This window comes from Mesocricetus auratus, unplaced genomic scaffold (assembly GCF_017639785.1).
Source record: "Mesocricetus auratus isolate SY011 unplaced genomic scaffold, BCM_Maur_2.0 Super-Scaffold_100024, whole genome shotgun sequence".
NCBI lineage: Eukaryota > Metazoa > Chordata > Mammalia > Rodentia > Cricetidae > Mesocricetus > Mesocricetus auratus.
In genome coordinates this window covers 11,246,643-11,318,731 of record NW_024429205.1, presented here as the reverse complement: position 1 = coordinate 11,318,731, position 72,089 = coordinate 11,246,643, and the positions used below count along the sequence as shown (strand labels likewise).

The window sequence follows — 72,089 nt, the reverse complement described above, 5'->3', positions numbered from 1 at the left end:
AGAAGGAGGATGTTGAAGGCAATAAAGCCAAGATGAAGGGTGGGCAGCAGAGACGACCCACAAGGTTATCTGTTATACCTATTTCACCAAAACTGGTACCCAAGCCTGAAAGGGCCCCTGCAAAGAGGGGAAAGACAGTATCCAAAGGGCAAATGATGCTGGCAAGCGTGGGACCAAGCCTGCAGAAAATGCAAATGCAGAAACAGACCGGGCACAGAGCGCTGACGAGGCAGAAGCCGACATGTGAAGCATGCATTTTTGATAAGTGCGTGCCCAGGGAGTGTGCAGTATGGAATACTATTTTTATCAAGTTTTGTAAAAAAAAAATGCAGACTTTTGTTTTCCATTTATTTATTTATTTTAAAAGGAGCTATGTTGTTAACACAGATGATTGCAGTGTTTGGGAGGAAGGAGTGTGTGCCACTAACAGAATGTCTCCCAAGCTGAATTGCTATAGGGGTGGGGGACATCCTTTCCCTGTTAGCTTTGAAGAGTCCTCAGGCTGATGCGATGACTCTGCCAGTAAAGGCACTTGCCCCTAAGCCTGGAGCCTGAGCTCAACCCCCTGAATCCTCGTGGTGAATTGAGAGCTAATCCCAGCAAATTATCCCAGACTTCCATATACAAGCACTGGCACCTACCTTCATGTACACAGTAATGTTAAGAGGAAGAGGATGAAGAAAAAGACTTGACTCAGGAAGGATTTTCTGATGTCACATGTAGTCACCTTACTATGAAATGCCTTGTCTTGTGAGAAAACTCAAAATGCACATTTATGTCCCCCTCTCCACCTTCAGAACAGACTTAACTCCCTTAAAACCAGAGACTTATTGGACCTGACCCCTTTAAGCTGGGATTTTCTAGTATACTGGGTGACCTGGACTTTGCAATGACATCACAAAACTGTAATCCTGAAAAGAGCAGGTGTAGACAGTTTCTTTTCTACCTGGTCCCACAGCCATTTAGTCCCAAATAAACACACAGAGTCTTATATTAATTATAAACTGTTTGGCCAATGACTTAGGCTTCTTAGTGGCTATCACTCTCTCTCTTATTAACCTATAACTATGAATCTATATATTTCTACATGGCCTTTTCTTACCAGAGAATCTTATCTTCCCAGTAGCTACATGGTGTCTCTCTGGAGAATCACTCTCTGTTCCTCTTCCCAGAATTCTCCTGGTCTGATAGCCTCACCTACACTTCCTGTCTGGCTACTGGCCAATCAGCATTTATGCATCAACCAATAAGAGAAACATATATTTACACCATATATAAGGGCCTCCCCCATCAAGCAGGGGCTTCTTTTCTAAAAGATTGTGGATCTTCCCATCAATAATTCCACCATTTTCATTTCATTTTTCTGAAGGTCAATATCGGCTGTGAAAAGCTGTCAAACGAAATACTAAATGCAAAACGTGAGCCCCACTCTAAACTTTGCCTGTTTGGAAGAATCAAATGAAGACTTACTTGGACTTCGTTTTGTCGTTCTGATCTGGGTACTCCATATAAGAAAACAGTTTGAAGCTGGTCAGTGGCATAGCAGCACATGCCTTTAGTCCCAGCACTCAGGAGGCAGAGGCAAGAAGGTCTCTGAGTTCAAGGCCTGCCTGGTCTACAGAGTGAGTTCCAGGACAATCTGAGCTAAAAGGGGAAACCCTGTCTTGAAAAACTAAAAACAAACAAACAAACAAAACAAAAAAAGAAAATATTTTAAAAGTTATTGTGTCAATTATTTTCTGTCCATACCCTACATGAAGTAGCAGCATCCATGTTTACAAAACGAATCCTGAATAAAAAAGCCAGGTACAGCTTGGTTTGGAAAATTAAAGGTGGGGAGTGACTAAGGAAGGTACCCAACACCAACCTCTGCCTCATATGCATGCACAAACACATGCAGGCAAGTCCAGATGTACACATAAGCACATATACAACATACACACAGGGAGAATAATAAAATATGTTAGTTTTTCAAATTAGGCTGTGTTAAGAGAAGCTTTTTCTTTGCTAGCCGCTTTGGTTTATCCCCCCGCCAGCCGCCTGGGCTCTGCCTCATTGTAGCCCCCAAATAAACACACAGGAGGCTATATTAATTATGAAGCTGTTGGCCTTGCTTATTTCTTACTGGCTAGCTCTGACTTAAGTAGTTACCTCATAATTGTTAATCTAAGTATGTCTCTTACCGGAGAAGTTTCCGGGCTCCTACCCGGCGTTACATGTCGACTCTCCTGTGTTTCTCCTACCCAGCATCCTCCTGGACTCCTAGCCCCACCTATCTAGATTCCTATTGGCCAGCAGTAATTTATTGACATATACACAGGACTTCCCCAACAAGGCTGGAGGCCACAGCCAAGTCAATACATTGACTTGATCACAGGCAAAGAGAGACGTAAGCAGACATCACGATAGAAAGGACTGACAAGACTAGAAGCCACCTATGGCAAGAAGAGACGGAAGGGTCCGGTTGGAGAAGGTGACCCTGAGGTGAGTCTCAAAGCACCGGGCAAGAGTGGGTAGAGACAGATGCAGCCACGTGAGAATTTAGAAAGAGAGAGTTCAGCAGTTGAGATCAGTTGCTGCTTTTGCAGAGGACCTGAGCTAGGTTCTCAGCACCCACATGGTGACGCACAACCACCGATAACTCTAGCTTCTAGGAAACCAGACAGCTCTTTCAGCCTCTGTGGGCAATAACATGAACATGGTACATATACATATGTGTAGACAAATACTTGCCCACACAAAATAATAAACAAATATTTTTTAAAAAAGAATATAGGAAAGGATGGAAAGGTCGTGAAAGGAATATGCCATATTGGACTAGAAAAATCCATCGCTGTGTATGACATGTAGTGACTTTTTTCACTGTTGACTTGAGCATAAGGGAAGCCACTTTTGGCAGCAAAAAGAAGCAGAGTGGGAAAAGGAGGAGAAATAAACTGCTAAAGACCTTTAGACATCCAGAACCTCAGTTTAAAATATTAACATTGTAGGGAGAGATCTGCAGGGCTGACGGGACAGAATGAATTCTGAAACCTCATGAGGAATCTAAACATTATCCATTTTTCCTTTCCTGGTGAAGTTTGAGAGAGTTTGTCTTCCCTGACAAAGGTAAAAACCCGTCTTGACATATAGAGGTTAACTAAAAATTATATATCAAGTGAATTAATGAATTAATAGCAATCTCATAAAGCCCCAAGTCTATCTATCCTCATAAGATTTTTTGCAACAGTGACTTGAATAAAAATGTATAGACTTAATTCTTTCCAAAAAAATCTGGTGTCACTGTGAGTTTCACATAGTTGAACATCTTTCCAAGAGGAAAGAGCTGGGTGGTGGTAGCTCATGCCTTTAATCCCAGCACTCAGAAGACAAAGGCAGGCAGATCTCTGTGAGTTCAAAGCCAGCCTGATCTGAAGAGTGAGTTTCAGGACAGCCAGGGTTGTTACACAGAGAAACCCTATGTCGAAACCACACACACACACACACACAAAAGTGGTTTAAATTGCCCTATGCAGATTTTCTTAAGAGAAACAATGTTTGTTAAAATAACAACAGTCACTGCAGAAACCTCTACATCTACAGTGACCAACTTGGCTTGTCTGAATTTTTTGTTGAGCATGTGTGCCTTAATGTATCCAACCAAGAATGGATCTCTCCTTCCACTCCTGCAGTCAGAAGTTTCAATCCAGCCCAGATTCAGCAGGTAAAAGGGAACCCTACCTTTCCACCCGTGCCTTGTTCCAACATATCTACATTAAGACAGAGAAAGGGAGAAGGCTAAGTGATTGCTATTCAGAACCAAATAGTGCTTCTCCAACAATCTAGAACTTCAGACTGTTTTCCCTCCAATCAGAAGTGATTAGCTCTAAGCAGCTCTGACATTTATCGGACATTCATGAAAAGCAAGCAAAACTGGTCATGGCCAAAAGGCCCATTTCTGCAGAAGTTCACGTGCAGTGCACCCAGTTGGCAGCCCCCCACCGCCCCCACCCTGGGAGGAGAGGAGAAAAGAGGAGGTCTGTGATGCAGCTGCCGCACGGTGCTCAGACCCATCACAGGACTGCTGGGGCTGATCTGGTGTCCAGATAAGCATGGCATTCATGCTAGCCATCTGTCCACAGGTCAGTGGGGACAGAGACTCAAAATCATTATCTCTAATGAATGAATATACAATGACAGTCTTGTTGTGTGGCAAAGGATCATCACATAGGAATATGGTTGCGGGGAAATCGGGCAACTCTAATCTTGCGAGGGGAAACAGTTGACTGTGTCTCTATGCATGGTTTTGCCTTTAACCCTCTAATATCTGGGATTGGCTTGGACAAGACATTTTTTTTCATTTGGTGCCACGGCCCTTTCTTTGCCCAAAGAAGCACTGATATTTTGTAGACAGAGATTGAACTACGAGTTTCAGGATCCTATCTAGTTTTCTTCCAATATTCCTGTCCATTTTGGTTTTTGTGGGTTTCTTTTTTAACTCTCCTGTGGTAAGAAGCTGTTCAAATTCCTCCCTGTTCTCTACACAGCACCGTATACACAAACCTTCAAATACTGCTATTCTTGATATGTCGTGCCCTAAACTAAAATAGCAAGACCTGTTATGTCTTCATTTTCCCTGCTTTCCAAAGTGAATGCATAAATTATGTATACGCATATATAAACTATAACAAAGATTCCAGTTCTGTTCATCAGAAATTCAAACAACCACCTACTTCAAGCACAGAAGAGTGATTCCCCTGGCCATAAAGAAAATTAAGTAGAGACCTAGGCAGAAGTAAAATCAACACGGTGAAGAAAAGCAGGAAAAGCAGGCGGCATGAAAACCACAGTTGCTTTTACTTTGACAACTTCCTTCCAAGGCAGGAACGTCTGCTCCTGTTTCAAAGCTGGGAAGGCTAAACCCCAGACGGGCTGAGTGGAAATGAAACAAGGCAAGGTTCATCCAAGGCAGAGCTGGAATTTGAACTTCAGACTGTCTCATGCTGGAACCTGTGCTGGTGGGGATCGTAGAGAACACATACAGAACAAGTCACCAGGGCCAGGGAAGCCTGAAAAGGCTCCTGGTGCTGCAGAAAGAGACCTGGTGAGTCTGTGAGGCGAAGTCTGGAGACGGGCTAGCACTTGACACCCTCAAAAACAATCAGGGCCAGCGAGGGGGTGTTGCGGAGGATCAGTGAAGGAGACCAGGAGAGATACCCATTGTGGAAGACCATAAATGATTCACTGAGGAGACTTGGCTCCGTTCTGTAAGGACAGAGGACACAAAGCTGTGGACATCCCAGAATCTAGGACTAGGTAGGTCCTCACTGTAAACGTGGTCAAGTTCAAGCGTAGGTGGGCAGTGAAAGTAAGAGTTCACAAAGGCGCGCGCGCGCGAGCGCGCGAGTGTGTGTGTGTGTGTGTGTGTGAGAGAGAGAGAGAGAGAGAGAGAGAGAGAGAGAGAGAGAGAGAGAGAGAGAGAGAGAGCAGTAAAAGACCACACCCCCTGACCTGAATGGCCTGACAGTGAAACGCTGGCAGTTACTTCCTGAGTCGTGACCTTCTAAAGCAGTGCTCCTCAACCTGTGGGTCAAGACCACTTCAGGGGGTCCCTGTCATATATCCTGCTAGCAGATGTTTACATTACAACTCATGACAGTAGCAAAGTTAACAGTTCTGAAGTAGCAACAAAATAATTCTATGGCTGGGGGCCACCACAACATGAGGAACTATGTTCAAGGTTTCCAGCCGTAGGGAGGTTGTGAGCCACTGGTCTCGAGAAAAGTGACACTCTCTGGCACCCAACAGGATCCCTAGCTATAGGCAGATGGGGCAGACACACAACTCGCATGCAAAAACACCCAAGATTGAAAGGAGACCCTCGTGGGCATCACAGAGTGCTGGCCCAGATTTCTGGACCAACTCAATTTTCGGGGTGCTGTGATGTGTGCCCGTTAGTGATCTTTCTACCATCATACCAGTCTGTTTGAGGGCAGAAGTGATGTCAGGCTGTGACAGCGCCATGGATACTTCTCATCATGCAGTCACAGGTGGGCCAGTGGACGTGGGGGCGGTAATGACATGTCACCTGAGTGAAAGGCATGCACAGGACATCGAAGTGGAGTCGGAGAATTTGGAAACATTCACCACACAGAGACTACAGGCCACACGCACAGCTTTTGGCTACTACCCTGAGCAAGCTGGACTTCATTCTGCGAGCAGGAGGAACCCACTGTGAGAGGTCACAAATGATGCCCATGACAAGCACTGGCAGCTGGCAGAAGTGGGACGGCCCAAGTACTCCACACTGGACCTCTAGAATGCCATATGGGAAGGGTGCAGCTCCCAGACACCCAGGGCTTCTCAAGTGTGGTCCCCAGATCCCAGGAGGTTCCCAGTGGTTGCACAGGTGCCTGCAGGTGGTGGAATGGTTCCAGACCAAAAAAAAAAAAAGGCGAAACAGCAATGTTCACACGCATCTCATAAATTTAAAATGAAGGTCTGTTTCTGATTTGTCAAAGACGTTTTTCTCTGTAATCACTATATGCTAAACAATTGTGTGGCTTGCTTAAGATATTCTGTTACTAGGATATGTTGGCAAAGTTTGCTTCATCCCATTGCAAGTTTTTAAATAGTTAGTAAAATCTATAAATATTCCTGTTGTTTGGTTGTGCAAGTTTCCAAATCCTAAAGTGATCCATTATTGGCTCAAAGGTAGAACACAGAAGTAGCAAGGGTGGGAGCTGCCATGAAAGTAGTAAATAATTATGTCACGGTAAAATTGGTGTGTTATTATCAGGCATATAGCTGATCTTCCTCTTCATTTTCTTACACACAGCTCCTAAAATGTTTGGACCGCCGATATAAAAAATGTCTTTTGTGTGCTATGAGGTGACTCATAGGTAGCATTCCTTGAAAGTAGCTCAGAATGGCAGCTGGAACTGAGAAAGAACAAGGCAGGACAATAGGGTTGCCCAAGCCCAGCCTCTGAGAGGGGACAAAGCCTGGAAGTCAAGTGGAATTACCGATGTATGCCTACATAGAGAAGCTTATACCAAAAAGACAGCCCAGGGGGCTGATGGATTGACCTCCAAAGCACCACAGACTGACACTTTCTAGAATTCACTCTTTGCTACCTCTTCCTTTGGCTATTCAGATGGTTATCTCATTATGCCTTCTGTTAATAAACTAGTCCATGTGTTTTCCCAAGTTCTATGAACCATTCTAGTAAATCAGTTGACTCCAGGGAAGGGATCACGTGAGACCAGTTGGTAGATCAGACATTCATAGGCCTTGCAAACTGGCATCTCAGTGTGGGACTATGTCCTCAACCTGGGGGACTCTGGGGCTAAACCCAGTAGATGGTGTCAGAGCTGCATTGAATGCAGGACACTTAGCTAGTGCCCACTCGACTGCTACAGATCAATATTTCTTATTTGTATGCTGAAAGACAACCCCACACCTTTTGTCACAGGAGCATTCTGAACGATGAGAGTATACCAGGAGACATGGAGTGTTTGTGTTTTCTTCCATTGTTATTCTCTTAAATGAAATGAGCTAGGACAGGTGGTACAAGTCTACAGTCTTGGCTACTTGGGAGGGTGAGGCCAGCCTGAACTACATGGAAAGAGCTTGTCTCAAGAACAAAGCAAAACAAAGACTAAACAAATAAACATGACTCAGAATAGGATCCCACACACTCTGGAGCAGGGACACTTGCACTAATAATGGATAATTCAAGCAGACAAAGAAAAGGACACAGCTAGTAAAGATAAAGACTGATAGCAAAAATAACAGATTTTTTTTGAATGGAGGACCTATTCATCCTTAGTTCTTAGCACAATGTAATGGAACTTTGTCATAGCATGACATGAAGGAACATTTTAGTAAAGTCTATTGACATTTCTGTAAGCCAATAGAGCATCTCAGAACAAACTAGATAAAATACCTCTCTATGGGAAATTAAAAAGTTGTATTATCAAATGTAGAAGAGAAAGAAACCTAAGAAGTGTTACTTGAAGTGAAATTTTCATAGCTCAAAAACAGGTACAATTACACTGTTGCCAAGGAGCTTGTAAGCCACCCACAAAGTTAATGACAAATATTGTGCAATGAAAGAGGATGGGGAATCAGCCTACTTCCTGCAAGAGCTGATAAAGATGGGTGAACAGTCCCAGCAGCAGAAGTGATGAGAAGTAATAATTGTTACAGCAGTTTTCTTGCTAGCCTGGTCCCAGCCTCCTGGAGCCCCAAAATGAACACACAGATGCTATATTAATTATGAAACTGTTGGCTGCTAGCTATGGCTATTTATTGGCTTGCTTTGTTTAAATTATTAACCCATAACTACTAATCTATGAATTTCCACATGGTCTTCTCTTACTAGAGAAAGGGTCCAGAGCTGATACTCCTCTCATGTCCTCCATGGTGACTTACTCTGTCTACCTTTCCCAGAATGTCCCACCTATCTTGCTTCCCTATTGGTCAACAGTGCTTTATACATTAACCTATAAGAGAAACATATTTACAAAATGACATCCCCATCAAATAATGGTCACCATTGATCAGAAGGTATATGTGTAGCACAGCCATGTGGGCAAAGTATCCTGCATGTATTTGTCACTGAGAACCATGCTACAGTGAGGCTGGAGAGATGGCTCAGTTGTTAAAAGCACTGGTTACATTTTTCAGGACCTAGGTTCAATTCCCAACACCCACACTATCTGTTAACTCCAGTTCCAAGAGATCTGATGCCCCCTTCTGGCCTCTGTGGGCACATAGCACACAAACATGCAGGCAAAACACACAGAATTAAAAATATATTTTAAAAAAAGTATGCTATAGGTCACCGTATTTCATGCTGGTGATGATTGCCTAGTGGGCTGTGATAAAGATCTCAAACAGGCAGACATCTTACCCCGAATTCCATGTGAATCTCACAGAAAGGGTTGCACCCTGGCGTCAACTCAGCCCTTGCTTCCACAGCTGAACCTTACCTGCATGTCTCCTGACCTTGAAGGAGGGTTTAAAGAAATCTTGAAAACAGTGGTCATTCTGTTCATCCAACATCAACTTGATCCTGGGGTGGTGGAACCGACATAAGTGCAGGCTTTGGGAGCGGTGATCTGCTGGAAAATGTTTCTTCAAGGGGGAGTATGAAAGAAGAGATCACTTCCATTCTCTGGAGGAGCTTCCTCCAGTTCAGCAATATCCTGAGACTGTGACTCTGTCACTTCCGGATGTGTGTGTTTGTGTGTGTGTGTGTGTGTGTGTGTGTGTGTGTGTGTGTGTCTGTCTGTCTGTCTGTCTGTCTGTCTGTCTGTCTGTCTGTGTGCATTCACTCTGAGAGTGGGATGCCAAGATTGAATTTTGGTGCATCAACTTCTGATGATAGTTATTGGGGATTTTTTTTCTTTTTACTGCTCTAACAAAGGAACCCATCTTGAGATATCTGAAAACAACATCCTAATGAGGTAACGATGGAGGAAGTACCTTTCCAAACTAAATACCATCAAAGAGCTGGAGAGAAATCCCTCTGCAAGCTGTGACACCAAGCCTACAAGGAGCATCACTCCAACAGGTACGAAAAGAGGCCAGGCAAAAAATTACTGTTTATCATTATTTCTTGTTCTACTTTGAGACCCGTTGCCAGGGAAACACCTGTTAGAGAAGGCTGCCCTGTACCCTCTCTGCTTCTCACAGAGTTGGTGCACAAATAGTCACCCAGAAATGCATCATTAAAAACACAAGTGAGTGGGCCATCAAGAGCTCCAGCTCTAATGTTCTATGAAAACATGGTACTTCTCCTAATATTATTAATCTATTGATCCTATTTATACTCCCTCTGTAGCATTATACTCCCTTTGGAGTTCTCCCCTCCCTCTGAGTCATTCCAAAGCAAAGGTTTCCAGTACCTTTCAAGCATCCAAGTGAGACAAACCAAGGACTTGTCCCTAACTATTCTGCTGGGTGTGACACCAGAGAACCCCTCTCGGCCTCTCTCAGAATTAGCCCTACTCTTTATCTCCACGACAGGCCCAGAAGAAGCATTCATTGGTCCCTTTCTGACATTGCAAGTCACTGTGATGATGTGTTGTAAAATGATAAAAAAAAAAGACCCAGAGACAGATATTGAGGTTCAAGTATCAAGCTGAAGATCAGAAAAGCAAAGCATCCAGCTACTAGCTCTTACCTCTACCTCAGTTCAGACCAAAGGGGTGATTCTCAAACTGTTCCTGACTTCACTACTCCTCAAATTCACTCAGATTGCTATGCTCTCCTCAAAGTGGCTAGAGACTCTCACACTGAATGCCTCTACCTTTATACCTCTCAAATTCTGGTATTAAAGCTATGAGCTCTCATTCACTCTTGGGTAGCCCAGGGTAGTATTGAACTTAGAGATCCATCTGCCTTTCTCCTGAGTCCTGGGATTAAAGGTGTGTATCACCACCACACAGCCTGATCTCTATTCTATAGCTTGAGGCTGGCTTTGCTTTCTGAATCCTCAGGCAAGCTTTAGTAAATCACAAATAATATATCACTACAATGTGTTCCTTGGATATTCATCCCTAACTCTCTCTGGAATTTTGAGGATGGAAGAGCAAGTGTTTCATGATGAATCGGTGTTAACTTCTATACTTCAGTAAGTTTTTCTCAAAGTGCCTTAATTCCACCGCAAACCAGGTTTTCCTTCACCTACAACTCCCAGCATCCTCTATTCCATACATTATCGACGGCAGAACAGTATTGACTGTTCCTACATCCGAGGCAGAACTCTAACAGTGGATGACTTGGCATAGCTTCCGGCAAGAGCTCCAGACTAAAACCCATACAACCTTCTTCTAAGTCTCCAAAAGAGAAGGCAGCGCCCTAGGCTTTTTGATCATTCACAGTAATTGTGCCTCACACTGTGGCCTCCCTCTCCTCATTCCCCTCTTCCCCCTCCCCCTTCCCCTCCTCCTCCTAAGGTTTATTTACTTTATGTATTTACTTTATGTTTTGCTTTTGTATACTTATGTGTGTCATTTGAATGCAGTGCTGGAGGAGGCCAGAAGATGGCATCAAAATCCCTGTAGCTAGAGTCACAGACAGTTGTGAGTCACCATGTGGGTGCTAGGAACCAAACTCAGCCATCTGTGTTGGCTAGTTTTTATGTCAGCTTGACACAGGCTAGAGTCATTTTGGAAAAGGGAACTTCAACTGAGAAAAGGCCGCCCCAGAATGGTCTACAGCCAAGTAAGTGGTGAAATGTCCTGACTGATGATTGATAAGGGTTAACCTATCCCATGGGGCATGATGCCACTTTGGATGGGTAGTCCCGGGTGGTATAAGAACACAGGCTGAGCAAACCACAAGGAGCAAGCCAGCAAGGAACTTTCCTCTGGCCAACACTTCAACTCCTGCTTCCTTGATCTCCCTCGGTGGCAGAAGGAGCTTTGGAACTGTAAATACTGTAAGCTGAAATAAACCCTTTCCTTCCCAAGTTGCTTTAAGTCCTAGTATTTGGTCACAGCAATAGAAATCCTAAGGCGGCCCCTCTCCAGCCCCATGCCACTCCCACTTACAAGGACCCTTAGAGTTAGCAGATTCAGGTGTCCCAGAGTAGCCTCTCATCTCAAGGTCCTTAACTCAGTCCCCTCTACAGCATCCTTTTTGCCACATAAGGTAGCAAATTTACAGAATCCTAGCACCTATGTAAGGACGGGTAGAACAGAGTCTATCACGTATCCTACTAAGTTCCAAGAAAGGTAGGTGTCGTGGACTTGATTTTTCTCTCCCTGGTAATAATCTAAACTGCACACAACAAAACTATGACTTTGGGGGCTGGAGAGATGGTTTAGTGGTTAAGAGTACTCACTAGTCTTTACAGAAGACCTGTGTTCACAGCAGACTGCCACAACCACCCGAGACTCCAGTTCTGGGGGATTCAGTGTCGTCTTCTGAAATAAAGCTTCAAAGAGTGTTCTCTTGTGTGTTTTGTCTCTCTCGATTATGAACTCTATGAACTAGGGGGTGAGGAGGGACATGGGACAACAGACAATGAGGCCCATGACTCAGTTATTCTTGGTCTATGCGCATGATCTAGGACCATTTATTGAACTTAACTACTTCTTCATTGTGATCAAAATCTCCGCGAGGTCACTTGAGAAAGTCTCCCAAGCTTTGACTGAGGAATGGTCTGACGGATCTTTATTCCCAAGCATGTAACACAAATAGATGTGTTTTAATTCCTGCTGTTGCAGTCAGTACCATCTCCCCCATCCTAATCATATCAGAAACTCATTGCAAGTTGCTAACTGGGAACCGGTTCCAGCCCTCAGCTTCCACTCCTGGGCCAAGAAATAGGCACACCTGGCAATTCAAAAGCAACAGCCTTAGGTGAGGAAACAGAATGACTTCCTAAATGCCAGTCACCTGGAGCCACCTCAGGCTTGCAAAGGCACGGTCTCCAGTTGCTAGGACAGAATGAACCTATCTCTCCTTAGCCCTTACTCCCAACTCTCCACTTACAGGAACCCCCCTCCTGGCCAGGCTGTGTGTGACCTCTGTCTACAAGAAAGCTTGGCTTTTGGGAAGCTGCACAGTGAGGATGTGTTTCTGCTTTTAGAATCTCAGCGTCGACTGCTTCCGTAGAGGGCACCTTGATGCATCGTACAGGGGCGAGAGGGCTGAAAATCAGGATACCCACACACTAAAGCCTGACTACACAGAATACTGAATGGCGTAGACTTACCAGTCCCATCTACCTCTGTCCTGAATGCAGCAAGGGGTCAATTCCTTCATATAATGCTTGAAAGAAAGCAGCATAAGGGAGAAAAGTTTAGTTTATCTCATGGTTTTGGAAGAGGCTAAGCTACCACAGCAGTGAATGCGTGGAGACATCAACAGGGTTGGGGGTTGGCAGAATCCTTCTCATGGTGACTATTCCAGGAAGCAGAGCATTAGACAGGCAAGTATAACCTCCAAAACCCTGCTCCTTGTGGTCACTAGCTAGACCCTGCACCCTGAAGTTTTCATAATCTCTCCCAAACGGCTCTATACCAGCACGCCAGCTTAGAACCAAGTGTTCAAGATGTGAACCTGGGGGGAACATTCTAGATTTAAAATACAATTACCAGGTTCCTCAGTAAGCCCCTGTACATAACACCGTGAGTGTGCACATGCATGCATGAGTGTAGCCTGACCAGCCAAGAGCATCAGTGTTACCACCCAGACACCCACAGTTGCATCTCAGATACCTATTTTCCTCATCTGCATAATGGGCGTGATAATATATCCCTAAAAGAGCTCTTGGGGGAAAATGAATAAAATAGAAGATATAAGTAACCTGGTGTATCACTTGGCAAACAGCAATTGATAAAAATGGTAGTGGTATGACATAATACATTATTATTATTGTATTATTACTGTTTCTACTTCTGTCAGCGTCCTTTACCTTGTCTCTTTCAGTCTGGATTATAGGGAAGGTAGTTTGGGAACTTAGCCACAATGTAGCTCCCAACCATCCCTTCATAGGCAGCCCCCGGTGACAGCCTCAACTTTCATCACTCCTCAGAGTTAATCTCCACAAGAGTGGGATTAGCCAGGGTCTCCTCACCGCTGGGCCATATGTTCCTGCATGACAGCTGTTTGACAGCCTCTGCTAAGGGAATGGGGGTCCTCTCCTCCCAAATTTGATAAACGTTCACTTCTTCTGTCTGTTCTACTTAGGGCCATCTGTCAGTGTGGCATGGTGTCTCTGCTTGGGCTGGCAAGATGCTGAAGCCGGACCACCAAGGAAGGTCCAGAGACAATGCTGGTGCCAGAGACGATGGAGGAAGGGAATGGGTTGGGAGGAAATGGTGTCTTCTAGGCCAGGGAAGCCAAGACGCAGGCTGCCCAGCCCTCACTTGAAGGAACAAGCACACCTGGGGGACAGCCGGTGCTTCTCATGCTGGCACAAGCTTAAACACTGCAGCTGCTCTCACGTGAGACAGATTCAGATGTGGAAGGCATGGGGATGGCCTCTCCTTATAAGTCCTCACACCTTACATGATAGTGCGCCTGAAGGTCAGGAGCCCATGCTAGCAAGACCACAAGAAATGGCGGGTCCCAGATCCAACGACTCAAGACTCATGGTCATACTCTCTACGGTTGTGGTTTCTATTGCAAAGAAGACAGAGAACTAAGAGGCTGATGAGCTTCCAGAATGAGCACTGGTCAGCTAGCTGCTGTTGCTCTCTGACTTACATTAACTAAAACCCCCTGTCACAGACAAACAGCATAGTGGCCATATTCCCACTGATGGTCTCATAAAGAAGTGCATCATGAATATGATGCAGGGAGAGGTAGATAATGCCACATATCTCCAACAATGCCCATAGGGTCTAAAGGGTGGCAGAATTAGTGGGGCTTGAGCTACAGGACCCTAAAGATGGAATTTTTCCTTTTCTCTCCAGCCTTACGCTCTGAAGGAATTACTCCCTTTGCGGTTATAGGAAAGTGTGCATTTGCCTGGAAGCAGGGGGATATAAGAAATTCCCCAAATCACTTTGGCAGCCCAGAATTTCAGGGGAGACATCAACCAGTGACATCAACCCATTCAAATTGCTCTCAAAACTAGAGAACTCAAACTTGAGAACTTCTAATTCTTTAATTGTTAAGGGACCCATTAAACTCATAGCATCTCCGTTAACTGAGTTTTATGTCCTTAATTTCTCCACTGGCCAAGCTAAGTCTAGCACTGGGAGACAGCACTGTCGGCTTCTGGCTCCTGATAAAAGGTGTTAATATGTTCAATGAACACGACAAGGTACCCACAGAATTCCAGATGATTTACCACTGGCTCCGGCCAATCGCCACAGGCCTGAGATCAGGGCGTCACTCTGCTGGTCTGATTCACTGTGGGCTTTTTCATTTAGCGCCTATGCACATGGGTGCGATCTGTGCAGGACCACCAGTCTGAACACAGACAAGCAGTCGCATTATTTGTAACCATTCATATTTCCTCTCAAACTGCTTACAGCTCTTGTAGTTTAACTAGGATGGGAGCCTTACTAGTGGGCACTAGTGACTCTAAGCACGGGTCACGGGCAACCCAAGTGGGTTTATCTGCCACCCTTGTACACAGCTCCGTGCAGGTCTAGGTACCTGTGTGGCAAACTACCCCATTAGCAGCAGCGATACTTCACATATAGCATTGCCCAGCTCCCAAGAACCCTGCAAGCAGGTAGAATCTAGATGCTTAAGCATTCACAGGACCCGGAAGCTCAACAGGCAACTAACTCCTAGAACCACGAACTGCAAAGAAGAGTGAAAAATCTATTTCTGCTCTCCTTGTAGGCCAGCAGAGGGAAGACACTTGTAAACACAGAAAGTGGGAGGGTGTGGTAACTCTGGAACCAAATCTCCTTTCTACCTGTCAGGATAGACTTTATTCAGCAAATGTGCCCAGATGAATATTGAGTGTACTTCTGGGTACTCAAAGCCACACATAGTCTATCTTGTCAGAGGGCAATTGAATTTCTCCAACATAAAGTCAAGTCCAAACTTCATCCTACAGGTAATTAGCCCACAGCGCCTGGGACAAACACCCATGGTAGCTGAGTTCTCAGTCTGATGGCTTTGAAACCATCGGAGTAGCTTCTTACTGTGTTTAAGAGACAGACACCAGATGGACGAAGGCCAGGTGCTTCCAGACAACTGCAAACACACCCTTCCTAATGTCTTTTGTCTTGACTGTTTTTTTTTTCTAACTGAGTACACAAAATAAACAAATAAGTAAATAAATCTGAAAGCATCTGGAGACCCGGCTCCTCAGATACTTTTCTGACACCCACTTCTACTGGGCAAACAAAAAATATAAAGGAAAGCATGCAGGGGACCCTACCTACTTCTGCCTTTGTGTTGCAAAGGCACACATCCCTTCTCATGTATTTCTAGCTGCTTCCAGGCCCTATGCCTCAGAACTCACTATGTTTATGCAGCAAACTCCCCCCTCCCCGCCCCCCAGCCCTTACCTACGGGGGAAAGGTGTGATGAGCCTTAGCTCACCACTGGCACTGCCTAGCAAGCCTGGAAGAGCGGTGCCCACAGCCAGCAGACAGTGACTACTCATTAGGTTTGCAGTCTGGCATTTGGAGAAGGGAGGAACCAGAGGTAGACACTAGCCAAAAAGAGAAAGAGTGTTGGGAGGGGGGGGCGGGGGTTGAAGCTATAGTAACCTCATAACCAGAAGGTGGCGCTATGTTTTAAGACAGACTACCCTGTGGGATGAAGCATCTGGGAGAGAGACTAGGATTTCAGAAAAAGGAGGGTGTTTAAGGATGCCATGCAGAGCGACAGAGACCCTACAATAAGAGTCTAGAGTAACCCTGCATCACTAATGAGGAAACTGAAGCCCAGAGAAAGGTGAGTTTTCTCCACAGTTGTACAGACCAACCCGTGGAACTCAGAGTCATTCAACTCTGAATGTCCCGCATTGCCCACCAAACCTGATCTGGGTAAAATAGAAATAAAAGGGTAAGACTGAGAACTGGCTTGCCAGAGGGAAAATTGGGTAGAAACATGGATGCCCCAAAGAGAAGGAACAAGTATCCCATCTGGGGAGCCTGCATGGAGAAAGCACCAGGGTTCGTGGGCTTGACAGCATCAATATTTGTGGCTCAGAAAGCTTGACAGGGAAACAAAATAAAAGTTCTGGGTTCCACCACTGAGCCTTCACTACCACATTAATAAAACGGGAGGGGAATAGACCCTCCTAGAGTCTTATCTGAGAATGAAAGATTCTAGTCTAGCACAACGGTGGAAGGCAGTGAGATACCAGGCAGGACTAACTCCTCTTCCCTTCTGGGCTACACTGTGAGCCTCATTCTCCCAGTGAGTCTTGAACACATGGACTGGGAGCGCTCAGAGCATGGTGGATTCACGCCCCTGCTCCATGGACAGGGAGCGCCCCCATGACATCCCCGTGACTCACTCATGGGAAGGCAGAGTTAAAGGAGAGTCTGCCCTTGGGAGATGTTACACACACACACACACACACACACACACGCGCGCGCGCGCGCGCAATAGATGCCAGGCAAAGCAGTCCACTTTGGGAACAGAATGTACCCTACAGCGTTAGAAAAACCCCAGTGGCAAGATTGTCTAGCCCCCCCACCCCAACAAGTCCCTGCTGCGGCACTGAACATCCTCAGACACCCGCACACTCAAGTACGCACACGTACACACACCAATACGTGCAGGGAGTGATGTGCTTTCACAGAGGCTGGCACATCGCAGGGACCCCTCGGTGGCTGCCTCCCCACTCGAGCCGCTGGCACACTCTTTTCAACCAGTGACTTTCATTCAGGGTCCACGGGAGCAGGGAAGCTTTATCACCGTCCTCTCCGCACACAAAAGACCGAGCCTTGAAAGGGTTTCCCTGGGACCACACAGCTCGGCAGCCCACTGGTAGGTGAAGTGTGCTGAGAACTCCCGGCGGGCGCTGCGAGCCTTTTTCTTCCGCTCTTGATTTCTGAAAGGCTCCTGAGTCTCAGGTGAGGGAGTTATGAGACAATGAGAGCACAGACCCAGGGAGAGAGCTCCCATCTCTGTCTCTCGGCCTGATTAGTTTGGCCAATCCCTTGCCCACCTACAAGCACACACACTCTAATGTAGGGCACACTGTATGTAGGCAGGACTTTTGAGGCTATCTTTTGGGTAGCAAGCGACCGTCTGCACGGGTGAGGGGAAATGGTCTCCATACGGTGACCGGGAGGCTGCTGCACCTTCGCATGGGGCCTTTTCCTTGGGCTCTCCGCTGTTACTGCTGACTAATAATTACTCTTAGGGAGCACCATCCTGGCCCCTTGAATGCAGAGAAGCCCCCAGCAAATGATGCTCCTGGGGGGTTGTTCTGCTCTTCCGTAGCATTTTTACCCACAGCCAGCTAACTACAGGTATGTGACTGGGTTCAGCCCCTTCTTGCTTACCTGCCATTTGTATGGTCACGCCCCAACATCCCCATCCCCATCCCCCAGGACTCCACTTCCCTCCAGCTTCATAAGAATCTAGCTTATGACCAAAAGACTTAGAGGAACTAGCTTAGAGGGAAAGGTTGAACAAATATTCACGCTACTGGCGTTTCTCACAAGTGCCCACTTATCATTCACAGCGTGCCTACTGTGGGCTTGTGTTGCACAGTGTGCCTACTGTGCGTTGGTGTCGAGGGGTACCTCAGCTGGGGGCCTGGTGGTTGTGTGACCCCAGAGGAAAGCAGGCTGAGTAGTGCATTCACTAAACAAAGGTGCCCTTCAGTCCTCTCCTTAATTGCCCCAGGCAATGTTTCCCAGACTTACAGCGTTCTGCATGGGAAAACACCTGCAAGTTCACCCAGTGTCTCCTTGGGCTTCTCCACCCTTGGGCTTCTATGGCAACTGTCCCCTTTTCCGGGAAAAGCCGAGTCTCCCTGAACCCGAGACCCATAACTGAAGATTCTTCTTTTTCCCTTCTGCTTCCCAAAACTTTTGATGGTGCCACCAGAGCCTGAGGCCTGGGGAAGAAAGGGATGCCCACCTCATGGCCACACACCTCCACCTACCCCTTTCTCCCGAAAAAGCACTCATTTAGCACTTACTAGGTGTCAGGTACATAAATAGCCATGAACAAGATGAGAGGGTATGATCTTGTAATCAAATGAGGCACCGGCTCTCTGCAGAGCACAGTAACAATGATGGGGGCACAGGACAGGACAGCATCCAGCTGATACAGTATCCACAAACAGAATCAGGGGATAGGGACATGGAGGAAGGCATAGCACTGTCAGTTGGAGACCAAGCGAGCCTGTGGCAAGTCTTACATATCCGAACCCTAACAATGACCAAGAGAACACATCGCCATTTATATGATTTAACAACCTCTGCATTTCCATTTGCTGAAGAAGGAATTCCAGTCCCCAGTGTTCATCACGGATAAGAGTCATGGGGGGAAATGCATGTTGCTGTGCCTACCAGTCCCTAGCATGCTTGATACATGTTCGCCTTTATCACTGCCACTGAGTGAGACATGCAACCAAATTAGAGGTTGTGCTCAAGCAATCGTGGAGCAAAGCATCCTGTATTTACCAGGAAAGGGGTCCCTCATCTTGAGCAACTCTGAGCCTTAATTTTCCCATCTATGAAATAAGCAGGTTTGATGACTTATTGAGGTCTCTTTCTGCCATCAAATGCTGTGACCCGGCTGTGCACTGACCTTTTTGAAGTCTATGACCACACAGAATAAGCACTCTTTTGCACAGCTTCTCAATGTCCACATTTCTACAGACCATGGTCAAAACCATGTCCTTGATGTTGGCAAAGGTGCCAGTGTGGAAGATCTGACAGGGCACAGTGAAAAGCCCACTTCACACAAAGCGGCCTTGGTGCCAGCATGCTAACAGGGCTCTTTGCTCAGGCTCAGGCAAATCTCCACAGTCAAGTCTTCAGCTGAAAATGCAGGTGCCCAAGAGGAGTGAAGACAGACCGGTCATAACATGTACTCCCATTCATGGGGCATGTGGTTTCAATAAGCCTCGCTGTGCTCATGACATTGTGGTCAATCCTTTATTATCAACCTTTCAACAGAATCCTTCCTCCAGAGTTCTGGCCGAGCAGACCAAACCACACAAATACAACTGTATATTGAATTATTATTCGCTGGCATTTTTTTCCTTTGGTTTGAAAGAAAAAAAAAAGGAGGGGGACTTTCTATATTTTCTATCTTGTTAAATAATGTTGGTATCTACATCTACCTAAGCCAGAAGCTGGGAATCATCCCTGAGTTCTTATCCTCACAACTCAATAAACGTCAGGGGCCAAGCACTGTAAATCCAATCCCCTTGCCATCTTTTAGACGGGCTTGATGAGTTTTAACCCCCATTGCTACCTCCTGGCTCAGACACTCATCATATCCTTGCAAACATTTTGCAATTAGGTTGGTTGACGATTCGTCTCTGGCTCCAGTGTCTCTCCCATTTTGGATGGGGAATTTCTAAATGCGCATGCACGACCCTTTTGCTCACTGCCTCACCCTTTCTTTAGGTTCCTATTCCTTACAAGAGTGATTCATAGGCTAAGGGCATCTCAGAAGCACCTGGAGGGCCTGTTAATGTATCTTGATAGAACCCATCCTCATACTCTTAGACATGGTTGGTCTAGGACAGGGCCTGGAAAGCTCACATTTGTAGCAATTTTCCAGATGTTCTTAATGCTGTCTCAGGAACCACACTACCCTGCTTTGAAAGGTATAAACTCAGTCTGGCACCTAGGACCCTCAACAATGTGCTTTTAGAGTTGCTTTTCATGTTATTTCAAGTCAGGCCACACACGTGCGCACTTATGATGTATGGCTCTCAATGCCAAATCTGGTAGCAAGGAGACTTTCTGTATTTTGAACAGAGATACCAGACTGTAGACATGAAGCTTACAGCCTCACTTGATAGGGATCAGGCAGAATTCAGTGGGCATCTCAGGACTCAGCCAACCAGACAGGGGCTGGCAAGCATTGACACCCAAGCTATGTAGCTGTGCTTCGACATAGACGCCATCCAAAACTCTGTCTTCGCCTGATACTTTCCATCCATGCGGCAAAATAAACTCCACCGCCAATTCGTTATTGAAGCCAAACATAAACAAGATCTAAAACAGAATAAAATGGACACAAGCCAAGTGGGAAGGTAGTTTAAGGTTATGAAATTTGGCTTAGAAACCGCACGTTGTCTGAACTTGTAAATATCAAAGAGGCAGACTGGAAAACTATAATAGCATAATAATAATTAATAATAATAAAGTTGTGCCATTCCCACTGTTACTCCCAGGATATAAAATTATAAAAAAATTAAGACATGAAATGCTCATTATGTCCTTCTGTGCTAGACAACTGTTCCATTTACAGGCCTGGAAAAAGCTACTTGTGTCCCGGGGAAGACGCACAGAGCCCAAGAGGCCAAGTGAACCTCAGAGGCTGCAAGGTCTCTAGAATCTTTGGCCCTGCAGTCTTTGCTTTCCTGGCCTTTGAAATTCGGGCTTCCTGCAAAAGGAAACAAGATCCATTCCCAGCCTCCCCTTCCTACCCCTCTACTCCCCCACCCCTGCTGTGTAACAGCAATTCCCTCTTGAAAGGGGATTGTCTAGGGACAGAGGCTGTGACCCTGAGGACCATACCTGTTTCTATGTGAGGCTTTCTTGGATGGAACTGGTACTGCTGGCCAATGCTGGGCAGCCAAGCAAGATTAGCTTTGACCTTTAATACCTTTATACGTCCGCCTCAGGTTTGGGGGGCGGGGTGTTGATTTTTGTTTTTGTTTTTTTCCTGGCCTCCTAATGAACAACTTGAAATTTCAGTTGTTCTTGTAATAAATTATCCTCATATAATGAATGGGATACTCATTCTTTCAGGGTGAACATTCAAAATCTAGGTAAAAATTAATTTTCCTTCCTGCCCACTCCTAAATGACAACAATGGCCAAACAACATGGTAGATACCATCACACAACAGTGCATTGAATAAAGTTTTCATGACAATATTAGTTGTGGATACTTATCTAAAATTAACTAGGGGTGTTCTCTTATGCTGTCTTACCATCTATAGCTTAACCTTTACAGTTGTTGGTGAGTCCCTGAAAAAAAATGGATTTGGAATATTTTCTGCTTTTTAAGTGATTGAGTGATTGATCAGGTCTGGCTTCAGGCTCTAGATGTAGCCCAGTAAGACCTTGAACTTCTGAGTCCCATGCATCCGTTTCCCAAGTGTTGGGAGGGTAGGCATACATCTCCATGCTTGGTTCACGAATTCTCGGGGTAGAACTCAGGACTTTGGGAACACCAGGCAAGCCCTCTACCCACACATCATTTAGCCCATACTTCTTTAAATAGAGCAATTCCATCCAACATGGTCGTTACTAGTCACATACTGCGATTTAAGTTTAAATTTACATAAATAAAGCAAAAAGGGCAGTCCCTTAGTTACACTCTCCACAAATTAAATATTCCATCATCACATGTAGCCGTTGGCTACTGCATTAAAGAGAATGGATATTTACACAAAAAAAAGAAAGAAAAGAAAAGTAAAGGAAAAGAAAGGAAAATCCTCCATTATCATGTAAAGACATGATCCGCCCTGCTTCAGAAGGTTAATTTCTCCACGGAATTCATGTCATTGTCCTGCTTGAAAAATCTTCCATATCTTTTAGGGCTTATTTCATGACCTGTCTCTCTCTGCCCACATTCCCTTGGTCAGAACCCAACTTCCCTACCAACATCTCCAACGTCCCAGTTATCAGTTATCATTTTCCACTAGTGCTTGTAGACTCGGGCCCATCAGGCTCTCCAAAGTAGTCCAACCCCAGCAGACCCGGTGAATACGTTTGAACACCATCTCCTCTGTCCCCCGCCCCATGTTTGTCTCCTGTTCATGTCAACTGTTACTGTCCTACTTGCTCACATGTGGAGTAACTGGAAGCTGAGAGTCTTTGAGAATTTCTCGGCCCTCTAGACATACTCTTGGCGTCTCTTGGCCAATGTCTGGACATGCACTCCGTATCGTATCTTCGAGCTGTGGAGGATGACGATCAAGACTGTGAATGTTCACTAGTTTTAATCTGAAAGTGCCTTTGTCTGTTCAAATGAGCTTATGATAAAACAGAAAGACCCTGGCTGCAGGTCTCCATCATTGATGCTGTGAACTTGGGCAAGCTATAGGACACCCGTGAGCATTGTTCTTAGCCATCGGGATAATTTCATGAGCTTATGGTGAAGATTATATGACATAAAGGATATTAACCAGACAGCCCAGTTGGTAAGTTTATGTAAACCTAAACACCCAATAAAAGCATTCCATCTCAGAAATATTTGAATTAATGGCAACACGATAATGTGATGATTAGGGTTTTTTCTTTCCCCAAGCTAGTAAATTACTGAGCTCTTAAAAAGTAACTATTTAATTAACATCTCATTTTTTGTTTATATTACTCCAAAAACAAAAAAAAAAGTGTTATCCAAGCTCCACAAAGTTAATCGTTCAGAACAAATGTATGTCAATTGAAATCTTACATGGAAAGTAATCCTTTGAAGGCACCAGTGAAACACAAATTCTCTCTGTCCTTTTTAGATCTCCAAACTTGGCCACAAATACAAAAGCAAGGCAAAGACAGTCAGTGAAATGTTCTGGCCCAGGAGCCACGGCCTGAGTTCGAATCTTGGCTTATGCACTTTCTAGTTGGGGAATAAATTAATCAATATACACTGGATGGATATATACTGCCAGTGCTTTCTGTCAAGATGGGCATATGACATTTTACTCAACAGACCATCTCTATCAAGTCCCATTCACACACACACGCACGCGCACACACACACACACACACACACACACACACACACACACACCTTCCTGGCAATCCTGGGATTAGCTGAGGTTGGGAGACTGATCGTGACAATTCTTATGGTAATGGTAGAATGTATTTGAAAGAAAATAGTATGAGGACACGACAGCTCTAAGAACCCAGAGACCAAGAGAATCAAGAGACCTGGCAGCCAAAATGGCTGGATTACATAGAAATCAGAGAAATTGGGGTGAGGGGAAGAAAGCTCGGGGACTGGAGAGGTTCAGGGTAGGGGGGCACAGGATGAAGCTGTAACAGGTATTGGCAAGGCTGAGATGGCACCAGGGTCAGCATCTGCTTTGAAATGTTAGCTAGGCACCCCAGATAGTCATTTGTCCTGAATTTGAGACCTAGCAGTATTGGCCATCCATTTGGACTGGTCTCTTAGTTAGGATTTCAATTGCTGCAGCAAAACAACATGATCAGTATGGGAGTCAGGGAGGAAAGAGTTTATTTGGCTTATACTCCCATGTTGTGGTCCATTATTGAAGGAAGTCAGGACAGGAACTCAAACAGGGCGGGAACTTGAAAGCAGGAACTGATGCGAAGGCTGCATAGGGGGGCTACTTATTCCTTGCTCCACATGGCATGCTCAGCCTGCTTTCTTATAGACCCCAGGACCACCAGCCCAGGGCTGGTCCCACCCATAGTGGGCTGGGCCCTCCCCCATTAATCACCAATTAAGAAAATGCCTAGCAGCGGGATCTTATGGAGGCATTTCCTCAAGTGAGGGTCCCTCCTTTCTGATAACTCTAGCTTGTGTCAAGTTGACCTAAGTCTAGCTAACACAGCTCGCATGTGCCAAAGGCAGAATTCAAGACTGGGAAGATGGCTCAGTATGTAAAACCACTGCCATGTTGGTGAGGACCTAACTTTTAAACTCCAGGATCCACATGCAGCAGTACAGAGTGCATGCCTGCAGTCTCAGTGGTCCTATGTTAAGATGGAAGGTAGAGAATTCCCACAATTCAAAGCCAGCTAGCCTGCCATATACAGTTATTAACTAACCACACAAGCCCTATTCCAAGCAAGACGGAAGGTGCGGAGCAACACTCAAGGTTGACCTCTGACCCCCCCACACACACGCACACACATGCGCACACTCACACACACACACACCCACCGTGGCACACCCATACAAAGATAAAAGAATCAATGCAAGAAAGCTTGATTCCAAAGGCCAGAGTCTTATATTTGGGATGCTTCTTTCTCTGCTTATGAGGCCTCATGAGCCCCCAAAGACATCGTATTCTGTGTTAGAGTCCCCGTGAACTGCAGATTTTCGCTGGGGTGATTTGCTTTCTCCTGTTTAAAATGAGGACGATGCTGCTACCATGGGGGAGTCTGGTAGCTGCATGTGAGAATTCAATGAGATAAGGCCAGCAAAGCCCTTAGACCCTTGGGAGAGGAGTAATGAACAGGACAGTCTAAACAAAGAGCACTGTGCCCACCGTTTGCAGAGGGAAATCAATTGCTTCTGCACCCCAGGAGCTGACAGTGGTCTAAGTTCTCATCGGAGCGGCTAAGTGGATAATTACTTTTGGGGGAAAAAATGAACCATTTTAAAAGTGGAAGCGTACAATACTGAGCTTCATGCACGTCTGCTTAGCTTCAGATAGCTACTTGTTTATGAGCTGCTCTGCTTGCCCTTTGCTGGGCTCTCTGTAGAGATTCTGAAGCTCTTGGGAGACGGCAAAAAGGCCATAGTGGTATTTGTTGGTCATGCTGGCAATGGTGGTAGCTTGTTTTTTTTGTTTTAAGACAGGGTCTCATGTGTCCCAGGAGGGCCTAGATCTCACTGTGCAGTTGAGATTGGATAGAACTCCTCCACCTCTCAAGTTCTGGAGTTATGAACACGCACCACCACACCGGACTAGCTAGAGACCATGCATTTTTAAAGCTGTCCTATGAAGAATGCAGTAAAATCCGGCAACAGTTCATGTCCTATAACATGGGTGCTGACGCTCACCGGTGCTTTGGGATATCTTTGGTTCCATTATTAATTCAGTGTCACCTCAATCCATCAGAAGGATGCTCTGGTTGATGAGACATCACAGTGCTTCCGTCCTCCCTGTTCTCTTCCCTTGGACTCTGCCTTCCACGCTAACACCAAATGAGCAGCCTAGCTACCGTTCCAAAGCACCGTACACTGCCAAACCTTCATTTACTTGATTTCCTGTTGCCTACAGGAAAAAGTTCAGCTCTCTCCTTTTCTAGCCCCATCCATGATTTCTCCCATTAATTCGATAACCTAGTTCCTCTGGACCATCTATGACAAGCCGTGGCTCTTTCTGGAAGGTCTGTGCATTCCGCCTCTTCTACACATTCTCTCTCCTCCTTTGCATGCAGAAAATCAACCACAGATTCCTTGAAATCGAACTCAACTATACCCGGAGGTGGATGGAAGGCCCCTCCTTGGGATTTCCACATCACCTGGTGGCACTTTTATTATGGCTTGAGCAAAGAACTTGTTTTATCTCCTGACTGCTACTCCTGGGCAGAGAAAAAGCTCAGAAAATGCTTGTGGAAAGGGTAAGGGGGAGGCCAGAGGAGGTGCATTAATCAGAGCTCCAGCCTGTGACGAAATGCCTGCCGTAAGTCAATGCAACAGAAGAAAGGGTATTTTGGCTCCTGGCTTCAAGGTTTCAATACATGGTCACTCAGCCTCCATCCTTTTGGGCTTGACACAAAGCTGAATGGGCGGTGGAGGACAGCTGCTCCTGTCATGGTGGCAGGAAGTGGGAAACATTGAGAAGGAAGGTGCAGAGATAAATTATATCCTTCAAGGGCATCCTCCTAGCAGCCTACTTCTTCTAACTAGATCCCCATCCCTACAGTTTGCACTGTCGCCCAACAGCGCCATCAGCCAGGGACTCAAGCTTCACCACATGGCCTTTGGGAGACACTTAAGAATCGTTGACATTAGGAGAATGAGGAAAGTCAGTAAAGTTACAAAGAGAATCAAAGACTCGAGTCTGAAGCCTTTGGCTTGAAGAGCCCCTCTTGGCATCAGGTATATGGAAGCATACACCTTTCCAGGCTCGTCTGGCTCTACAGTCCAGGTTGGTTTCCAGCTGCACCAGTGAAGTCTGGATCCTATTATTTCACTTATGCACATACAGCCTTCGGGCCTCTAAAACAGAGTAAAGCAGATCAAATGTTGGCCGTGCTGATAGAACATTTACATTTCTGGCAACCCATCCATGCTAGGAGCAGCCACCAATTCAGAAGGAACCTACCCAATTCTGGTAACCATGGGCAATGGTTTCAGACTCCTATCCCTGAAATTGCATGGGCTGCTGACATTGTCCTCCAAGTCTATAGGCTGAGACATACCCAGGACATACAGAGACTTCTTATGGGTTGCTCCTCAATGATCCTTCTTGAGAATTGGTCCTTTTATTAAGGTTTTGTTTGCAACTTCCCCATCTGTGCCCTGGTATAGAATGACATCAGAATCAGCCAATCCTTTAGCTCTGTGTTGCCCAGTGGCAGGCAGGGAGGCAGGAACAGGAGGGGAAGAAAGAAGAGGGAAGAAGGAAAAACGGGAGGGGCAGAAGGAGGGAGGGGAGGGAGAGGAGTAAAAGAGAGGAGAGGGAAAAAGGAAAACTTGGAGGAAGGAGGAAGGGAGGGAGGGACAGACAGAGGAAGGGAGAGGAGGGGAAGAGAGAAAAGAGAAGACGGGAAAGAGGAAGGAGGGAGGGAGGAAGAAGGGAGAGAAACCTTGGAATCCTCATCATCGAGGAGGTTATTAAAAGATGCCGCATATGATAAACCATCAGCCTTGTCATTACCAGGAGTTTCTTGCCTTCTGCCTCTAGCAACTGCCCTAAGAGCCTGTTTCCTTGACTACGACATGAACCGAATGCCTGCCTCACAAGTCTGCTGGACCTGAGTGCACACAGGCAGGGCTTCTAGCAAAGGCCTCACATATGGCGGCCATTTATCCAAGTACACTTTAAACAATAGTCATTATTGAAATAGTTCAGGACATTTGAAATTGTGGAATGATCAGTCCCCACCAGGCAAGCTATAATTTACAAAAGCAGTTAATGTGCAGCGGCTACAGAGTTTCAAGGAATTCCGTATTCTCCTCATGATCATTGGTGTCAAACACATGGGAGTCCTCTCGGACTTGCATTCAATTCAAAACAAGTCATCCTCAGATCGTTCCAGTCCCACAGAGCATGTGACCCCTTTCACCCCCTCAGTGCTGTCTCCTTGACATAGGAATTCAAGAGTCCCACTGAGTGTGTGTGTGCGTGCATGTGCACATGCACTCATGCAAGTGTGCATGCATGTGCATGCATGTGTGTGTATATTTATGTGTGTATGTATATGTATACCTATACATGTATATCTCTATACATATATGTGTATATCCATCACACATAAGCTTATTCAGTAAATGTGTGTGTGTATATATATGTACACATATACACACATACATATGTGTGTACACATACATTGATTGAATACGTTTCTGAGTGATGGACACTTGCTTTTGTTTTGCGCCAGTGTTCATGTCTGTAGTCAATCACAATGGACCCTTTCTCTCCTACTGGGTTGCATCATCCAGCCATGATATGAGGGTTTGTGCCCAGTCTTAATGTAACTTGTTAGATCATGTTTGATCGATATCACTAGAGGCTTGCTTTTTTTTTTTTAAGGGAAATGGAGGAATGGATCTGAGGGAGAGGAAAAGTGGTGGGAGTAAGGTAGAAGGAGAGAAGGGAGGGAGGGAAAACTGTGGTTGAGATGTACTGTATGAGAGAAGAATACATACATACATATATACATATATATATGTATAAGAAAAATCAGAGAAGAGCAAATTCGGCTGCATCATTTTGGTACACACACACAAAGTCAATAAAACTCTGTAAGAAACTGCTGGCCTCCAGTGCTGGCAGAATCATGTAGAACTGCTATGCTAAGATTTGGGTGGCTTGTGCCCCTAAGACGACTCAAGCCTGAGGGTCAGAATCACATCCGTGGAGCCCACACAGAGATGGGAGGGAAGAACGGAGCTCATGAAGTTGTCCTCCGGCCTCCACGCGCACCATGCATATGTGTGCCCAAGCCTGCATCAATCCTGCACACACACTGAGACTCAATAGTTGTAAATAAATCAAAATAAAATTCCGATGACATAATGAACTTACAGAATAACAGGTGGCAAAGGTCTTTGTGTTCTTACCTGGTTTTTCATTGCTGAAGATTATATGGATGACACAACTGAGTGGACTTCAACCCTACTGGGGAAAATGGCAAATATTTTAAATATTCCCAAATGAAAAATGGTCATCCACGTAGTCACATATATAAATAATGGGCTCCATCAAACACAGTGGTTTACAAGTAGTACTGAAATATTTCTAGTATAATACTAAAAATGAAAAGTTGAGACACAGATTACTACTTTTAGGATAGGGGGACACAGAAAAGGAGACTACACTTTCGTAGATATATAAGAACCAATTGTTGGGTGGGGGGTTGAGGGTTTTTTTCAGTTTAACCAAATTCACCTCACCTACTCACTGGAACTGTGGGCACTCTCTTCTGTCATAAAGGGGATGCTGAACCCTGCAGTCACAGTCGTAGGCTGCCAGGGGTCATGGTTTAGTGCGTATTCTCACAGAATGCCCGGACAGAAGTCTCAGGTTTGTCTTCTGTTGTCTGGGGGACTCAGGAGCAACTCCTAAAGCTTGTGCCGTATCAGGGTACAGTATAATCAATATTATAGACCTAATAGGAAAAACAACAATAACACAATCTTATTTTCGGCACTGTCAGTTCTAAAGGTAATACGCATTCAGGCATGGCTCACCCCAAAAGAACAAAGTGCTCTCTAAGCTTCAAAGTGTCAATACAAGTCATTTCCGCCACCTTGAATCAGAAGACCGTATTTACTGCGGACAATTCTGACTCGAGATGGGGGCTTCTCGACACTCTTTGATTTAAGGACAATAGACAATAGCTGTTGATTAAACAAATGCCAGTCTTGAGGCCTCTGGAAACTGAGCAGAGATACTTGGGCATTTCCATGCAGTTGAACCTCTCGAGGTGAGGTGTTTGCTTGTGCTTAAGACAAGGGCTCTTTAAAATTCAACTGCATCTCAGGAAACGGGGAAGTTTCCAAGCCCAGAACTTCCCCCCTGGACTCTTATTCAGCAGCTTGTCAATCAGATGTTCAACCTTCCTTTAAAGTTTAAGCCTTATTAACCTACACACTGGATTTGAGTGGCGATAGGCCACCACAGACAAAAAAGACGCCCTCTCCGGTTCCAAATCCTGTCGCCCTGGTTCAGCTCCTCACAAACTCCCTGGACAGGATGAAAGACTCCCTCACGGTTCTGATCCCTCCAACACAAGCAACGAGAGGACAGTGTTAAAGAAAAAGAGAAGAATAAAAGTTGTTGGAGGCCTTGCTGATTGAGACGTCTTGGAGGAAAAAACGGCTTTGCGGCTAACCAAACTCTGCCAAAGCAGGCCTGAGTGGCTAGCCTCTGTCCTCCAGCTCCGTGGTGAGCATGCTGTGGACACCATATGCAAGATCCGAACCAAACATATAGTTGGCAAAAGTGCCGGTTTCCGGGGCATGCATGCCAGGGTTGCCCAGATACTGGTTAGCTCCGGAGTTTGACGTGTTCTAGTTAAGAAGATTTCTTTTAACTAGAAACGCCAGAAAAATGACTAATGGAGGCATCTTAGCTGCCCAAAATATGATGTGTGAGGCGGGTCTGGAGAACGGGGTCAGCGTGGGGCAGCCCTGCCCCCAACCCTGCTCCCAGGGTCCTATGCCCCTTCCTTTCTCTCTCTTTGTTCTGAGTGGAGGTTCTCCTCAGGTCTATGCCATACCTTTCCACCGGGTTTGGCACTTCTGACACTGTCCGCAAACATCAGCTTAAAAAGCGCAGGGCCAGCACACTCCCCTAATGAGGAGAGCATGGTGGCACCAGACCGACACAGGCAGTGTGGGGACACAGAAATGCACACCCAACGGCCCGTTTGTCACTTTACAGAGCACTGCTACTTTCTCCAGCCAGGTGCAGCAGGTGGAGAAAAGAGGGGTCTGCATCCTCACTGCCCTGATGTTTGTTTTATCTGCCTTCTAAAGCATCATGGGCCGCCCTGCTGGCAAGGACGCTTGCTGCCCAGCCTGACAGCCTGAATTCAATGCCTGAGCCCCATACAGTGGAAGGGGAGAAACTGATTCCCACAGTGTGAATGTGCACATACATTAACACACACACACACACACACACACACACACACACACAATAAGTGTAGTAATTTTTTTTAAGTACCAACATCATCTTACGTTCCTTAGATTGCTGGGTGGCCTGAGAAGAGAAAACGTTCAGGGAAGGCACTAAACGTGTCTTCATTCTTTAGACTCATCAAGTCTTGGACTCTGCTATCCAAAGCCTCTTCCAAAAACTTGGAAAGATTCACCTAGCAATCTCCATGACCTCCAAATCCTATTTCCATCCATCCGGGACTTAGCGCACGAGGGAAAACCTGAGAAGATGCATGTCATTCTATCTACTCTCTTCCTGTTTCTTCCCTTGGAAGCCATAGTAAAGATCAATTACTGGTGTAGTTACTTTATTTAAAAGAAAAAAAAAAGGGTGGAGAGTGGAGAGAGTCAAAATCAGCTGTTCTTACCCCGTGGGCCATGACCCCTTGGGTCGCCAAAGACCATCGGAAAGCATAGATATTTACCTCATAATTCATAATAGTAGTAAAATTACAGTTATGAAGCAGCAGTGAAAATCACTTTATGTTGGGGGGGGTTGCCACAACATGAGGAACTGTATTAAAGGACGTAGCCTTAGGAACGTTGAGAACCACTGACCTAAAGCAAAAGAACACTACTTCATCTACTAACCAGAGCTGTGAACATGAGCCCTAGCCTAGCCTAAAAGCCAGCTGTATCTTCACTGAGCAACTTGGTTGTAGCCTGCACCGTGGAGGTCCAGGGATCAGGCACTGCCCGCCCCCATCTGATAGCACAGGTTGCTAATACTGAAACACTTCAGTACTTTCTGGTAATAAAGCTGCTGCCCCCTGTGCTCCTTGATCAGTGTGTGCTAAGGGACACAGGACATTGAGGATGTTTTATATTACTGCCAAATCTTAAGTTTCACCAGCTCCCCCAGCTTAGGCCTGAGTGGTCCCCTGCTCACGTGACCCAGACACCCCCCCAACCCATCCCTACTAAGGGAGCTTCCCAAATTAATGACCCCTGCAGGAAAATGTGCACAACTGTTAGCAATGAAGTCTGGAAACATATGGTGAGGCCCCTACCCCAAAAAGTTACAAATATGGGTAAACTATTAATTTTTCATATTTTTATGAGTAAAAGAACAAGCAAACATGACTTAATTCTCTACACCTTTTAAACATATAGTTGTGTTTTAAGGACAAACACCAACTATAAAATTCAGATCATGTTTTTTTTTTTTTGTTGGTGGCGGGTTTGTTATTTGTTGATTTGTTGAGACGGGGTTTCAGTGCCACTCTGCCCCTGGAACTTACTACGTAAACCAGGCTGGTCTCCAACCACTGAGATCCATCTGCCTCTGCCAGTCCAGTACTGAATGAAAGGCGTGTGCTACCATGCCCAGATCCACGGTTTGTGTTTTAAGCATATATGGGATCAAATGGACGATTGCTTTGGTTCCTCTCTTTGGCTTTTGAACAAGAAGATGAAAGTAAATTTTAACAAAATTAACTCTAGTAGCATTCATGCAGGGCTCGTTGAAAGCGTAAAGCCCTTCCTGGATATATGGAGTTGTTTTTGTTTTTAGGAAGAACGTTATGAAAAGAGAAAAAACATTACTCTCCTCCAGCTTCTTAGGACTGTCTACTCCTTGGGATCAAGTCAGACTGTAGAGTTGTGCGAGAAAAAAAAAAACAAGTAAGGCCCCAAAAGTTCCTACAGCCCAGCCACAGCACACTTTTCTGTGGTTCGATGTCTTCTTCATGAATGTACACCCAAAAGGCAGGGCGGAGATGACACTGTGGCTCCGCTAAGTCAGGACTCAGTACGCAGGATGGCATGAAAATGGCAGGGGTGGTTGGCGATTGGCAGCAGTGGTACAGGCAGCAGTGGCTCAGAGCCCACTGTGCTTCCAAGGGCACCACATCATTCAAGTCATTTACAAACAAGTGAAACTTCTCCCTCCCACTAGGGACCCCTGAGGAGTAAAACCTATTAGGTTCTGAGCCCTCAGGATTCACAGAATGAAGGTGTGGCATGGAGAGCAAAATACATCACACTGGAAGCAGTGTTTAGCCTGTCTCTTGGAATCCACTATGGCAGAATGATCTTGCCTTTCACGGCACATAGACCTACTGCTCAACAGATCTGACCAGAGTAAGTCAGGGTGCTGTGAAAGGAGAGTGGATTCTGCAGAAAGAGCTAGAGCTCTGATGGCCAAGGTCATGAGCTGCTGTCAATCTTTAGATTCTCTGCCCTGTGTTTTCCTTTCCTGAAGAGGGGTTCTCCAATACCAAACAGCCCTAAACTCAGAAGGCAGACAAAGGTATTCTAAACTTAAAGCCAAAGCATATGAACAGAAATGGGAGGGCTGGAGAGATGGCTCAGAGGTTAAGAACACTGACTGCTCTTCCAGGGGTCCTGAGTTCAATTCCCAGCAACCACATGGTGGCTCACAACCATCTACAATTCAATCCGGTGTCCTCTTCTGGCATACAGGCAGAACACTGTATATGTAATAATAAAAAAAAAGAACAGAAATGGGAGACCAGAGTGACTTTTCAGTCTTTAAAAAAGGAAGGAAGGAAGGAAGAAGGGAAAAAAATGACCAAGTAGGAAAATGTTACTACTTAATTAGTATACAATAGATATGTCTCTTGTTGTTTTGTTTTATTTTGTTTTTTTGAGACAGGGTTTCTCTGTGTAGCCCTGGCTGTACTAGAACTTACTCTGTAAGTTGACCTCACTTACACCTCAAATTCACAGTGATCTGTCTGCCTCTGCCTCCCAATTGCTGGGATTAAAGGCGAGTACCATCACGGCAGGCAGATTTGTCTTTTAATGTATAAAGAGCACTTATAAAGGTTGGTGGGGGTAGCTCAGTAGGTAAAGTACTTGTCCCACAAGCGCAAGGACATAAGTTCAATTCCCCCAGGACCCACTGAAAAGGGCTGGTCATGGGCCTGGAGAGTTGCCCCAGAAGCTTGGGGACCTGAGTTTAAATCGCCAGCATATGCATAAAAAAGCCAGGCATGGTTACACATGCCTGTAATTCCATGTGAGGGTAGGTCCTGTGAGCTCACTGGGCAGCTGGTCTAATCACTGAGCTCCGGATTCAGTGAAAAACTCTGTATCAAAATATAAGGCTGTGAGATAGCGCTGCAGGTAAAGGGGCTTGCTACCAAAAATGATGACCCAAATTAGATCCCAGGAACCACTTGGCAAAAGAAGAGCTTTGACTTCTGCAAGTTTTCCTCTGGCCGCCACCTCCTCAACATACACATAATAAAAATTAAGGTGTCATTTTAAAACGTAAGATGGGCAGTGATTTTGTTGCTCTCTGGGCTCCACTTGCAGACATACATGCGCACACATGCCCACACACGTACACATGAGCATGTACACACTCACACAAAATGATCAACAACAGAATATTTAAATGAGCATCTGACCTAAAAAAGCTTCATGCGAGATGTATAAATGTTCTATAAGGATGTAAAAAAAAAAAAAAGAACACCCTCATTAAGTATCCAAGGATTTTGAACTATTCAAAAATATGGTTCCATATTTAACCTTTCAAATCAAAACAGTATTTTTAAAATACCAAGTACTGCTAAGATGAAAGAAAATATACACGGTTCTGCACTGGAGATGGAAGTGCAGATTCATATCATGACTTGGACGCTATCCAAATGTTTTAAAGATGGCCATACTCCCTAACCACTTAATTCTACTCTTGAGGATTGCTCTTAAGGAAATAATTGGGACGTGTTAATGATTTAGCCAAACGGATGTTTGCCACCGTACTGTTTGTAACCGCAAATATTTAGAAACAAAACCTAACTATTCAGCATTCATTCGTGTAAGTCATTCAACAAATATTTACTAAGCACTTAGTAAACTGAGCCACGGACCTGGTAGCCCTTTTAAATGAAGGCATTTCAGTAGAATGGAATATTCTGGAAATATTACAATAACAAGAGAATACTTAATAATAGCCATAAGAAGGTCATTATATATTAACTAGAAGAAGAAGATAAAAATCAGGACATACAAATGGTTGAAGAAAACGGATGGTGTTTTTTCATAAAACTTGCAGAGAGTTCTGTGGGTTTTCAAGCAGTGGCTTCTGGATGATGGGATGTGGTTATTTGGATTTCTCCCTTTTGTGACTACATTAAAACTTCATTCTACTAGCATGAATTATTTTATTTAAGTCCTTAATTTATTGAACACACCGACACTTAATTTTGAGGAGGCATCTGCTATAGAAAACATGGCAGCGGCCCTTGACTCCGTCTGCTGGTGGAGTTTTCCAGAACCTCCAGAGACATCAGTCTTGGAACTGCTCACATGGGTACCAGACCCTGACTTTGATGAGGAGGGGACTTCATGCTCTAGACTTCGTGAAGTTCCACAGCACTCACCCACTGCTGTGCCTTCGTGGGAAAGACGGCCATGCCTTGCGATTCCTTTTACTCCTCTTTGCTTTTTAATTAGCTGGGATTTTTTTTTAATCTCTGGGTTAGTTTTACTTTCTGTTTCTTTTTAATCTCCTTCTGTTGACTGTAATCCAATCTTTGAAGACTTGTTCCTTGGAGGTGCAGGGGGTGGGTGTTTTAACATAAAAGTTAATGAAATGTCAGAGAATGGAGATGCATGCCTAGAATCATCATAGCACTGGAGCAGGATGATCAGGAGGTCAAGTTCATCCTTGGCTACACCGTAAAGTTCGAGGCCATCCTGGGCTACCTGAGACTCTGGTTCAAAGACAAGCCAATAATAAGCTCGTAAATAAATACTGTCAGTGATGTTTCTAAACACCACAGGAAGCTGTCTCGACTTGTCTTCGGTTTCCTTTCCTTTTTCACAATACCTAAGCGCACATGCGCATTGGGTTTCTTCTCCGTATCCTTTATCTTTACATATGACCAGATATGAGTAAACACACGTGAGAGAGAAATGTAAGTAAGCTGAGTCAAACACACCGTTTTATTTCAGGTCCCCTACCTCATCATCTGCTCCCTCCTAGATCCCTTGTGTTCTTTACCCAGGAGCCTGGCTTCACATATCTATGTTGTTGTTTTGCAGTGCAGAGGGGGGTGGTCAAACCCAGAGTCATGTACACGCTGGGCTAGGCGCCTACCATTTATTATTTACTTTCTGCTTTTCATTCTCCCTCCTGGGGAAGGAAAAGAGCCTTCTATGGAAATCCTGCTGGGGAGGGGGGGGATCGCTTCCTTGGTGTTGCAGGGACGCACTCTGGTGGGAAGAGCCAACCAGCAGCCTCCTCCTGCCTCAGCTGGTCCTTCAGCTGCTCCTGCCAGTCTCCCGTCCTGCTCTGCCTAACCCCAGCCATTCTCAGCATCTCCAACTGCTCGAAAGCCTGTCCCAGCCTCCCCGTCCCTCCTCCTACAGGGCTCTGTCTTCTGTTTCAAAGAAAAAGTTAGTCCCCCAATTCCCACAATCAGTGAGTGTCTGGACTTTCATCTCCCTCGCCACAAACTTAAAGGCCCATTAAGCCTCGCCATTCATGGGTTATTTACTTATAAATTCACCTGCTCACTGAAATGTATTCCTAATCCCTAACAGTACACTCAGACACTTTGCCCTGGCTCCTGAACGTACAGAGTGTAGTAAAAACTTGAGCCCTACATTCATCTACATCCAGTGTAGAACGAGCCTCACACTCCAGCCTTCTGCTTCTGTACTTGCACAGTAACTGTACGTTTTGTGGTAAACATTTTTCACTTTTTCAAAGTTTTCTTTCTTTCTTTTTTTTTTTTTTTTTTTTTTTTTTGGTTGTTCAATGCAGAGAAACTACCTACTGTTTCTAGGCCATGATGTGTCTTACAGAGAAAATTACATGGGCTAAACAAGCGCCACACAGAGGAGGGTCAGTAATGGTGGTCATGAATTCAATGCTAGAGAGTCAACTGTGTGTGTGTGTGTGTGTGTGTGTGTGTGTGTGTGTGTGTGTCTGACAGCAATGTGTTGGGAAAAAGAAACTCACAAGAAAAATGAACCTTGCATTTCCCTCAGGAGCTGAGCACTCAGAAGTCACTAATTCAGCATTCAGGTTGCCTTTATGGAATGTTAACTACCACAAGTAGTGAGAACTGGTTGTGGAGCTTTGACCCCTCTTGCTTTCCATCCGAGTGTAAAGAATCAGGGCTATCCTCTCCCCTGTATCCTTACTCCAACAGTTTCCCCCGTAGTTACTTCTCCTCCTTCTAGTTCCATCTACTTACACATGTGTTCAAGTTTCTGCTGTCCTGAGAAATAGTCATTAATTGGTCAATAGCATGCAAAATGCAATACATGCACAGTATCATTGATTCCTCGTATGACTCCAGAGGAGGGAGGTTCAGCTTCTATTTTGCAGATGAAAACAATACAGTGAAAACCTGCTACGCAATTGACCCAACCTCTTATTGTCTAACCAAGAAATGGAAGGACCCCCCCCCATAATGAAACAATGCAATAAGGTGTCCTACAGGAACACCCTGTGGCCTTGTAGGTGTCAGAGGAACTGGCTATGAAGTTGGCTATGAAGACACCGGAGGGGAGACACGGCCAGGCGGGTTTGATGCAGGATGCAGAATAGGAAGGGTCTATCATTCGGCCTGCATTCTGTCCTACTCCAGGCAGCCCCATGGAGAGGGTTGTCACTTCTGAGCCATGGCAGTGCCGATGGCTCATGCCCCTGTATGCATATTGACCCCCTTCCATCTTGTGTGGCTGTGGCTGGTCATACAAGATATGGGAAGCTCCCTGGAGTTGTGGTGGAGAAGTAGGGAGACGGTACTCTGTGGTATTGGTGTGTAAATACCAGGACAAGACTTAAGGTCAGGTAACCAAGCTCAGGATGTGACCTTGACCACTTACTACTGTTTATAAAGAGCCCGGTTACCTCTCTCAGCATCTGCTTCCTGGTGTAGTTAAAGTAGCCAGCCACTCTGCTGAAGACTGGATTAAAAAAAGCAGGTTAAATACCATGGCTGGCATGAAAGTCTCAGCTAGACAAGTGTTAGACACAATGAGTCAGTCACCTTAGAGTCATCCTCCTCCCTCCCCCCCCCCCAGCATCATCCCAGAGCTAGCACAAAAAAGGCTAGCATTTCCCTTCCTTGGCCAGTTCAGTATCTCAAGTGGACGAAAATCACATATTCGTCTCAGGACTCCTTGTGGGGTATGTGCAGGAATTCTCAGAGAAGGGTGAAAAAGAAATTGACTGTAGATAATCAGAGAAAGAGAAAGGCTCAGCCTGGCTTTGTGTAGTCCTTGTGACAAGTTGCTGTCTACCTCTCCGGCTGGCAGAGTGACTTGATGCCTGCCCTGGATCCATGACCATGGTCAGAGCTTCTCAGCTGGAGCGGTGGGGTGCAGTGGGCTCCCAGCTCCTCCATCTGAAGAGTCCATGCTTGGGGGATGACTCTGTCTTCCACGCTGAGACTCTGGGGTGGGGGCAGCCTCTTTAAAGGGGAAGCCATGCTCATACAACTCTAGCAGATTTCTTAAAAAGTGGAGGTCCCACGTTTTAAACCCCCCCCCCCTGAAAGCAGAGAAAAAGGATGGGCACGAAAAAGCATACATTCCTGGAGAAAGCACCCCTCCACACCACTGAAACTATTTCAAATCCGGTGGAAACTTTTCTCCAGATGCGCTTTCCCCGGCAGGGTGACCCTCCAGAGGCGACAGCAATGACAGAGAGGAGTCTTCCCATAGCCGGGACACAAAGCTGGTGTTGTTGGAGTGAGAGCCGTGTAATCAGCTAAGAAATTCCTGAGCAGAGCCAAGGGCAGCACATACCCCAACCTTGAACTTCTTTCCCTCCCTGCGTTTTTCTAATGCTTCCTGGAGAAGGGGGCACCCAGGGGCCTGGATTCCCTTTTAACTTAATTAGGAGCTCGCAGGAGCTGATGCTGAGAACTGACTGGGGCGCGCGCGCGGGGGCGGGGAGGGGGTGGCAGAGCTTTGAGAGCTTACCCTCCTGGCTTGCAGGAGCCTCAGGGAGGAGTTGGTGTCACAGGGATCTTGGCTCCACGGATGCTGGATAGATGGGTGTTCCTAGCAGGTGGTCCCAGGTCTTTCCGGAAGGTTCTCCACAAAGGGCTGGCGTCTTCCTTCAGCACCCACACCCTCTGCCCTACGGACACAAATAAAAAGCCAGGCATGTGCACTCATTTTTCAGCACCAGGTGTTGCCAAACCCAGGCCAGGCGCTGCTCAAACACAGAAAAGCCAGCCACACATGCTATGACACTAGGCCACCTTCATGGTAGTAGGCTTCAGGGACAGTAGGAATGCTGGTTCTTTCACTAGCTCTGTGGCCTTGGACGAGTCACGGTAGCCTCCTGTGTGCAGATAGTCCTGGCCACTAACTCTAAGAACCGTGTGGCAGTTACAGGAAGAGCCAGGTACAGGTTGTTACGATAAAGCTCGGGGGGTCCTTGGTGGATTCCACAGCAGGCAAGGGTGATCGAGCCAGACAGACAGAGCTTAAGTGAGAAGTTTTATTAGAAAGGGAAAAGGGAGGGGGAAGGGGAGAGAACAGAGGTAAAGAGACACAGAGACAGAGGACAGAAGAGAAGAGGGAGACAGGAAAAAAAGCCTTGACTGCCCCAGGGAAAGAGCGGGATAGAGAAAGAGAAAGAGAGCTGGAAGGAGGAGAGCCAGAAAGAGAGGGTAAATGGGCGGGGTCTTTCCTTTAAAGGGGTCCTTTGCACCTGCATGCAGACTAGTAGTCACAGAATCCTGGGCTGACCAGGGTACTGCCTGAGTGCTTTCTGAGGGGCAGTCCAGCGTAATGCCTGAATCCTTACACAAGTGTGTATAACAGCACCCAGAAGTTAAGACACTGCCCAGTGAAGGCCAGCTACCATTATGATCGCTTTATCCTGCTCATGCTTCATAAGAAAGGAAACCAAACAAACTTTACTTCAGTCCTCCAGCGAGCGACACAAGACCACATCATCCGAAGCACTCACACACTTCAGCTTGTCCTGCTGTGTTATGGATCGCCCCCTAGGACCTACCTTCATGCAAATTCCCATCCATTCACACAAACGTAAGAGATGAGAGACTCGTGCCTCTGAGCCAATCCGAGTAAGGCGAAAGCGGCTCTGGGGTCTGCCCAACCCTGCCTCCAGGGACTGGTGTGTAAATAAGAAACTGTAAGCAGTGTGGCCAAGCAGCTGGCAGGAGAGGAATCAGAACAGAGCCACGGGAGAGAAGAGAAACTGACACACTGGGACCTTGCAGTCTGGGGACCACACCCAAAGCACAGCAAAGACATTTCTAAATGGGGACTACTACTTAGGGGCGTATCCACGGTTGCCTGACTGAACCTCATTTTCCACTGGTATCGTCCTCTGACCCCATGCCCCTCCGCTGCCAGACTCTCCCACATTCCCTCTGACCTGGGTGCAGGGTCGAGGTCTGTCCCTGGGGCCCCTGGGTATTTGTGAAGGTAACTGTGGCTCTGTCCTGAGCTTGTCATTTCCCTCTCATTCCTCAGGATCCAGGTCTTGCTTGGAAGAAAGGGCTCCCAGGGAGGTACAGCAACCTTTCTAGGATGAGTCAGCATGGAGGGTTCCTGTTAAAGCTTCCGGACAGGCAGATGAGGGTGCTGATAGGGTGGAAAGATGATTCAGCAGCTAAAACATCGGGGGTTCTTCCAGAGAAGGGTTTCAATTCCTAGCAATCCCCGCCCCACCCCCTCGTAATAGCTAAGAATCATCTGTAACTGCAGTTACAGCAAATATGGCGCCCTCTTCTGGCCTCCCTAAGGCACTGCACACATATGATGCACAAAGAGGCATGCAGACTAAATACCCACTCACAGAAACTAAATGGACAAGTTTTTATGTTTTTTAATTTGGATCCACATGATTAAAACAGCATAGGTTTGTTTGTTTTGTTTTGTTTTATTTTGTTTTTAAAGCTTCAGGTCAGTTGCACCCCCTAAATGATTACTAATTTCACGACTTGTGGGGTCCTCCCAGATCTCCAGCTCTACCCCATAAAGTTACACAATGGAAAATGGAGATTTAGGTGGGAAAGAGTGTCTCCTAAGTGAATGCTAAACCTGGAAGTTGAGGTGATCCAGAACTGTGGTGTAGTCCCCACCAACTCCCTGTCAGGAAGTTAGTTGTTCCCAGATGCATGTGGAACACGTACCCTGCCCAGTCTCACCCATCCGTCTCCAAATGTTCCCTGGGAAGCTCCAGGGCACTCCCAATGCTGATGTGAATCTCAGCTCTGTCTCCAGTTTGGAAGCAGGCTAGAGACACACAAGAAGACGAGCGAACGATCAATCGAAGCTGCATACAAATGATGACGACTGAGACTTGAAAGCAGAGACACCCATGCCCTTGTCCCAGCCTTTGCCCCTGCCTCGTAGGATTTGGGGTTCACAAGCAGAGAGGCTAAAGATACTGAGTTCTAACCTTTCTCGTGTATCACAGACCAGAGAACCAGAGCCTCAGTTTCTCCACTCCCCCATCTGCCTATTTAACAGGCTGACCAAGCTGCTCTTTCTTGGAATACTCTCCCAGCTGTGAACATCTGGAGCCCTACATCCCCCGTGATCACCCTCCCTGGTAGCAGTCACAACAACACATTCCCCTCTCCAAGGTGGATGGCACAGAGAATATGCAAACATGTCTAATTAAGTCGGGAAGTCAAAACAACTTTTCCCTGTGTCATTCCAAGACCGCCCCCCCCCCACACCCAACAGTCTACAGAAACAGAGGACTGTGAGTTTTCATCACACGCCTGATCAGAGCCTGGGCACCGAGGCAAAAGAACTACGTCTCTGGTTCCAAGCATGTTAGGGGGCAGTGCCGCATACCACTGTCAGCTCGCCTTACTGTCTCCCTCCCATCTCTAGGCACTTGATTACCCCTGCCCCCAGAAGCATTCACAGTCTTGAACTTTCTAATCATGGCCTGTCTTTGTCCGGGCACTCGGGATCATATGGCATCAATTGAGAGCCGTAACCCGACTCAGGTTTGGTATTTAACATACCTGCTGCAGAGGAAGTTGTCTTTGAAGGGGAGGCCATGTGTGGTGGCCCTCGACCCTCCCTTCTGCACGGCCCAGCCCCGCACCTCCTAATCAGTCTCCCCAACTCACCGCGGAGGAGGTCTCGCAATGGAGGGCAATTATGAGGGCGAGGAGATGAAAGAGGCGAGCCCAGTGGTCCTAAAGGTTCTTTTGCTTTTAAATTATCCATGATTTACCTGCATAAAAGGAGAGGAAGTGCCCAGAGATTATTCTAATTGAGCCAGACTTTTCAAATCATGGAAATGCCAGCATTTCCAAGGGGAAATCCAATCCGTTCAAATTGCCCCCGTGAGTAACTCATACAAACAGAAGGAAAGAGGGGCTTTCATTCGCCAATGTGGGTCTGATCAGTGTAAATTGGATAAATGGCAGGGCCAGGAGGGCAGGGAGCTCTCAGCGTCCTCACCCGTGTTTTCTTAGCCACGTTTGTAAAAGAGACCATTCTGGAACAGAGGCTGTCAGAGGAAATGCCTCCAGTTGGCCACCAAGCCTCCTTCTTCCCTGGTTATTGAAAACAGGCAGAAGTATGTTCCTGTCACTGTCCAATCCTCGGTCTCCTGATTTCTCTGCCCTGAAGGTCTGCAGAAATCCAGCCAAAGAGGACAAGTTTTACTCTGGTAGTATTTCGGGTAGCACTTAGGATGAGAAGACGAAAATCTTGGTGGGATTGCTTGGCAACTCTCCTGGGACAGGGTGAAAGGTCCAAATGAATGGCCACCTCTGTGAGGGGACAAGTCTGGAGAGGAGGAATTTGAGGCAGAGAAATTCAGTACCTTCCAGAAGGTCAGAGTTCAAATCCCTGGAAAGCTAGGGCAAGACCTTTCACTTTTGGGTTTCTGCTCACCCCAAGTTGAGACAATAGGCCTTTTCTTTGGCCCACTCAAAGCTCCCCCATATGAATATAACATACATATGCATATATACAAGCACGTGTACATGTATATGTACATACATACACATATAAGAGTATCTGTATGAAGACCCCATGTGTGTGCACATGGGCTGCCTCTCATGGTCAAGGATTCCCAAGGAAACAGAAATGCTATCTACAAATACATACATACATATATATGTAATACATATATTCATTCTACATTGGTGCTCTCACTTTTCAAAAAGGAACATACATCCATAAGCCAATATACATACAATGATTTATGTGTCTATTTATGCATGAAGTCACACTTACTACATGTCTGTACATCTCAGAATCACAAAACAAATTCCAGATAGCAACATTGATACCCAAGGCTATATAATTCAATGCACAGGTTTCACTTGTTTTTTGTTTTTGTTTTGTTTTGTTTTGGTTTTTTGTTTTGTTTTTTATGAGACAGGGTTTCTCTGTATTGTTTTGGAGGCTGTCGGTCCAGCCCGGCCTCGAACTCACAGAGATCCGCCTGCCTCTGCCTCCCGAGTGCTGGGATTAAAGGCGTGCGCCAGCACCGCCCAGCTAGGTTTCACTTGTTAATCAAAGATTAAATCCTGCTTTTGTGAAGTCAACATGCTGTTCTTTCCCAAAATTGATAACCTCGACTTTGCTAGATGTTAGGACTAGACTTCTCTTTAACAAACAAAAAACAGTATGGCGCTTCATGCCTTCCAGGCTGCAGTTGCAGACATTATTCAATGTTGAGAGCCTCGTGACAAGACTGGGAGGAAAACAGAGGCGCTTCTGGTCCCACCTTGCAGAAGAAAGGCCGTCAGAGGGATGGCTGGCCATGCTCCCAAGCCTTGGACCCATTCTCCGTGGTGAAAAATCAACAGTGTATATAGAATTCCACAGTGTTCATATTCAGAAAGACCAGTGAGGCAATTCCAAAGTTATCCAGGTGTCCCACTGTCCCTACCCCTCTGAGAAATGATGTCAACTCCCAAGCAGACAGCATGGCTTAGGTTTATAGGACCAGGTGCCAGGATCCAGGTCAGGGAGGCTTTGAGGTATTTCCTAAGGCTAAAGAGCACTAAGAAATTACTGTAGACATGGTTGTTGCACTCAAGAACTCAAAGTGGCTGTTGCTATATGCATAACATCTGCACAAGATCCAGCCAACTGGTGTTCTGGCGTGGATCCAGAGAGAATCAACAGCCCTACAGTTAGGTGACAAGCTATTGACAGTCCATGGCTGCTGGGGAAGAGAAAGCTGATTTTCTTCTGGTGTTTCCGGTAGGTTGCCCATGCTCTAATGGATGGCCTTACACCTATGCACACATAGGAAGTACTAACTGGGCTAAAGGAGTCAAGAAAAAAAAAAGGAGAAAGACAGAAGTATGTGTTGGGGCAGGGAAGGGAGGATGCAGGAAGAGAGTGAATGAAGACTGACCAAGAAGAAAGAAAATTACTTTCATTAAACAAGAAGTGAGCCTGCAAGGAAATGAATATCCCGTTCAGTGGTCATCAGAGAATACATACATATAGATCCCACCATTTACAGTAGCAAGGTGGCAGCCACATGTCCACCACTGAGATACTTACAGAGCATAAATAAATTCTGTCTCTTATCAGACTATGATTCGGGGCTGCAGGCTATGAGTCCAGTGTGTCTGCCAGAAGCCTAGTGTGTGAGAACCCACAGTATACACCCAAGTATCTTCAAATAGAAGCACAAACAAGGCTATCCTGTGCTAATCGGTTGGTGAAACCCACTGCAGCCAGAGGTCCCATACTTTCTCTAGGAGCCATGGCTCAGCGTTGGTTGATTCCAGGGTTTCAGTAGCGTGTAGCATAGACTAATTGCCCTTATCCAACATCTTATTCCTAAACAGCCAAGTCTAAAGCTTCTCTGTCGGCTTGTCTTTGCGCCCTTGCTGATGTCTAGACTGCCATGTGTCCCCAGGTGCTCCCCTTTGCAGGAACACTGACCTTTTGTGCTGTCTGTCTTATGACACGTAGATGCTATCCCATGCTTCTAGAGCTTTGAGTCCAGATCCGAGCAGCCTTTGGACTTCTTGCCGATCCCTTTGGCCAGGCTAATTTCTATCCCTGTGTGGTATGCGGTCACAAGGCTTGGCCTCACATGATCGTCTCAGAAGGCAGTTGTTATGAGAAGCTTTCCTTGCTAGCTGCTTTGGTATATCACCCACCAGTCGCCTGGGCTCTGACACATTGTAGTCCCCAAATAACACACAAGACGCTGTATTAATTGTGAAGCTGTTGACTTTGCTTGTTTCTTACTGGCTAGCTCTGACTTAAGTAATTACCCCATAATTGTTAATCTAAGTATTTCTCTTACTGGAGAATAGTTCCATGGTGGTTACATCTCGAACTCTCCTGTGTTTCTCCTTCCCAGAGTCCTCCTGGATTCCTAGCCCCACCTATCTAGATTCCTATTGGCCAGCAGTGCTTTATTGACAAAGGACTTCCCCAACAGGCAGTGAACAGGCTGCCCCATGCAGGAAGGTAGAATGGTAGAATGCCCCATACAGGAAGGTAGAATGATGGCCGCGTGTCCTGACAAGGTGTGTGATGAGATCTAGGTGTCTAGAGGGGGAGGCGGCGCTACGGTGTGTGTCCTGTTGCTCAGCCACTTCCCTCTCCAGACTTGCACTCTTGTGACCAGTTCTTTTACGCCCACCTACACATAGTGAGGGGACACTCAACGTCTCCTTCGCTCGAATAATAAAACCCACAAAGATTTGAAAATGCGAAAGCAAACAGTGGACACCTGTCCCTCGGTGAAGGCACAGGGACATCTCAGGCCTGGGCACCGTAGGCTGTGCGAACCATTAGGAAGGGACACAGTATGTTTCTAGTGTTTGGGGACATTGTCAAGTTGAGGGAGTGAGCCCCCTTGTTTAGGGACACAGTATGTTTCTAGTGTTGGGGACATTGTCAAGTTGAGGGAGTGAGCCCCCTTGTTTAGGGACACAGTATGTTTCTAGTGTTTGGGACATTGTCAAATTGAGGGAGTGAGCCCCCTTGTTTAGGGACACAGTATGTTTCTAGTGTTTGGGACATTGTCAAGTTGAGGGAGTGAGCCCCCTTGTTTAGGGACACAGTATGTTTCTAGTGTTTGGGACATTGTCAAGTTGAGGGAGTGAGCCCCCTTGTTTAGGAGGTCGCCCGGGCTGGACAGGTGACGGGAGACAAAAGGCAGATCTGGATGTAATGGTAAGTCAGCTGCGAGAAGAACACTGGGGGATGGGCAGACGGAAGAAGGTGGAGCGAGGACTGTGGAGAAGTGGAGAAGGACTTCATGAGACAGAGCATGGGGGTGTGGGCACGCGGGAGACTGTTGCCCAGTGAGGAGGATGCACCCGCATCTATCCACGCCAATCTCAGGGAACATGGGTCTGAAAGTGCCATTTACCTCATGAAGTATGGTCTACGGGTAGCTCTTCCCACATGGGGTCACCTTCTATTCTAGAGTATTCTAGAGTGCAAAGGGCCTCCCCGTTCTGCCTCGCCTGGATAAAACTGAGGTAGGAGCACTGAGCCCCTACAGGACTCTAAGCCTTGATATAGCTTAGATGTAATTAATCAAATATATCCACCTCGTTAGTCCTAGTTTCTACTTTGAAGGGCTCAAACTCGGTGTGAGGAGCAAGTCTGTGGAGCCTCCCCATAGCTGACTTGCTGGGAAGTTTCCAAGAGAAGGAAAGCACTGCCCACCCCTCAGACAGGACAAAACCATCAAAGCGCACCCCGTCTGAGGACTCAGGTCTACTTCTGTAAGACGCGTGTAGCCGGCATCCCAGAACTGTCTGGGAGGATGAGACACGGGTCTTCGGACTCTCAAGACTTCAGAGATGCAGGTCGAAGCAGAACAGGGAAGGAGGCCAGTACCTGAAGACCTGGGGGGCTGGCGTGCTCGCCTCCCTGTCCCAGCGGCCTCGCGGCACCCTCGATGATAATAACACCCTGCGGGTCTATAGCAGCTTTCCCGAAGGATCTCAAAGCTGAGGGGTGCCTGGTCCCATTAGTCCTTGCTCTGTGGGAAGGTCGTCCGTTTCCACAAGTCAAGTTTGTGGTGAGTCACCAAAAAGGGCAAGACCAGGACACCAGGGAGGGAAGCCTCTGGGATCCCTCCTCCAGTCCCTTGACGCCTGGTCTACATCTCCGCTGTTCCTGTGCATGCCCTGAGAGAGCTAGACTTCGCTGTGCGCAGTTCTGACGACACAAACCCAACGGTTTGCTCTGATCTGGCTCTTTGTGGGAAGAAAGTACTTCTCGTTCAAGTCTGCCCTTGCTCTGAACAAAACAAGGGCCTTTCTCGTGGTCAAAATGCACCGCCTCGTAGGAAGAGACCTAGGCACCTGTGCCGCTGACCACGCCCACTTTGGGCGTGGCAACAGGTGCGTATGGGCGTGTGGGATAAAGGGCTGAGGATACAGGCACTCGCCCTCTTTTGGGGGTTCCAGTCGGGTCTCGAAAGGCTGCAGAGACTGCCCTGGGTTTTCAGTGTCTTGTGTAAGTATTTTCTCACAACACGTAACTAACAATACCTTTATTCCGTGTACTGTTACTGTTTCTCGTCGCCGCCTGTTCTAGACAGGTCGGATGGTCCTATGGGCAAGGCCGATGCGATGGCCAGAATACGCAGTCTTTGATACCTGGAGGCGTGTGATGGTCTGAGAATGACGTATCCCTCCAGCTAGGAAGCTTCGGTCTGTTAGACCGTTAAGATTTGGGGGACTTTTGAAGTTAGACTAAATGCATTTTTAATTATTAAATGGCCTTGAATGTGAGGGGCCAGGGGCCGAGTGTTACAGTTTGAATGTCCTCCCAGAGGTTCATGTGTTTGAACACTGGGGCCTCATCTCATAGTACTATTTTGGGTGTTGGGAAATCTTTAAAACAGGGGGCCAGGCTGGCGGAAGTCATGCTATGGGGACCGTACTTGAGGGTCATAAGCAAGCTCTCTAGTTCCTGGTGAGACACCCAAACATGAACAAGCCACGCCTCCTGTGCTTACTGCTACGGATGGAGACCTGGGTGCTATGTCTTCCCATCACGATGGAGTGAATCCCCCTGATCTGCGAACCCGAAGAAATGCTTCCACCACTGATGAGTGGTGACAATGAGAAAGCGGTGTGGAGCTGGAAAAGGTACCGTGAGGAAGCATGAACTGCCATCTGTGAGGAAGCATGAACTGGACATCTGTGAGGAAGCGTGAACTGCCATCTGTGAGGAAGCGTGAACTGGACATCTGTGAGGAAGCGTGAACTGCCATCTGTGAGGAAGCGTGAACTGCCATCTGTGAGGAAGCGTGAACTGGACATCTGTGAGGAACTGTGACTGCCATCTGTGAGGAAGCGTGAACTGGACATCTGTGAGGAAGTGTGAACTGGACATCTGTGAGGAAGCGTGAACTGGACATCTGTGAGGAAGTGTGAACTGGACATCTGTTCCCAATCCACGGCACCTTCCTGAGGAGCTGGTTGTGAAGCCATGTTTTCTCATTACACACACAGGTGCCCTGAGACAACATGCATTGTCTTGTTGTATGCACAGATGCATGTATCTTCACCATCAGACTTCCTTTACATGCCATTCAGTTGAAGCAACCCATGGTACAAGCACCTCTGTATACACCAACCACATGAATGCATTCTAGAAACACACATGAAGACACACCGAGACATATATTCACACACAGACACACGTGCGCACGCACACACACACACACACACATACACACACACACCCAAGGCTGTGCCAGTCGCCAGCATCTCTAGCATCTTCTTGCTTATACTATGGCAAAAATAAGCTGCAGAAGCACTACTAAGGCACCCTGTGCCCTATTTGTTCCGTCCTACACACCACCAGCCCCTCCCCATCAGGGGACAAAGTGTAGGCATTCCCTGATTGATGAGTCTCTTACATGGGGCCCCTGTCCTTTCCTGGGTACCGGAACTAACTTTCCTGCTGGGCTCATTCTGGGCCACCTGGTACCACAGTGTCATTGTACTACGTGGGGGCAGAGCCTGGGCACTACCCAGGACAGCAGCCCCTTGTCGGGACCAGAGGAGAGAGCCATTTGGAATGGCTAGATCAGGCCTGCGATAAGAGACAGAAGCGGGGCTGGAGAGATGGCTCAGAGGTTAAGAGCACTGGCTGCTCTTCCAGAGGTCCTGAGTGCAATTCCAGCAACCACATGGTGGCTCACAACCATCTGTAACGAGATCTGGTGCCCTCTTCTGGTGTGTAGATGTACATGGAGGCAGGATGTTGTATTCATAATAAATAAAATCTAAAAGAGAGAGACAGACAGACAGACAGAAGCCCTGGTTACCTGCCTATTCTGAAAATTTGTTTCCAGCCATTAACATTGTCATTCTTATTTCCTTCTAAGACAATAAGGGTGACACTCCCACTGATACATTTGTATGCTGGCTAAATGGAGTCGTGCCTGTGAATCCCAGCCCTTTGCCTACTCACTAGGAGGCAGCTAATAGATATTACCACCATACTTTTCCTTCCCTAAGCACCAGACTCCCCTACACACAACTCTAGGTCTGTAAAGTTAAGAAGGGTGAAGGAAGTCTTCATCTTGTCCAGTCAGCCCCCATGAAGGAGTGAAATAAGAAGCCAGGCCACCCGCTACTCTAAGCCTCACAACCATGAGTTAGGGGTTTGAACTTTAGCTGTGTTCACAGTCCAAGTGTGAGATCAACAGGAGCCTTGGAAATCACTCTAGCACGGGCATGATGAGCCTTGCTTTCTTTGGAGCTCTTCAAGGAGGAGAGTCAGACTAACAGGAGACATGGCTATATCCATCCTACATCAATCATTCCAACTGCCCTCATGCTGCGATGCTGCCAAAACAGTTCCTATCTCTCATTTCCTAGACGAAACTGTGAGAGGAAACCAGACCCAGACAGACAGTGGAAGTGAGGAGTCACCTAAGCCTGGGCCTTTTCATCACTAGATCAGAGTGTCTCTCATCAGCTCGACAACGTACAGAATCGACGGATATAATTAACACCCTCCTGTGTTCAGAGCGGAACCGTGCAAGAGGCTTGGCTCGGGCTCTGCGGGCAGAATACAAAGTTTGAAGCCATTACGTAGCACATCTGGATTCCTACGTCAGCGGGTCTGTTTCCAATGGTAACTTCTAAACTGCAATTCAAACACCACCTCCTCCGTGAAGCCTTTTGTAAGCACTGATCTAGGGAGAATGGATGACTTCTGGCATGATGCCTTACCTCCAACCCCCAGATCTTATGCGGGGTGCCACAATTCTCCTTTACCCCAGTTGGCTTACGTGCCCATCTTCTTTCCCAGAATCTTATGGCTCTTTGTTCTCTGACAAGTAGGACACCAGATCTGGCACACAGTGGGTGCTTAGTAAATGTCTGAATGAGAGACTCGAGCAAACTATCATCGAATCGGTGTGAACACAAGTTGCCCGAAGCCCATCACCCATGCAGTGTCACCTCTCATCGTTCAGCAGCTAAACACAGGGAAGTCATTAGCTGGTCCCCTGACACTTGGTGCCAACAGGTCCCAAAAGAAGCCAGTGCCAAGCCTGGCACTCAAGCTCTGAGCAGTCTGATGCTATGCCCTAGGGTATCGCACAGAAGCCCAATGCCACCCACACCGAGTGAAGAGGGTGAAAACACTTTACCCCCATTAATAATGAACCCATTTCTCATCTGGCTTCAGAGCCTGTGAAGCTGATCCAGGCTCAGAAACTTCAAAGGGAACTCGGTGCTGGAATTGGCCCCAGAGGGCACAGAGCAAGACAAAACATAGGCCACAGTTTTTATACCGTGGATGGTATATAGGAAGTCATTGTTACTGAGAACTTGCCCTGCCAAGCCTACTAGGTTCAAGGAGCCGAATATCTCCTATCTCTGAATAGCTTAAGACTCAGTGCTAAACTATTTTGGTTCCAGGGCCCACCAGACTGAAGTGGGAATTACAACACAATGGTTTTGTTTGTTTGTTTGTTTTTTGTGGGTTTTTTTTTTGCTTGTTTGTTCATTTCTCCCTCCCTGGAATTGTCCCTCTACTCCCAAAACATATAAAAAATAAATATATAATAAACAAAGACACAGACACAAAATCAAATCTACCCAACATGAGCCTACAAAGCACACAATAGCCAGAGTTAAGACAGACAATGAAGAAAACTAACTGAGGTGGGCAATAGGCTCTCTCCCCATGCAAACAGAGCTGGATCCCAGAGAAAAGACTCCTTCCTCCCTGTTCCACAGTCCTCCAAGAGGTCCTGGCCTCAGCCTTAGCGGCGCTACACGGGAACTGTGACTTTGAATGAGTGTCTGCCCTAGACTGTACCTTCTCATCCCTCATTCCCTGGAACACCTTGCAAGGGATTTGAGCCCCCACACTGAAATGATCTCTTTTGCACTGGTTCACTTGTCTGCTCTCTGTCTTCAAGATTCGTGAAATAAAGCATGTTCTATTTTGCTTGTCACATATCCTCAACACCCAGGGAAGAGACCGGAATGCAGTAGGCACGGATAATGATTTCATGAATAGCTGTCAAATGCTTGGCATATGACATGTGCGCGACAGTTTCCTGGGTGGCCTTCAACCAACCCTGCTTTTCTTGCCTCTCATACTCAGTCCTCCAGCAGAACTGCAGAATGTGTGGGGAATGCAGGATTTTGAGCTAGGGAGTGACAAGCCACAACAGCTGGTCCTCCTTCTATTCACCATCCCATGGCCAGAAGCAGTGTACTCCTCAAGGCTTCAGCATGTCAGGTCATGTGACCTGAGGTGTAGCACCCAAAGAAAACAACTTCCTGCACTTCCTCAGCTATCATGCAGTTGAGGCCTATGTGGTCCAGGCTCCATCCACTCCAGGCAGGGTTCCTGAGCCACGGAGAGCTAGCCTACCATAACTACTGAGCGTTTGCTGTTCTTTCTAACCTGTCAGTGAGAGATAGGTCATCATCGTTTAACCTAGGAGCATAGATATGTTGTATAATGTGGTCAAGTTCACAAAGACAGCTGAGCAATGGTTATGTGGCTACATCAGCTGACATAGCACCCAGCCCTGGGATCATACAGGCTATGGCAGACTTTTGCAAATGGAGAAATGAAACCCAAGGAAGTTAACTCAGAAAATGTTTTTAAAAAATTAACCAAGAAACCTGAGACTGGTGGGTACAGAGTGACTATTTCCAAATACTTAGAGATCACCCCTGGGAAAGAGAAAAGGGCGGCTTTGGGGGCTGCAGAGTCTAGAGCAGGGATGTGCATAGCACAAGAGGAAGCAGGGAGAGGGACAAAGAACTCTAAGCACACATTGTCCGTGATTCAGAGAGCTATGTGGAGAACAGCCCCCATGGAAGCATTCGTTAGAAACTTCCCTTAGCACACCGACAATATGGGTCTCTCTCTTCACCATGCTCTGTTCACCTATAAAAATAAACCTTAGGGGACACCAGGGAAAGGTGTCTCCCTGCATGGGATGCAGCTCTAAAGACACCGCCCTCCCCCAAGCTGATGGGTCTCACACACAGTAAGTGTCCCTTATGGGGCACAGTCTGTATTTTGAACCCAGCATGCGTCCTTGGCTGTATGTTGAGCTGAAACTGTGCAGATTTGGGGCAGACCCACGCTTGCAGAGACACCCCACCCCAGATGTGCTGCAGAACCTTGGGCTCTCACCCAAAGATTCTCACCTGCTCTTTCTTCCCTGGCTGTTTCAATGGCTCTCCCTGCCTTTGCAGTTTTATATGCAGACTGGGGGACGGCTACGCCAAGGAGTACATTTAAATCATGGCTGCTGTGGACTTGGTGTGGAGACCTCCAGGCTCCTCTGAAAGGGTATTCTATTTAGAATCCAATAAGTCGCTTCTTCTTTTAGGAAAAGTCAATAAAAAGCTTTTCAAAGAAAAATTCCCTAAAGCAATACAAATTTGAGAGAAAAGAAAAGAGACCATTGATTTAACCTAGTGCAGAACTTTAGCAAAGATCAGCGCAGGGGCAAATGGCATCAATTATCTGCTGAATGATGTCAAATACCCAGTTTTTAGGGTCACACAGGCAAAAATAAAAAGATGCCACTCTTGGTCCACTAGACAGAGCACCTATGGGGAGCACTGTTTCTCCTCTTCCAGTGGTTCTCAACCTTCCTAACACTGTGACCCTTTAATACAGTTGCTCATGTTGTGGGGATCCCCCACCATAAAATTATTTTCTCGTTGCATCCTAACTGCGATTTTGCTACCATTATGAATGAGAACGTAAATATCTGATAGACAGGATATCTGATATGTGACCCCTTGAAGGGGTCATGGCCCACAGGTTGAGAATCACTGCCCTATTCACTCTGCAGCTGGGCCAGAGTCATCAGAGGCAACCAACGGTCAGACTCCAGAGTCTGGCCATCTTCTGAAAGCCAGCCTCGCCCAGAGTCGATGTTCAGGAGTGTGTGGCTGTGCTCCAAGGATGCAAAGGAAAGGAAAATAGGGGACAACAAAGTTGTTCAAACGAGCTGCTAGGAACCCCTACCTTTATCCCACGTTGTTCCTGCTTCTACGGAACCCCAGGGTCTGAAGACTTCTAAGGCAGCCTGGATGCCCTCCTGCTCACTGCCGTCTGAGCATGGCAGCCGCCTCCCTCACTGTCCCAGACGCGTAGGAGGCCCACTCTTCTCACCCAGAATACCAGGCTTATAAAAGCTTTGAACCTACCGGCACCACTTGCCAGCCTCGTCACTTTGGGCTGAAATGCCCCTCCAGTCTAAAGGAGAGAGTGAATGTAGGGTAGCAAAGCCTAAGTGGGTCAGTGCAGACCGATGTTCTGAGACCAGAGCAGAGTGTACAGTCAGGGCGACTGTGGGTCTTCCCATGGTCATGTTGACTCTGTCATTCCCTAGGTTCTGACACTCCCGGCTTTGACTCCTCTGATTGTCATTCTCACATTGTATGGTGATTGGTCCATGACTACTGTCCCCTCTCAGCTATCTGCTTCCCTTAGGAAGCAGATAACTAGAATGTGGACCCAATATTAGCACAGAGCCTGCTCCAACACGCAAATTCTTAGCAAATATTCAGTTACTTAAGGTGTCCGAACACTAACCTGAACCTCACAACTGTTTTTCCTCTGCTTCCCATTGTGTAGTTTAGATAACCGAGGCCCGAGAACTTAAATGATCATTTTTCAGAGTCACATATGTCATGGAAAGTAAACAGAGTTTTGGGTGGCGTGGAAAATGAGGATTTTTGGTGGGGGTAGAGGGTTGTCTGAATCTGAGGTTCGTTGTTGTTTCAGTTTTGTTCATTTGGTTTTTGTTTTGCATATCTGGTTGCTTTGTGCATCGCATCTTTCAGACAATGATGACCTTAGGAAAATAAGGTAAGTTAAACCTGAAGATCGGCCGGGCAGTGGTGGCACACGCCTTTAATCCCAGCACTCGGGAGGCAGAGGCAGGCGGATCTCTGTGAGTTCGAGGCTGGGCTGGACCGACAGCCTCCAAAACAATACAGAGAAACCCTGTCTCGCAAAAACCAAAAAAAAAAAACAAAACAAAACAAAAAAAAACCTGAAGATCGGTGAGGTACTCTCCAGATAGAGAATAGGAATCACGGGGCTCTGGGTAAAGAGCAATGCATGGCCTTGGACAATGAGCAAGTGTGTTGGGGGCAGTAATGACTGTCTCACTAAAGCCTAAGCTCTATGAGGCCAGGGATTAGATTGTTCCTCTGTGTATTACCACCACTGAGCTCAAGTGTTTGCTATAAAACAAGCAAGCAAATAGTTATTGAAAGGATGGATGGATGGGTGGATGGATGAATGGATGGATGATGGATGGATGAATGAATGGATGGATGGGATGAATGAGATGGATGGATGGATGGATGGAAAACTGAAAGAAAAGAAGCTACTCTGATTACAGAAAATTACAGTATGTTCCTAAACCCATTTATTCTGAAGTCTCTCTGTTTTGTTTTGTTTTTCAAGACAGGGTTTCTCTGTGTAGCCCTGGCTGTACTGGAGCTCGCTTTATAGACCAGGCTGGCTTCAAACTCAGAGATCTACCTGCCTCTGCCTTCCATGTGCTGGGATTAAAGGTGTGTGCCATCACTGCCCAGCTTGCTCTGAAGTCTTAAGTGACATTTTACAAGTGCCTTCTAATGCTGTCAATTGTGGCCGAGGCCGATGCATGTGTTCTACTTACATTCCATTTTCATCATAATTGGAAAGCATAGTAGAGAAGAAATGTCACAGTGGGCTGCTGTATTGAAAGGCAGATTGTGACCTGCATGCTCCACTCTGTCCAGAAATGTTGCTTAGGCTGAAGTGGAACTGGTAAATTATGAGGAAATACGTTAGACAGGAGACCATGGACAGGCATGGGAAATGTGTCTGAGAAGCAGTCCGGAACATCTGGCCAACTACAGCTATTTCTAGGTATGCACAAAGATATGCAAAGCTAAGCTCTATGAAGTCACTGAAGGCCACCAAGGAGCACTCTGAGGGTCTGGGAGTGAGGTGGTCCCATACACTCTTTGTTCTAGCTGTTCTTTATCCCCACCAACTCTCAGAGCGTGGAGTTCGGGCAGCAGAAGAGAATTCAAACCATTTGAGTCTCCAAAATGGGCAAAGCACATCTGGGGGAAAGTTTTGCAACTCCCAAATGGACAATTTTATGGTTCATTTAATGCTTTGGGACAATTTGCCTAATGACAACTTCATGTAGGAAGACTGAAAGTGAGTTTTGTGCAGAAACGCCTGAAGTAACAGGCATTCGGGCTGTGACACATCATCAGCGTCTAATACCACTGCAACCCCAAGATTGCCAGCAGCGTCTATTTTTGGCAAAATCGATCAGACCATTTCTACAGCTTCCTTTCCTTTCCCTAGGAGTTGCGGGATGTGTCACAGGACTTAACAAAGAGAGAGCCTCTCCCTCGGAGTAGAGATGCATCAGGCTGTCCCTGATGGCTCTCTCACAGTAGACTTGAGGTGCCCAGCACTGCCATGCCTACAAAGCAGTGACACATTGCACGGAACTACCAATTGCAAACTGTTTTGTGATAGTAAAGCTACAATGTAAAACAATCAAGAGCAAACCCCCCAAACCCTACTAACAATTGTACCAGAGTAAGAAGAGAAACCCTGGACCAACCCCTACAAGACAGGGATTAACACCATCTATACAGTCATGTTTCATGGCTGCTTCAAAGTATGAAATGGATACTCTGGGGTCAGTGACTTGTTCAGATAACTGGAATTTACCTGATATGAGCAGCTATGAAGTCACTGAAGGCTTTCCTTCTGCTACCCTTCATGAAAATGTTCCCCAACAATTAGACTGCTAATCAATTTATTTTTTCCATTCTCTGATGGATTAAGAAGCAGCCTCTACCTGGCATGCCTTCGGCTGGCAGAGCAAGCCAAGGAACGCCTGAGTATTTACAAACAATTACGCTGGTGGGTTGTAAAATAACCTGCCAACACTCGCAAGGTAATCTGAGTAAGCCGTTTGCCTCCACAGACCTGATTTTCTCAGATCTAAAATTAGAGGCTAAAATTACAGGGTCATTCAGACCCCTTCAAGCTCTAATACTTGGTGTTTGAACTTATTAATTTGCTTCCAAGAGTGACTGTCATTTTAATAAAGCTAACTGTGAAAAATTAAAGAGGAGTTAGAAGACACACTGCACACTTTACAAGGAGATGGCTCGGGAGCTGTGTTCTATTTTCAACGGACTTATTTACACTCTTACATCAAATGTGATGATGTAGCTGCAAGTGGAAGACAGCATTTTCACACCCCCACTGATTATTTTCCTTTATGTTCTGCCCATTAGGTGCTTCCTGCTTGTCTGTCTCTGAAACGGAAGTGCATGTGAACCAGTGAGTTACACAACTCTAGGAGACCAAGTTCCAGAGTCAGAGTGAGCATGGCAGGAAACTAAGTCAAACAGAATGGGAATCTCAGGAAAAGGCAAGGGGCCTGGTAGAGTCCAGAGAAGGTGTGAGAAGTTCTGGCTTGGTGAGGACCCATGAAGGACATAATAAATGTAACAATGTAAAAATGGATGCACAGAAAGCATCCTTGAGGTCAGGGAAATGCCACACATGAAAACAACGGAATATTTTGTCATGAACAAACAAGGAAAAATTTACTTTGGATAAAAGCTCTCAAAAGTGATCTATATGAGATTTACTGGTCTACATCTCCAAAAGCCTACACACAGTAGGTACTCACTAACGAACCAGGTGACGTTGGTGCTCAGTGTGCAGACTCCCCTGCTTATCGCATGAGCTAAGACCAAATTCCTTCACAGCCACTGAAGTGCTGGAGGAGCCTACTCTGGGCTGGAGGACAGGTCCCTTCCCAACACCATGACCAGAGATATCCCTTTAGGATCTTCACAATGGGCATGGCAGGAGTGTAGACACCGCAGAAATTAGTAAACGCTGTGTTCTTCAGAACTGATGGCTATTTAATTTTTGTCAAAATCATCGATACCCCTAACAACTGTGTCTATGTCCCCCAGAGCAGAACAGAGACGTAAGAACAGTTAAGCAGATTCTATAGGGATATCAGGGTTGTTCCTCTGTTTGACAGGATCAAGTGCTCAGAACAGCTCCTGACACATTACAAGCATCCAGCAAGACTAGCACTCAATACCCAAGGTTTTCCTAAATGTCTGTGTTCTTAGTGATGGGAACTTGCCGTATCCCCCACAGCAAGAAGGATTGTTCATTTCTATGTTACATATCTACATCAACCTAGTGCCTGGCACCGGTAGATTCTCAGAAGGTGTGGGTGAATGTGGTAGCATCCCTCAGAGGGTTTGAACTTGGGATGCACCGAAGTCTCTATGGCAATCAGTCTCAGCACTGGAGGACCATTCTCCTTTAATTAACGAACCAGCCGTAGCTTTGCCTCCACCTCCCGTCCTTCCTTTCAACTCAGAATTTTTCTTTAACAAATCCCTCTTTTCAGGAACAGAGAAGCTGCTCTATGCTGGGGACGTGCCAACGGAGCAGTGTGTGCTGGCTCCACCAGCGGCTGTCACTCTCCGGAGACAATGGGATTGCAGCGCCAAGGGGGAGAGTTCTCCATGCAGAATTTCCCTGCTTAATCCACTCTTGTGCGCTGGCACCAAGTCAACAAAGGAAAGGAACCAAATTACCCGGGCGGCTTTGGCAGGCTGTGCCACTGTCAGCGGGCCAGAAGTTAATTCCCTCATCTTCCCCCGTGCCACCGACTGAGGGGGCAGGTCTGGCCAGCCTGGCTTTCTGTGTAAGTCTGTCAGGTGGTGTGAAGGGGACAGAACCGATGAGCAGAGGGTGGTCCGTCACCCAGGCGGCTCCACAGACAGGCGGATGGACAGATGCTGTCCTGCTGAACGAATCTTGTCCCCCACCCACGCCAAGACTCAGCCCAGGTTTAGAGGAACGAAGGATGGATGAAGGACCAATGGTACCCAGCCCATAATGTCCACACTTGATACGTATGTGCGTGTTCATGTGTACTCAGTCACACTTGTGTACATAACTGTGTATACATATATATGCAAATGGATTTGTCGGTCAAAGGGCAAGTTCAGGTGTCAGTCCTCAGGTGTCCTCTACCTTTCTTTGACAAGCCTTTTAGAGTCCCACAATTTGCTGAGAAGGCTGGAGAGACTGGTTAAGTGAGCCCTAGAGACCCGCCTGCCTCCTCCCAAACACTGGGATTACAAGTGTACACAACCACACCCAGCTTTTTTTTTTTTTTTTTTTTTTTTTTTAGTGTGTGCTGGAACTCATGTCCTTGGGCTCACAACGTGAGCACTTACTGATGAGCTATTTCCCAAGCCCCACTGCTGAATTCTTAATGGAGCACCAAACGGCTTATCCAAAATCATGTCCAAAGGTGGAAACTCTTTCCCCAGAAGATGTCTCGCTGTCCTCCTCAATGTTATCAAGACATTTCCATCAGCCCATTTGTTCTTCCTTCTGTTCAAACCCAGAGAGACCTTACTGGCTCCACGACAGGTCCATGCCCTGGCTCTGGGCAGCCCTTGCCTGGTAGGGCTGCACGCCAGGATATCTTTGTAGGGAACAATGCTCTACCAGGCTGGACTGTATGTATACCTGCTGATGCAGTGTGACCTCACCAGCACTGTGGAGATACCACATCTGGACCCTGTCCCGGGATTTCCACTCTAGCTCCATTCGGTAGCCCTGGACTGTGGGCCAGCACATTGAAGCTGGTGCTCTGTTCAGACATTCAGCCTATCTCTTCCCCAGGGCTGTGTGACTCCCGTGACTCCTCCTCCAGACACAAACCTCCTTTCAGCCGCGCTGAGACTCTAAGCCCTCTCCCCTTCAGCTAAGAGCCATTGTATCAGCTGTGATTTATGTACAGGCCTTTGTTGGACTCCTGGTTTTGACAGTCTCTGTGTTGTCGAATGGTAATAATTACGGGGCCTTTCATCCTTTATTTACGGGATTGCTCTGGGGGTAGAGAGGCCTGGAGATGGTGAGGGGGGTGCTGCCGGGAGGGGGGGTGCAGGCTCTTTTTCTGAACCTCGATACAGAACCAAAGGAGTAAGGGTGCTTTGGAAGTTATAAATAGCAGCTTGAGAATAAAGAAGTCACCTCTGCAGGCAAGGGAGCTTACAGAGGACAAAGGACGCTGAGAGCTGGGAACACTGTGCTTCTTGAAGACTGACAGGGCTAAATCGGGCGTTTCCAGGGCCCTGCCCCTTGTTTTCAGGCAGCAGTTTCATCTGAACTCAGGTCCCTGACTGAGGTGACAGGGATGTAACTTCATTTCAGTTGGCCTGCCTCTCTGGTTGTGCGGATGCTCTTCCCTACCAGAGCTGAAGCTCACCTCCATGAGTGTTTCTCAGAGAAGTCTAGATCTCACGGAAGGTCCAGCGCTCCTGAGTATATCCCAGTGTTCACTTGTGAGCTGGCCAGGTCACGTAGCTGCTTCTGGACAATAGGAGTGGACAGACATGACACTGGGAATGGAGGCCATATAATCAATGGCAATGCTCGAACAGACATAGCTGAGAGAATTGCAAGGCCTGCCATGGACTTGATCCCCTGAGATTTCTGGACTTGTTCATTCCTGTAGCAGAATCACTTATGTGACCAGTCCTAGTGGATGTCCAAGCTCTGAAATGGCTTGGACATAGATACCAGAAGCCATCCTCTGCCCTCCAGGTGTTCACAGTCTGAGGGAGGAGACAGCATCAGAACACACATGGGGGACCACCCCAGTGGAAGACTAGCGCTATATGAACACAGAGAAGGGCATCTTACCAGATTTGTGGGTCCAGGAGTCAGGTATCTTGTGAGTGGTCTCTGAAAGTAGGTCTTAGCCGGCGGGGCAGAGGTAGGGAGAAGGATGTCAGGCAGGGAAGTAACACAGGCAAGGCATGGACAACAGTGGTGACACTGTCTTGGAGGACACCCCGAGGATCGCAAAGACAGTCCAGCGCTGACTCAAATGCTGAGGTAACCTGTGCCTGGGGAAGGGAGCAATTACTACAGCAGGCTTTTGTGGGAGGCGGTATGTGGTCGAGGGCCAAAGCCTGGGGAGGATGTGGATGAGAAAGTGGATGTGGGTCATGAGGAGAATGAGGATGTGGGAACAGGGAGCCACAAAAAGTCAGCACAAGGAGGATGTGACGATCAGACCAGAGGAAGATGATCACAGGGAAGGATGTGGCCCGTGGGCACCATGAGGATTAGATGAAGAACAAGGATCAAGCAATGTTGTACACACAGAGACCTGGAGAAGAGGGAGATCATGGAGGTGAGGATGGGCCACAAGGAAGACAGGGGTCAGTGAGGATGGCAAGAGTCCTAGGATGGAGATCACGGCGGGGGATGGACCACAAGGAAGACAGGGGTCAGTGAGGATGGCAAGAGTCCTAGGATGGAGATCACAGCAGGGGATGGGCCACAAGGAGGACAGGGGTCAGTGAGGATGGCAAGAGTCCTGGGGAAGATGTGGATCTCACAGGGGGCCTAGGTGCACCTATAGGTGCTTGATTGGCAATTGCCACTGGCTTCAAGGAGCTGATCTGGTGGTTCTTCAAAGACACCACACATACCTGAGGATCACGGACGAAAGCTTTTTTACCTTATCCCCAGCCTTTCATTTTCCCACCCGGGGACTAACCAAGACCCATCTTGCTTAGGACAGATTTCAACTCCGACCCAGCATGCCTCATGTTTTCCTCCTTAGGCTTCTGTGTATAGATAAACAAACAGACGCGGCATCCGGGCCCTGAACACAGTCTTGGAGAAGTCTCTTGAAAACTAAACAGGCGGGCTGGAGAGATGCTCCGAGGTTAAGAGCACTGACTGATCTTCCAGAGGTCCTGAGTTCAATTCCCAGCAACCACATGGTGGCTCACAACTCATCTGTAATGAGATCTGGTGCCCTCTTTGGGTCTGCAGGCAGACATGCATTCAGAACACTGAATACATAGTAAATAAATAAGTAAATAGATCTAAACAGGCAGGGGAGGGGGCAGCATGGGACACCTGCTGTCTTTGAGGTTTGTAAGAGAAACAAGGAAGAGCAGGAAAGAATGAAAGCGAGGGAGCTATAACCGTTAGCACTTACTGACTAGGGCATGTTCTCTTGCTCAGAGCTACACACAGTAAGCCCTCACCCAAAACAGGCTATGATCTGTCTTTGGCAGGTGGGGGAAAAGACTCAGAGAAGCTGAACAACTTTTGACAGGTTTAGTAGGTAGATTGGTAACAACTCTAGACTTGAGCCTACCCTGCCTGATACCCAAGAGCATGACTTCCATACATGCTCACGGAAAAGACCAAATGCGCAGGTTACTGCTGACACTCCAGGGCACACTATTCAGAAAGCCGCCTGTTAGAGTCAAGCAGAACTAGGCTGTACCTTCTTGTGTCTGCTCCCACAACTCCCAACAAAAGGATTTATCAGGGCACACGGGCCCCATTTCCAATGACCCAGTTGGCATGTTTCTGTTTTTGTGGAAGACCGGAAACCTTGGCGTCCTTGTGATCTGTTTGCAGTTGGACACGCGGTGGGTGAGCAAGAGTGAGGATGGGCAGAAAACTGCATTCTGGGTCTCTCTCTGCCCTTCTGTTTCTTCTTACTCAAATCCCAGTACTTGTACTTCCCACTCCCTGAAGACATAGCCAGCCATACCAGGGTTCATCCCACTGGCCTTCTTCTCTCCTCTCAGATTCGAGAGACGAGGCAGCTTCCTTTAATGCCAATGGTCCATTTAAAGCACGGTCCTTCTTCTCGCTTTCCCACTCTCTCTGGCTGTGTGACACCGAGTAGGCGGCCTACCCTCTCCATATCAGGGTAGCCGCGTTACACAGTGAGGTCTCCTTTCCTACAACAGCAGGCGTGAATGAAGAGCGCCTGCTGATGATGCAAGGCGGTGTCTGTCCTCTGAATTCCTGGGTCACCATCCCACATCCCCCCGCCCCCAGCTGAGTAGAGGCATCAGGGAGTGCAGGGGTTTCTTGGCTCACAGGCAGAGGTAGGAGAAACAGGCTCAGTCAGTTCTCTCGTCATATTTCTTCCTCGGATTCAAATCAGCATCCGTCCCCTTGTCCTCACAGGTGACTGGATGACCCGACTTATGTAGGGATTTGGTGACGATGTTCAAGGTCCCCCATAAATGCCTAGGCAAAGTGAAGACACTACTAGGGGACTAAGAGCAAGACGGCCCCTCCTTTCTGTGGGGTGAATGACATCAGAGGGTTTGTTGCCCTCCAGGTTCTGAGGTGCATTTTCCCTGAGAGATGACAGCAAGTGACAGTGAAAGGAAATGTCCCCTGAGAGTTGACTATAAAACCAGTTCTCGGCCTCAGCAGAAAGAGGGGATCATTTTGAACACACCCTGCTCTCAGGCCCCCGCTATTTTTCCTGCCTCGTGTCTACGTTCAGCCCTCTGTAAGCCAGCAGCTCCGCCTGTGAGATCAGCATTAATTAAACTGGGCTCAGTTCAAGATTTTCCTGCCATGACAGTCAGAGAGCTGAGCAGGGCTCCTGCCGATGAATGAGACATGCAGTTATCACTTTCAATCCCTCCCAGGCCCTGGGGATACCACCTGACAGGGAGGTAAACCAGGCCTGGTTCAGGCTCCTCTATACTCCTCCAATACAACACAGCATTTCCCACAGCCACGGTCTTTTCTTGGTAAGAAGGGATAGGTGGCTTCAGGAGCCTGTCAGTGCCCACAGCCACGGGACAAGTGACTTTGCCCCACACCTGGGCTCAGGCTCTGCCCCTCTTAGAGCTAAGATGCCCTTTAACCACTCTGAGCTTCAGTCTCCTGTTCTGTGAACCGAGGATCGTGTGGTAGTAAGGAGTAAAGATTACATCAGAAGGGAAACATCAGCTCCATGGGTGCTTTGCAGTCCCCGGGACTAATTCGAGTGGCTGCCCCATGACATCAGCCTGCAGCAGCACTTCTGAGAGCCCCCTTCCTGTCTCATGAATGAAGACAGATTCCAACAGCTGGGGCTAGACAAAGAAACATGTGTCAAGCTCCGGAAACCCATTTCCAAAAGAGCCCAGGGAAAGGGAGGAACATGGATGCAGGGTTGGGCAGGGCAGCCAATACATGGGCCACCAGCCTGCTTCCCGTTCCAGGGATGCCTGAGCTTCCACTGGTTCTGACAGATTCAGCCCTCAATCAGAGTATACTGAGGAGTCAGAACCAAAGAATGTCTGAAGCTTCCTCCACCAGGCAGAAAGAGACTTCCGGCCCATGAAGAAGGGACTACAGTGTTGCTTTCGGTATTCTAGCTGGAAGTCTGAGGCAGCAGATACTCTCAGCAATTCATCAGAGGAGATTTTAGAAATCACTTCAAAAAAGGGATGGTGGCTTTTGTAGGAATTGGATGTCCGTGACACCTTAAAAGGTAACTGGAAACACCTTCACCTGTTCAACAGAGAGAATCAGGTCTAGACAACAACATCACTGTGTCCTGGCCACCTTATCATATTCCAGACTGCTGGGGCTCTTTCTCAGTACTGTGTCATGGCAGAGAAAGTTTTGCCCTCTTGGAAATACAGTTCCTCCATCTCAGATGAGCTGCTCCAAGGTCAAAGCACAGACAAGTATCTAAGAGGGGCTGTTACCCGATCTAGAGCCCTTTGAATGTTCACCTGCTGTAGACTTTAGCCTCACCGCCAAGAGGCATTTGTAGTGTTTGTGTGTGTGGGTCACAGTTCTCACAGATAAGATCTGACCAAGCAGAAGAGACCTAAAGAGAGCCATAGAGAGAGATGCTAAAGAATTTTGGATGCCCAGCAACTGTCAAGGAGAAACTGGGTCTAGTGTACTTTGGAAGCAGTTATGTGTCTAAAGAATCTGTTTCTGTGGACTCAAAATAAGAGACCAAGTGTGTCTCCCATGATGACCAGGGGTGTGGAGACTGCCAAATCCTCTGGAAATGGATGCTTACTTTTTCTTCTCTAGGCAAAGAGGCTACACACAATACAAAATGAAAATGAAGGAGACCTTGTTCAAATAGAAAGAATGTCACCAGGTAGTAGTGATGCATGCCTTTAATCCCAACACTCAGGAGGCAGAGGCAGGCAGCCTCTGTGAGTTCAAGGCAAGCCTGGTCTTCAGAGTGAGTTCCAGGACAGTTAGGACTACACAGAGAAACCCTGTCTTGGGAAAAGAAAAAAAAAGAATGTCAAGGTGTCAGCAATAAGGCATGAGAAAACAATAACAAAACCTTGGGGCTCGCCAGTTGGTGGTGGCGCATGCCTTTAATCCTAGCACTCAGGAGGCCGAAGCAGGCAGATCTCTGTGAGTTCAAGGTCAGACTGATCTACAGATGGAGTTCCAGGATAGCTAGAGCTACACAGAGAAACCTGTCTTAAAAAAAAAAAATCTTGACACTCTGAGAGACTTCCCTGTTTGACATCTGGGAAACAAACTCCGATATAGGACTTGGCAGAGGTGTCAGTACTACAAAAGGAAAAGGTCTTAATCCCCAAGACCAAAGTTCCTATCACCCAATGCTATTGTCATAACTCCCATTGAGTCACTGACCGTGTTTATTTGTCCATGGGATTTTCTGTCTAGCTGTCTACTCTAGAACATGGTTTTCTCAGAGTCTTTTATCTTACGTGTAAAGGAGAACTCAGCTCATGGTATGTGCTTGATAAGCAATTATTTCAAAAGGCTTCTGTGAAAACAATGACCAAGTCTGGGGCATTTCTCCCAGTTCATGATGGTGGAACCTTGTAGAGCTCTGATGCAGATGCTTGCTAACAGAGCAACGAACTGTGGGTGACTAGTATGCTGGGACAAAGATGGGAAAGCCTCAGCGAAGCTCACTTTTGCAAGGCCTGTCTACCGTTTCAAGGCCACCTCATACCAACACGTATCTTTAAACACTGTCTAGAGCAGTGGTTCTCACACTTCCTAATGCTGCCACCCTTTAATACTGTTACTCATGTTGTGGTGACCCCCAACCACAAAATGATTGATACTTCATAACTATAACTTTGCTACTGTTATGAATCATAACATAAATATCTGTGTTTTCCTTAGGTGACCCCTGTGACAAGGCCAGTCAACTCCCAAAGGGGTCAAGACCCACAGATCGAGAACTGCTGAGCTTTCTGGATACAATTTGCCCACCACTATTGTTTTGTCTTTTGGAGAATGTTATACAAACAGAGTCATTCAGCAAATAACTCTTTGAGGCTGATTTCTTTCAGTTGACACCATGCACGCAGCCTCCAGACCAGTTGCTGCATGAACCAATAGCTCATGTCTCATTGTAGATCAGTAGAATTGCTGTTGAAATGTTAAAAGACATTTGGGCTGTTTCTGGTGTCTAATATTTATCAACAGACTTATTAAAGCTTTCAAAGAAAAATAATTACATTTTGGTAGGATAAACACCCAGGAGGAAGATAGGATTGTTAACTTAAATGGCAGGCATGTATTAAATTTTGTGCTTGAAAACTTATTAAACTTATTTCTGAAGTACTGTCACCATTTTGCACTCCTCTTGGCCGTGTATGAGAAAGCTACTTGCTCTTTATCCTTGTCAGCTCTTAATATGGTCAGGATTTTGCATTTTAGCCATTGTAATGGCTTATGTGCGTTGCCTCACTGCTGTTTTAACATGTTGCCAGTGACTAAAGAATTTTCTTGTTGCAGTGATTACAAACCTAATAAGAAACTTTCAACAAACCCCTACCACCTTCCAGGTGTTCTCCCCAGATAAGAAACTGTGAGGGCCGGGCGGTGGTGGCGCACACCTTTAATCCCAGCACTCGGGAGGCAGAGGCAGGCGGATCTCTGTGAGTTCGAGGCCAGCCTGGTCTACAGAGTGAGTTCCAGGACAGCCTCCAAAGCCAGAGAGAAACCCTGTCTCCATAAAAACCAAAAAAAAAAAAAAAAAAAAAGAAAGAAAGAAAGAAAGAAAGAAAGAAAGAAAGAAAGAAAAGAAACAGGGCTGCAGGAGAAGGAGAGGGAGAGTATGACGAGAAACAGTAAGGTTGCAGACATACAGAGAGCACCAAAGACTCTACAGACTATGTCAAGGGTAGCCTTCCACAGAATCAAGATCACTCATGCCCTAAGTCCAAAAGAACCTATCAGGCTGGAGGGATGGTTAAGAACTGCTCTTACAGAAGAATTGGATTCTGTTTCCAGCACCCCCACAATAATCACAACTGTAACTTCAGTTCCAAGGGATTTGACACCTCTTCCAACCTCTGTGGCCTCCTGTATACACTTAGATACACATGAAGGAAATAGGCTTTTTTAAGTAACAATTGTGACCTTTCCAAATTCAACCCCTATCACACTCAAAATGGCTAGAAGGGAAATTTATCAGTTATTCAAGCAAACGCAATCAGCTCCATACTGGGGGAGATGGTGCACTCATTCTAGCAGGCTGCCTGGCAGAGGTAGAGAAGGATGCTCAACAGAGCCAGGTACCACACTATGGATGCAAAGAGAAGCAGGAAGTGGAACAAACCTTTCTTCAGCTCATCCATCCACAGAAGAGACAGCCCAGAGACCCTGTGATGACAGCCTTCCGTAGAATAATAACTTCAGTGGCCATGTAATTCAGGGAAGTTTTTAGAAGGTGATGAAACCTGACCAGGCTATGACAGCCTCGTGGTTTTCTACCACCTGGAGGAAGGTATGGAGCAAACAAAAAGTAAATCTGAGATCAAGGGAGACAGAAGCAAAAAGCCCTTCAGGGTGAGTTAGAACAAGTGTAAAATGGGCAGGGCCGACACAGTCAAGGGGAGCCAAGGCAGACTGTGGGTGGAGGATGTCGGATTAGAAGATGAGATTTTGGGTTGTCTCAAAGTCACCAACTCCCTACCTCTTGTAGGATGCATTTGGTTCAGTGCAGAACAGGGGTTGATGCCCTAAGGCTATAAAGTAAAGCATAAAGAAAATCCTGCTTATTCCTGTGTCCTACTGAAGGCCACTTCCCAACTTTTGGTGGACCACTTAGTCTGAAGGCATTTGAGCCTTTGGCATTTCAAAACAGTGTGGCCAAATTTTCTAAGCTTTGTCTGGCTGTCTGGAAATGAGAGACGGCAAGGAAAATAGCCCCTTCAGTGGGATTATTGCTCATATCACAAAGGTATTTTTGAGATATATATATATATGTATATGTATATATATATATATATATATATATGCCATTGAGGTCCCAGAGGTTCCTATTGGCTAGTATTAATGTATCCATGACCATGATGAGCCCTGATGGCAGATAAGATATTCTAAAGAGGCACCTGTGCCCCTCCCTCCACCTAGTAGATCTTTATAACTTTTAGAATGGGTGTAGATGAGAGCATACAAGAGTTGGAGATGAAGTGGGTTTCCAAAGAAAAGATTCAAAAAGCTTTTATTTTCTACCTATCAAAGGAATGGACCCAGGCACAAAAAGACTGTGCCAGGTCAGAAAAGAGTGAGGACCTTACACCCTCAGACCCCAGAGATTCCTCTCTGAAAAATAAAATATCTTTACTTATTTTACTTATTACTGAAGGACTTGAATAAAAATCTGTCCATATCACAGATAATGAAAGCAACCAGAGACCTAGGTTCTTTTCCACATAGGAAAGGGCTGGCTGATCTTTATATTAATAAGGTAACCAGTGTGGAAAGGTCTTTACTATTCTCTGGCCAAACTGTAAATAAATCTATTTTCCTTTAACACTTTCATTTTCTATTGTTCTGGCAATACAGGGAAACTGATACAGCAGGCTTATGGATCTAAGTGCCTGGTGACATTAAGGTGACTCATCCTATGAATGTCACTAAAAAGGACAGAGTACTCACTACACTGTGCGGATGTCATGAAGAGCCTGGAAAAACTACAGCTGTTTGTGATGCATGTATTTGAGTCTTCCCACTTTACTCACAGTGCAAATGAGGGAAAGAAGTGTCTACTACAGAGAAATCATTCAATGGCCTTACTTTTCCCTTCTGTTAGTCACAAGCTCTTGTGCATGACTTTCTCTGTAGGGTCAAAGGAGATGGCTTGGCATTACATGTACTAGAGGGTTCCAACTATCTCTAGCATGGAACAGAAATCTAACTCTGAGTAAATGGACGTTTGAGTGGTGGGCATTTGTATGTATGTATGGATGGATGGATAACAGATAGGAGGATAGATGGAAGATGGCTGGTAGGAAGATGGTAGAATATATGGAGAATGAATGAGTGGATGGATGGATGGATGGATGGATGTGAGTTACTCAATGGCAATAAGAAGTGTCTTCATGTAGCATTCCCTAGAGGACCTAGTGTCTGGATTCAAACAGGAGTCTAGGCTTACTGTTGAGCGGATGGTGTGGTGAGTAGCAGATGGATGCGTGTGTAGATAAATGGGAGGATAAATGGGAAGATGACTGATAGTGGCACCAATCCCACTTCTCTCCATAGCTAGCCTTTGACCACGCGGTCCATCAAGGAGTTCCAATAGGTGAAGTCACCAGTTTACTCAGTTCCAGTAAAAAGGAACTTCTGAGTTTATCCCTTTGCATCCTCGTAACTTGACTGGTCCTGGAAAGATCCAAGGAGGAAGCAACTCCACTACAGAATAAAAGAGATTTCTGCAGTATTAGAAATGCCTCCCAATAGAGAAATTGGCCTCACTTTTTACTCTATATTTTATGAAGAAGGCAAACAAAAAGTTCTGAGATTTGCTATTTCATTTTCTTTTTTTGTTGTGTTTTTCCACATCACTCTGCTGGAATCCTTCACGTCTGTGTCTTGCTTCCTGTGTGTATCTTGGAAAAGAGGTTAGCTTCAGCTCTTCCATCCTCCCCTCCCCATGGCTGTGCAATAAAGACCACTGGCTTGACACTAAAGAGATGAGGAAGGGATCAAATCTGAACTCCTTAATATAGCACTCAGACCCTTCTAGCCTGCACCTCTTTGCTCCTGTTGCCTCTCCTTCCCATTCTCCCATGGCTCTGTTCATTTCTGTCAGACATCACCCACCTTTGTGGCACCACTGCCCTATCCTCTGTAGTACCCGGTGTCACTTTTTCATAATAACTCCAGATGCCTCCCCATCCATGACTCACACTCTAGCCTTTCAATGCAATACCACTGTCAACACACCATGTGCACTGTTGTGGACTGCAACAAGCTTGGTGGCTTAAAGCAATAGAAACTATCCTCTTACAGTTCCGGAAACCAAAAATCTGAAATCAAGGTATAAAGACTGTTACTTCCTGGAGATGCTAAAGGAGAATGTCCTTCACATGGTTCTCTTAAGTTTTGATAGTGGCCTGAGATCCTTGACTTACAGCAGCTTCACTCCAGTCTCTATCTCTGCTTTGACATGACCTTCATATAAAAATGCCAAAACAGCTTCATTATAACCAATTACATCTGCAAAAGAAATGCTATTTCTAGAGGCCACATTCTGGTTCTGGATGGACATGAATTTGACTGGCACCATCCAGCCTGGTATATCAAACTTTATCCTGCACTCTGGAAGTAAACTCAGTTACAATCCTTCCTTCAAGATGCAAGCAAGTGTGTCTGCGGATGCTCCTTCATAATGCTCACGATACAGGTTTGTATTCTTCTATATGCTAGTTTGTCCTAATCATGGGAAGAGGCCAAGTCCTATTTTGTATATTTGATTGTTTCTTGCATTCCTGTGAGGGACCTGGCATTCAACAGGCCTGCTAAGTAAATCATTGACTGATGGTTCAGGAGAATAATTTACAAGAGCCATGTATGCCCCTGTGTTCCACCATATTATATCTCTGTGTTCCACCATATACCCCCCCACTGACCTCTACTTGCAGACAGTTGCTGTCCCATCCCCACCAGAAGTCCCTACAGCCAAGGGTCTCCACTCATGTACCTGAACTGAACCGGAAAGTTGACATGCATGATCCATTTGGGGATTTGAGACTCTAGGATCTGCACCAGCTATGACAGTTAGCCCCAGATCACATATCTGGTCCACTTCCCCTCTCTCTTTCAGGAGTGATCCCAAAGCTAGGGTGAGTAAGGGCCTGGCAGGCATCATGAGTAGTCTCCTGTCAGTGAGACATGTGTTACCATAGCTGGTAGTACACATAGTTTATGTGGGTTCTGGGGATTTGAACTCAGGTCCTCATAATTGTGCAGTAAGCACTTCATTCACGGAGGAACCTCTCCAGTCCCTCATGACTTCTATAAGCAGCCAAAGGAAACTAGCCGGAGCCAATTTAAGGGAGTCACCATCTCAGACTCACAGTGTCTTAGGAAATGAGACACCCTCAGTAGCAGGTTTACAGTTATGAAGGTGCAACTAAAACGAATTTATGGTTGGACTTCCTAAGACCATCTGCAATCTGTGTTTTTTGATAGTCACGATCCACAGGTTGAGAACTGCTGCTACAGTCAGGGGTCACGGATAAGAAGAGTCCAGGAAGAAAGCGCAGTTTTGCCCAAGCCTGGATCTGCTCCCTGGGACTCTGAGACAAGGCTGCAGCAGCTCAGTGGATGTGTGGCCCTGCAGGCATCCTCGGAAGGAATGCGTGCCTCCTTCTCACCCCAGGGTTTGGACTTTATTTTAAACAGGAATGTGTTGTTCTTCAGACAACGCAAAGAATATGTGCAGCTTTTGGGGAGCGGCAACAGCTGAGAACCCCACACCGGCTCTGGATGAAATTCAATGCGGGCCGACCTAATCGCCATGACCGGGAATTTGGAAGGAGTCTGAAGCGCCTTCGTGTTATTGGACAAACACTGCCTCTTCCCAAGCAGGCTGGGGCATTGCGGTGAAAAGCCTTTGATAAGAAGAGGCAGGCCCCTGGGAGGCGAGGCGAGCCACCCACCACTTTCTTAGGCGCTATTGTCCCAGGCTGGGGATTGTGATGTGGGGCTCCGGGTGCACACAATGCCGCACCTCCCGCAATGGGCCATTCATTGGGCCTCAAGGTTCCCTGATGGGAGGGAGCCCGTTGACCCCGGATAATAGATGAAAGTGTTTCTCACTTGCCTTCGCCTCCTGACCTTTTGCCACCATTTTTCATGCACTGTCTCCTCTCCAGCCAGACAGGCAAATTCTTCCTCTGATGCTGCAGGCCTGGTGACCCTCTCCTGCATGCGTGCAGAAGCCCGCTGCTTGTAGAGGACTGCCAGAGAGAGACCTTGTCTAATGTGTCCAAAGCAAGCCAGGGTCACTTCCTCCCCAGTCCCATTCCCGAATGCATGCATATGTGTTTGTGAACATACACACCCTATCCTTACACCTGTACAGCACCTACATACCAAAACATTCAAGCCAGTCCTCATTTTGCTACTCTGCTGTGTACTGTCTTTAACTCCAGGTAGAAGACAGTTCTGAATTCACTGCAGAAAGCCCCCCCATTTCCTCGCTGTCTTTGCGGAAGGATCAAGTCCCAAACCGCATGTGCGGGGGAGATGGCGGAAGGATCAAGTCCCAAACCGCATGTGTCGGGAGATGGCAGGGATAGCCGTACAAAGCGTGCCCTGGGACACCACTACCAGAAGAGCCTCAGATACTCCAGCGAAGACCCAATAGTCAGCGGGTTAAAACCAGCATCACACAGTCAGGTCAAAGACCCCTGCATCCAGCACCCAGGCTTCATTCCAAATGCCTCTTGAAAGGGTAAATTCTCTTCATTGACAGGAGGACAACACCCTTATCAAGGGTGTTGTCCTATATCTAAACGTCAACAAATTGGGGCTGGAGATGTAGCTCTGTTGGTAGAAGGCTCGCCTACCATACAGAAAACAATAGTCTCAGGCTGGGTGGAAAGATGGTGCAGTGGGCATTTGCCGTGAAAACAAAAGGTTCTGAGTTCAAGTCCCCCACACTCAGGTGAAAGCTGGGCAGAGCCACACACCCTGTAACTCCAGTGTTGGATGGCCAAGGTAGCTTCTCCAGCCAGCCAGGTGAGCCAAAAAAAAAAAAAAAAAAAAAGCAGTATGCTTCATGGAGGGGGGCAAGAGGGGTCAGTCTAACACCATTCTCATCTACATGGTGAGTTGTAGGCCAACTGAGGG

General features: G+C 46.6%; 2 long non-coding RNA genes across 4 annotated transcripts; both read right to left on the bottom strand.

The window, feature by feature from the left end:
• Window positions 1-28,558: 28,558 nt before the first annotated feature.
• LOC121133806 lies at window positions 28,559-39,326 on the bottom strand. Of its 3 annotated transcripts, XR_005870801.1 has the most exons (4): window positions 38,861-39,326; window positions 38,577-38,736; window positions 28,893-29,107; window positions 28,559-28,614 (listed from the first exon to the last, which is right to left on the bottom strand). It is a non-coding gene; the product is annotated as an uncharacterized LOC121133806 (long non-coding RNA). The 3 variants fall into 3 exon arrangements; XR_005870802.1 differs by lacking the exons at window positions 28,559-28,614; window positions 28,893-29,107 and adding an exon at window positions 36,429-38,328; XR_005870803.1 differs by lacking the exons at window positions 28,559-28,614; window positions 28,893-29,107 and adding an exon at window positions 36,429-38,044.
• Window positions 39,327-40,005: 679 nt separating this feature from the next.
• On the bottom strand, window positions 40,006-42,367 carry LOC121133775. Its single transcript, XR_005870753.1, has 3 exons — window positions 42,063-42,367; window positions 41,726-41,832; window positions 40,006-40,217 (listed from the first exon to the last, which is right to left on the bottom strand). It is a non-coding gene; the product is annotated as an uncharacterized LOC121133775 (long non-coding RNA).
• Between the last annotated feature and the right edge of the window lie 29,722 nt (window positions 42,368-72,089).